The sequence below is a fragment of the Pistacia vera genome, unplaced genomic scaffold (assembly GCF_008641045.1).
Source record: "Pistacia vera cultivar Batoury unplaced genomic scaffold, PisVer_v2 Contig1146, whole genome shotgun sequence".
Taxonomy (NCBI): Eukaryota; Viridiplantae; Streptophyta; class Magnoliopsida; order Sapindales; family Anacardiaceae; genus Pistacia; species Pistacia vera.
In genome coordinates, this window is record NW_022195189.1 from 150,689 (window position 1) to 222,777 (window position 72,089).

At 35.5% G+C, this 72,089-nt stretch overlaps 3 protein-coding genes across 7 annotated transcripts; 2 read left to right on the top strand and 1 right to left on the bottom strand.

The window, feature by feature from the left end:
- Window positions 1-18,794: 18,794 nt before the first annotated feature.
- Window positions 18,795-20,377, top strand: LOC116146046. 2 transcript variants are annotated; one of them, XR_004130458.1, is made up of 3 exons: window positions 18,795-19,310; window positions 19,640-19,977; window positions 20,177-20,377. XR_004130458.1 is itself a non-coding variant. In XM_031431460.1 (2 exons), exons 1-2 carry the CDS (start codon window positions 18,848-18,850, stop codon window positions 19,717-19,719), a joined length of 543 nt encoding a protein of 180 aa, XP_031287320.1. In that variant the 5' UTR covers window positions 18,795-18,847; the 3' UTR covers window positions 19,720-20,127. The 2 variants fall into 2 exon arrangements, 1 of the variants encoding a protein (XP_031287320.1); XM_031431460.1 differs by lacking the exon at window positions 20,177-20,377 and having other exon boundaries at window positions 19,640-20,127.
- A 7,482-nt stretch (window positions 20,378-27,859) lies between these two features.
- LOC116146014 lies at window positions 27,860-29,421 on the top strand. Of its 3 annotated transcripts, XR_004130454.1 has the most exons (4): window positions 27,860-28,336; window positions 28,666-29,003; window positions 29,203-29,261; window positions 29,410-29,421. XR_004130454.1 is itself a non-coding variant. In XM_031431427.1 (2 exons), exons 1-2 carry the CDS (start codon window positions 27,871-27,873, stop codon window positions 28,743-28,745), a joined length of 546 nt encoding a protein of 181 aa, XP_031287287.1. In that variant the 5' UTR covers window positions 27,860-27,870; the 3' UTR covers window positions 28,746-29,173. The 3 variants fall into 3 exon arrangements, 1 of the variants encoding a protein (XP_031287287.1); XR_004130453.1 differs by lacking the exon at window positions 29,410-29,421 and having other exon boundaries at window positions 29,203-29,403; XM_031431427.1 differs by lacking the exons at window positions 29,203-29,261; window positions 29,410-29,421 and having other exon boundaries at window positions 28,666-29,173.
- A 5,811-nt stretch (window positions 29,422-35,232) lies between these two features.
- Window positions 35,233-47,980, bottom strand: LOC116146030 (biotin synthase, mitochondrial). 2 transcript variants are annotated; one of them, XM_031431448.1, is made up of 7 exons: window positions 47,726-47,980; window positions 46,849-46,925; window positions 45,482-45,661; window positions 44,836-44,942; window positions 37,038-37,243; window positions 36,187-36,326; window positions 35,233-35,736 (listed from the first exon to the last, which is right to left on the bottom strand). In XM_031431448.1, exons 1-7 carry the CDS (start codon window positions 47,850-47,852, stop codon window positions 35,434-35,436), a joined length of 1,140 nt encoding a protein of 379 aa, XP_031287308.1. In that variant the 5' UTR covers window positions 47,853-47,980; the 3' UTR covers window positions 35,233-35,433. The 2 variants fall into 2 exon arrangements, with proteins under 2 accessions (XP_031287308.1, XP_031287301.1); XM_031431441.1 differs by lacking the exon at window positions 46,849-46,925 and having other exon boundaries at window positions 47,649-47,979.
- Window positions 47,981-72,089: the final 24,109 nt, after the last annotated feature.

Below are 72,089 nucleotides of genomic sequence, written 5' to 3' on the forward strand. Positions count from 1 at the left end.
TTTTCAGGCAACCGGAACGAGTCTCGGCCTAGCTCCGTATACACCAAAGTAAGGTTATCTCTCTCTTTTTTTTTTTTTTTTTTTTTGGTTTGGTTTGGTCGAACCACGGCGTTGGGTTTTCCGGTGCTTCACCGGAGTTTCGGCGCCGTTCTCGGATCGAGCGTGGATGGCGGCTTGAATCACCTTAGGTTTTAAGTTTGTCCTGCTGCCGCACGGGACAAACACGAAGGCCCAAATGACCATGTCTCGATGTTGCAGACTGGAATGGAACCGTCAACATCCAGGACCGAGGGAGGAGGCAGTCGTCCTCGCGGGGAGCTCCTGAGGACGCAGCTCTCGACGTCTATTCGGTCTTACCTCCGAGGAATATACCAGAATAAAGCGGCAGTTCGATATCCGTAACGAGTGTTTCCTCGACTACTAGGCCGTCACGGCGCCCACCGACGGCCTGCCACGATCTCTGAGGAGATCTTCAAGGGTGGAGGGAGGATTCCTTCCATCCTTTCATAGGTCGGTCCTGGATCATTCGGTGAGCACCAATGCAGCTGACGCCAAAAGCGTATGTCATCGCCGTGCGATTGACATTGCGGCTGCGAGAACGGTTGGGGGAGCCGTCGGCGCTGGAGCTCGGTGTCGCTACTACCTGAAGAAGAGTAGGGACAAGGATTCTTATATTTGTCTCGGCGACCTAACATTGCTGCGGGGATACAAAGTATCCACGCAATGCGGGGGCTACGAGACAAAGTTTTTCTTTTTCTTATAACGGTCACCGCCTTCCAGGATCCAAGTAGGTTTTCTTTTGCTGGATTTGTTATGCTCGCACGATCGTTAGCTAACGACCTGTTTCTTATGTTAATAGAACGACCAGCCAAGATTTACTCGCCGACCCGAGCAGGCTCTTATCCTCGGGATACTAGACGAGGAACAGCGGGAGCGAGAGGAGCTGTGACGACCGCGAACCTGCGCGAAGTACGGTTTTTTCACCGACAAGGCATCATTGAAACCTTGGACGGTGAGTATGTGGTTAGTTTTGGTCGTGGTTTTAAATTCCTACTGACAAAGTTTAAATGCAGAGACCATGCGCCCAAAGGAGTCCGGGCAATCCCGCCGAGCGCCCTTTGTCTTCCCTCGATCAAGGAGGGAGAGGGAGAGGGAAAGGAGGTGAAGCGCTCGTGCCATTCTGCACAACCGCTGCGAACTTCGCGCCTTCGCAACCTCGCCCTGCACAAGAAGCGACCAGAACAGAACAGGTCGCTCAGCACCTCCTGGTCGCCCTAGGCGGAAGGCTCGGCCCAAAGGTCCAAAAGAGGGGAACAGGTCCAGGCCGAAGAATCTGAGACCGAATCCGAGGAGGAGCCCCTCAGGACGCGCCAAGAATCCAGGAGGTCGGGAAAGGAACCCCGGCGGGCGGCGGTGAATGGCGGACGGCGAAGGACGCGCCTGTTTGGATCGTTGGGGAGTCTGCCTGAGTACCTGCAGCCAATTGTATATGGCTTGCTCGAGAGCGAGCTATCGGAGTGTACAGCGAATTTGCAGACGCGGGCGACGACTGATGGCCACCTCGTTTCAGCATCGAGCAAGGTAAACCAGCTGTACCTTGATCTCCATTTTGTTTTATTTTTAACTCGCATACTACTCGCAGGGGTTGCTTGCGATGAGGATGTCCATGGAGAAGACGCGGGTGGGGGCCGCAAAGGGAACGAGCGACCTGGAGGGGAGGTCGCGAAACTGAAGCAGAACTTGGAGTCCGTTGAGGCGGGAAAGAACTCAAGCGTTTGAAGCAGCGATAGGTACCTGAACCAAAAGGCGCGTGCTCGCGAACAGTAGACTTCCGAAGGGCAGAGCTCGATCAGCGTGCCGAGGAAGTCAGAGAACTTAAAGGACGACCGCCAGGCTCTCTAGAGAGGTCGGAGAAAAGGACCAGAAACTTCAGTCGACCTTTGCACGGGCTCAGCGAGCTGAAGAGGATAGGCAGGTCTCCGAGCAGGAAAGGCAGCTCTTGAGGCCGAGCTCCAAGAGAGTCGAGCGAAGGGCGCTTCTCTGACTGAGGAAATGCAGAATCAGTCGGAGGAGTGGAAAGAAGGCTGCGGACTGGGCGATTGGGTGTATCTACACCCTGCGAGCAAGGAACCCAGATTTGGACATGTTCGCCCTCCGGAGGGTTGGCAGGCGACCTTGCGGATTATGGCCGAAGAGGACGACCAGGCTGCCGCGGCCGCCAGGGACCCGATCAGGCGGGTGGCTCTGGCTCAAAGGATCTCCCCCGACCAACCTTAGGCGTAATTAAATGTTTTGTTGTAATCGGTTTTTAGAATTTTGATTGTAAATGAAAATATCTTTTCAATTCCAGTTCGCTCCTTTCATATATTGTGCGTACAATTTACAATTTGCGATTTACATAATTGTTTACAAATGCGAACAGAACACATACGAACTGTTTTAAGCGAACAAGGTAATACTTTAAAAGGAAATTTACAAAAATGGTGAGTTGAGTTCAGGATTACTAGTACGGCCGGAGGTGTCGGCATTCCAGCTCGGGGTAATTTGGAACCGTTCAACCTTTTGAGATGGTAGGTCCCCGGTCTGATTACTTTGTCGACCCGGTATGGACCTTCCCAGTTAGGTCCTAGTACCCCCGCATCGGTTCTCTGGTCCCGAGGAGAACTTCCTTTAGTACAAGGTCTCGACCTGGAAGTCTCTTCGTTTGACCTTTGAGTCGAAGAACCTTTTGCTCGTGTTGGTAGGCGCTATCCTTAGCGAGGCCTTGTTGCGGTGTTTCTCGACCAGATCCAACTTGCTCTCATTAGTGCCTCTTTCGTTCTCATTGTACAAGTCCTCCGAGAGACCCGGTTCGACCTCTACAGGGATCATTTCACAACATAAGCTAGCGAAAATGGGGGTTTCCGAGGTGGAAGTCCTTGGAGTTGTCTTGTACGCCCACAAGACTTCGGGGAGGTCGTCAGCCCAATTTCCTTTGGCTGCCCCGAGCTTGGCTTTCAGAGTGTGCTTGATGGTCTTGTTGAATGCTTCAACTTGGCCATTCGCCTGGGGCTGGCGACTGAGGCAAATTTTTATGGATGCCCAGCTCGTGCAGAATGCCTGAACTCTCATGTGTCGAACTGCTTTCCATTACTGAGATGAGGGTGTGAGGAATTCCGTAGCGGCACACTTATTTTGAAAACGAAGTCTCAGTTCTGGTCGTGATCGCGGCTAGCGGCTCGGCTTCGACCCATTTCGTGAAGTAGTCTACCGCGACCAAGGCATACTTGACCCCTCCCTTTCCAACGGCATGGGGGATGAAGTCGATTCCCCACATGGAAAAGGCCAGGGGCTAGACATGTGATTAGTCGTGAGAAGGGGCTCGCGGAATGTTCGCGAACTGTTGGCACTTGTCACATTTCTTGACGAAGTTGTTCGTATCTTCTTGGATGCGGGCCAGTAGTATCCCTGGCGAACAATCTTGTTCGCCAGAGCCGAGCTGCTGTGTGGTTACCGCCGATCCCCTCATGAATTTCCCTCATGATGTAGTCTGCCTCTCAACTGGTCACACATCGGAGGAGCGGGGGGCTGAATCCTTTCTTATACAGCTGATCCCCGATGAGCGTGAAGCGAGCAGACCTGTTGCAGGACCTCGCCTCGATTTATCGTTGGGTAAGGTCCCGTCCTTGAGGTACTGTACAATGGGGTTCATCCAGGAATCCGTCTGAACCTCATTCAAGGCTCTGCGGCCGAGCTGATAGTCGGAGCATTGACAAAACGAACAGGATGTTATCAGGAGCCTCGAATATGTGATGAGGCAATCTTTGCCAAGGCGGCGTATTGAGTTGCTCTCCCGGGGATCTGAGCGATCTCAAAGTGCTTGAACGATCCCAAAGAGGCTTTAGCTTCTTTCAGGTAGCGGATCATGTTCTCTTCCTTAGCTTGGTACTCCCCTAGGATGGTTGACGAAGCATGGAGTCACTATATATACTGATCGCGGTTGCACCATTTCTTTGGCGGTCGCAACCCGGCGAGCAGAGCCTCGTATTGAACTCATTGTTGGTCGCTTTAAAACCGAATCGGAGAATACCATGGATTCGGATCCCCTCGGGACTCACTAGGAGAAGACCCGCACCAGCTCTTTTTCGTTCATGACCCGTCGACGTAGAGGTTCCACGTGAAGGTTTCGGATAGTTCTTTCCCAACCTCGCTAGACTGTTGCTCGCTCGGGAGATAGGAGAATTCGATAAAGTCTGCAATGCTTGCCCTTTGATAGTCGACCTAGGCGGTATACCTTAAATCGAACTGGCTCAATTCCATGGCCCATTTGAGCAGCTTACCCGAGGCCTCTGGTTTCTGGGGGACCTGCCTGAGAGGGTAGCTCGTCATTACGTAATCGTGTGGGCATGGAAGTAAGGTCGCAGCTTTCTGGACGCGACCAGCAGGGCAAAAGCTAGTCGCTCCATTTCCGGGTACCGCATCTCGGCATCCGATAGACGCTTACTTGCTAATATACCGGCCACTGAACTTTTTCCTCTTCTCGTATTAAGCTGCACTGACCGCGAACTGAGACACGGACAGGTAGATGGCAGGGTTTCTTGTGGAAGTGGTTAGAGAGGAGTGGTGGCTTCCCGAGATGCCTTTATACTTTGGAATGCCTGCTCGCATTCGGAAGTCCACTCGAATTCTTATTTGCTTTCAGAACGTTGAAGATGGTAAACAGGATCTGTTAGCCTCGATATGAAGCGACTAAGCGTCGCTATTCGTCCGCTTCAGACTATGACTGCTTTTTGCTGGTCGGACTTTTTATATCGAGTGGTTGGATTTCGGGGTTCACCTCTATGCCTGCTGATTTCACATATACCCTAGGAACTTTCCTGATGATAATCCGAACGAGCATTTAAGAGGATTCAGCTTCATTCGTAGAGTCGGAGTATGTCAAACATCTCAGCGAGATGCGAAATATGATCTGTGGAGACCTGGGATTTGACCAGCATGTCGTTACATAAACCTCCATTGTCCTCCCAATTGGTGGAGAACATCGGTGACTAACCTCTGGTAGGTCGCACCGCGTTCTTGAGGCCGAAGGGCATGACTTTGTAAAAATATAGCCCCCGGTCGTGATGAAGGTCGTATGCTCTCGTCTGGCTTGTACATCGGGATTTGGTTGTATCCCGAATATGATCCATGAAGCTTAATAGCTCGTGCCCGAGGGTGGCGTCAACGAGCTGGTGATCCTGGGAGGGGGAAGCTGTCTTTCGGGCAAGCTTATTCAGGTCGCTGAAGTCTACGCAGGTCCGCCTATGCCATTTGGCTTCTTGACCAAGACGGGTTAGCAACCCAGGTCGGGTAAGAGCCTGCGAATAGATCTATTGCGGAGAAGGCTCTCATTCTGATTTTAATGCGGCGTACCGCTCCGGATCCATTGCCCTTCTCTTTTGGCGAACTGGCTTAGCTTCACTGTTGACGTTTAATGAATGGCATATAACGTTCGGGCTGATCCCGACCATATCCGCATGCGACCAGGCGAACACATCAATGTTCTCCTCAAGAAGCTCACAGCTCCGAGGCGAGCTGTGGGTTAAGACAGCTTCCGTCTTTAACATTCGGCCGGCTCTTTTGGATCAACCGAAACTCGGACAGATCCTCAACCGGGCCACTCGGGGGGATTTCTTGAACTCACGGATCTATGTTACCTCCACCGGACCAGGCTGTGGCCGATCCGGCTGATCGCCATAGCATGGCGGGGTGCACAAGCGGAAATGCCTTCCTTTGTCGGCCATTTGGACTGATTTACATAGCATTCGCGAGATGCGCTTTGCGACCCGCTTACCTCCCTATCCCCGATGGAGTGGGGAACTTCATCTTGAGATGATAAAGGAAGTGACTGCCCTGAAGGTCCTCAGTAGAGGTCGCCCCAGGATGCCGTTGAAGGCCGACGGACAGTCCACGACCAAAAATTCGGTAACCCTAGTCACTTGTCGTAGTCGCCGAGGTGACTGGGAGCTGGATTATCCCATTGGGGATCAGTTGATCCCCGTAAAACCATACAGAGGCATCGAGGCTGGCTTAGGTCGGCCTCGACCAGGTTCATTCTGTCAAAAGCGGATTTGAACAGGATGTTCACAGCGCTTCCGTTGTCTACAAGCATTCTGCAGACATTATGAAACCCTATCAGGGCGTGATTACCAGAGCATCCGTGAGGGTGGTGCAAGAGAGCTGCTCTTTCTCACAGAAGGTGGTCGGTTCTCTTTCGGGCTTTTGGAGGTCGCTCCGATGATTCATACAATAATCGGGTCGTGGCGAGCTTCGCGAGCATATTTCCTGCGTCCTCGCGTGTTTCCGCGAGGTGAGGAATCCAAAGATTATATTAAAGTGTGTACGGTGCAATCACGGCGCTTATTCTTTCGCCCCCTTGGTTTTCTTTTGGGGAGTCATCAATGTACTTTGAAGTGCCTTCTGATGAGCTCTTGATAGCCTGCTTATGAGCTCGGCACTCATCGGTGAGATGCCCATTTTCCCGATGGTAACGGCAGTACTCTTGTTGTTTTAGCCGTAGCGGGAGGTTTCATTGGTTAGGCTCGCCGAGCAGGCTAGCTTCCTGGATTAGTCGAGGATCGCAGTATGGACGCATTCAACGGAGTGTATTGGTCCCGTCGCGGTCGCGAGGGGGACAGGAGCATAGGACTTTTTCGCTCGTGGCGGGGTTCTTCCCTTTTCGCTGATGTCAATATCTCCTTTGCGATCAGCTCGCCTGTCGTCTCCCCGACCTGACATACTACTGGAAGTGCCGTGATCGCGACGGCGGAGTGCTGCCACAGAGTTCTCTATTGAAGATACTTTTCTGCCAGGTTATAGAATCTGGTGAGGGAGAATATCCTCAGCCTGCAGTTCTTTCCACAGTTCGGTTTGGGGCGAACTCCAGCTATTATAAGAGTTCGGATGGACTCCTCTGGTGCGTGAGCCACTTTGTGAGCTCCCTGTGGAAGCGATCAATGTAGGACTGCAAGGATTCGTCTCTCTCTTGCCTTAATTGCTGAGGTAGCTCAAAGGCATTGAAAATTTCGGTTGGCTTGGAAAGCCGCAGGAACGCCGTGCATCTGAGGCCACGAACTGATGGATCCCGCTGGGAGCGACCTGAACCATCGTTTGGCGTGAGAGGTCAGCGTTACGGCCAAAAATCGGCATTCGCAAGGTCCGAGACCTGGTGGAGCTCCATCAGGTCGTTGAACTCATATAAATGATCCTGGGATCATAGTTTCATCAAACCGCATATCTGGCATTCTGAACCCTGGTGGAAGCGGGAGCAGCTAGCACTTCAAGAGAAAATGGGGACGTAGAGGCGACTGCGCTGCTCGTTTTGCTTGCTCCCTTAGCCTATCTAGAGCTCGCTGGAGCTCTCAATTGTGGTAAAGGTGCCATACCGGGGTTGTTTTCACCCATGCGGGCCCGGCTTCCCTGTTGCGGTTCAGGAGAGTTCGGAGGTCGGATGCCTCCTCGCCTCGGCGGTATTTCAGCGCGCTTGACACACGCTGACTAGGGGCGTGTGAAGGCGATGTGTTGTGCGGGGCACTTTCACGACCTCGCGGTGGTACGAACCGCCCCGCGAGGTGTGGTGGCCACCCGCATGAGAACGATGGGGATCGTTCGCTGGTGGTGATCGGAATCATCGCGCCCAGCATTTTTGCTCGGGTTTGGTTGCGACGTGGCGTGGGACAGCTCGGGATCTACTTTTTCACCGAGTCTCAGCTTTGCTGACACCTGCTCGGGGCGCCTTTGTATTTGCTGGCCCTTGGGAGCCTGTAGGCTTACTTTTTGCCACTTGCTTACCCTTGCGTTTACGCGCTGCAGTGCTCGCGGCACGGGCTATCGCCCTTTGCCGCGCTTTCGCGCGACCTGTGGCGTTTTTGGCGGTTGCACCGCACGGCTGTCGCGGACGACATGCCTTGGTCCAGACGGTCTAACCTCTGGTTGACCGTCTGGAGAGTATTGTCGAACCTCTCCAGGTAGCTTCGGATGGCAGGGTCCAGTTGCGGAGCCGCCGGGGTATTCCCAACAGCATTTGCGATACTGGAGGCATGCTGGAAGGGGTGTCCCTCTGGGTCGCGGGGACCTCTAACATGTTGGTTCCCCTGCTCAGGTTCAGATTGGCGGGCCATTTGAGCGTAAGACCAGTAGTTGTCCTGCTGGGGCTGTGGAGATTTCTATGATTGTGGTGGCCCGTCCGTTTTTACCCTGGTTAAGGGAGTCATCTGGGTTCTGTTTTGCTGTATTTCTCAGCACAGCTTCTCCTTCAGGCCAACTGTTGATGCTGTTTTTCGGCACAACCAATTGTCCCGTGGGTTGTCTTGATGAATTAAAGCACGTGATAATGGGTATATGAAATGAAATAAATGCTAGGAAAACTTTTAAAGTGGTTCGGATGCTAAGGTAGCAAGTCCTACATCCACTGAGTTGTATTGATTTTAGTGTTGGTCAGGTCGCTAAAGCGGACTGACGTACAAAAAGTTATGAAAAGTAAGCTACTCTTCTCTTTTTACAAGTGAGAGAGTTGTTTTTTGGTAATGAATGAACCAACCCCCTTAATGGTGAGGTTTTCTACATTTTATATCGAATTGAAGCGTGTAATCATCACTAAATCTACGGGTTGGTGTGATTGTCAGGATATTATCTGACTTCACGTCCCGTTTACCCTTTTTCCAAGCTGACTTTGCATGACTCGCTGCAGAGAAACGGACGCGTGTGAGCTCCATGCTTATTTGCAGGTCTGACGTGCGTACATTGTCCTGACGGGGGCAGGTCACCAGTAATGTGACTCATCCTACGTCAGCCCATTGTTTTCCCGGGTATAACAAAATTTAAATAAATTGGCTTGGGTTTATTCTTCAATATGAAAAACCATAACTAAACGGTATTATATAATGCGTTAACAGTATTTTATATACATTTATAATCAATAAGCCTATTAAATGTGTTTTTTTATGTGATTGTTGAAGTCAAAAACTTATATCATTGAGATTTCTAATTAGGATTCAATACATTTTTAATCTGAAAAATTAATCAAATTGAAAAATAAATATTTAAAATATTCGTAATATAAGTGTGACTGATGGAAAAAAAAATAATTTTATATGAACTTAAATTAATTAACCCAAACCGACTCAACCTGATTTAAATTTGATTGGTTTGGTTTAGGTTTCTAATAAGAATAAGTTGGTTTGGTTTATTTTTTTTAGACTTGGAATATTCGGCTCAGTTGGAGTTTGACAAAACTCAAACAAACCAAACAATGCACTCTCTTATCTTTATATGTATTCTAAATCGTTTTAATGTATATATACCTTTAAAACATATACTGAAAACATTTTATGTTATATAAAAACAAAAGGAATTAAAAAAAAAAAAAAAACTTATTTTTAAAAGAAAATTTAATAATAATTAAGACATAAATATTTTTCTCTTAGAAAAATAGATAGAATATGTGATGTTTGTCTTTGTTTCACTAAAGATTTTCGTTGGAAATGACATGGACAGGAGCACGCTGATAGGGTGTAGTGGCAAAGCATGGAAGCAAATCCACGGGGTCCACGACTCAGAAGTAATGAATATAGTTCACCAGAATTACTGAATCGTGTTTCCTGCAGAATTATTGACAGGTAAAGACAAGCTACATAAGTGGTTGGCCTGTTGTTGTCTTCAATGGAATTCCCACCCAATGTCTCCCTCCCACGCGTCTGAACGTGTTACACGACATCCATCTGTTCCCATACCACTCCATGTTGCGATTGTCATACATGTGCATGTGCATATGTTCATGCATGCATCATCATGATTATTTCATACGTGGATGGAAAGGGGTGGACCACTAATCATGTGATAAAGCTAAGCTTCACTGGCTTAGGCTTAGAGTCTTAGACTTAGGCTTACATGACCACCACCAATCATGTAAGCCCAAGCCACTCAATTTTTCTTTTAAATTTATAAAATTATAAATAAGAGATATTCTATTTGCCTTTTTGAGAGTTTGATAAAAGATACGAGAATACTGACTAAAAAAAATGGTGTTTTTTAAATAAATTTATGGTTGAATTTTACAAGATAAAAACGAATAATTTATCATGAGATAAATTCAAGCAATTTTTCTAGTTAATGATGACCATTTTAATCAAAACTTGTTACATTAATTCGTTCCATTAAGATCAGGAACAAACACATGGTTTATTTCAAAGAAAATAAGTAACTTTATATAATAAAATCCCAAATGAAATTAATAAATTTCCAATATGTTTCATGTGATAAAGACTATGATATTCTAAATTTTTTTTCAGTTATTATATGATTGTGAAATATGTATTATATCTAGAATACAAAGCAATTAATTGTGTTGTATATATCATGTATTAATCAAAATCAATTTACAACATTTAATGAAGTAAACGAAGTTGTTCTCCTACCATATCTTAAATAAATATTAATCAAATCTTAAGCTAAAAAAATCTATTTCTTTATCAATTTAATGTCAAGCTAGTCTTGGAAAAGCATGTGGAGGTTAGAGGCTAGTCACTCTCTAATTAATATAATAAAGAAAGTTGAACCAAGTTTTCTATAAAATCTTAGATTTGTTTGCGTTTTCCCAACTACTATAAAGTCACTATGTAACGTATTTAAGTTGGTTTGATTGGCCCCAAAATTGCCACAACTAGAGGAATTGATCTAGCCACGTCAAGACTCAAGAGTCCATAAATTAACGCTAACATTTAATTTTAAGAGAGATGGTATCTTTAATACCGATCATACAATTATTAGTCCACTCAAATACAATCCTTAATTTAACATTCAAAATTTATTTAAATAATAAATATGGATTTAAAAGTCGATACCAATGACGTTGATACTATAGTTCACCACCAAAAATAAGGGATACCTAAAACAGAACTGACACGGACATAACCATTTCCTACATCGACATACTCATTCTCTGACAAAAAACAATGTGTCGAAAAATCATTGGAGCATGCTAGTCAAGCAACTGATGCCCAACGGCATTGGCTGCCATCAGTGCATTGTGAAAATGATTTGATGCCACACCACGTTGGCCTTGAACCCCTCCCAAGTAGAAGAGTGGTTGCTTCCTTCTACATGCCCTAACATTGGGCATGCATCGAGAGCCATTGACGTTCCCGATGTAGAATGGCATTCAGGCACTTAGAATGCATTTCCATGGAGTTCCTTGAAACCATGCACATGTTGGGAATGTCCTTACTTCTTCTAATGAGAGAAGCAAGCACCGTCAACATGGTGTTCGGCTTGGGGTCGGTGCAAACCGATTTTCTGATAGTGATTGTTCCCTTTTGAGAATATTAAATCTATATACATCATTAAGTAAAACTATTTATCGATATATTTATAGGATTTCATGATAAATTTGTAATATTATCAATTAAGATGCAGAAATATGAAATTTATGTAATAAAATAAAAAAAATCCCCGTCTCAACTGGTACTGGCTAAGGAAGCTGAGCTGGTTCATCATTTACATGGTCGTAGTTGTTGCAATAGTTTGTGGCTGCTAAAATATATTCAATGATTGATTTGTTGAAAATTATTTTAATTAAACCAAATCCAATTAATTATAAAGATTTGGTCAAATGTATGACAAGACGATGATGGTGTCTTTGGAACCAAAAAAAAAAATAGAGCATTGGCATCATTCCCAAGATGCCGAGCTTAACAAATATTAGATCCTGTAATAGAAACGAAATCTATTTCAACTCCAGATTTGGCACACGGCCACATTCTCCATCTGGCTTCTATTTAATAATTGAGGTTAGGGTTCGCTATAGTTTCAAGATAAGGTTATCTCGATATGCTATTTTTATTTATTTATTTAATTAGAGAATCCCAACAGAAATTATAACAACAATATTGTGAAAGAATTATATATCAAAAGATATGTTCCAAAGGTTGTGATTGAACATAATTGATCTTCTCAAATTTGACAATTTTATTATTTTTATTACAAGTTTTCTTATAAAATAAATTATCTATTCTTCCTTCGTAAAATTTAAGATCATATAATTAAAAAAAGGTTTTTTTTTGTAAAATTCATTTATAAAATAATATAAATCTGTTGAATAATTGCAACCGAACTTCTTACAGAAAAGAACACAGAAAATATGTCTTCATGCCCTGATTCTTTGGCTCAACATATATTAAGAAGATCCACAAAATATGAAAAAGTATTTTATAATATTCAAATTCTGTTTTCAGTTTCTTGTTCATGTTTTTTGTTTCCAAATCGCACATAGTGGGACAAGTAAAATAGTACAAGCACTAAATGACATATCAACAGTCTGTGTTCTGAAATTTGATCATACACAATAGTCCCTCACTATTAATATTTTTAATTAATTCAATTATATCCAATCAATCTTAAGCGTATTAAAGTGCGAGATTTACTAATCTTAAAATGGAAATTATAAGTTACTTGTAAAAGATTTTTTTGCTTAAATATCAATGTTAGACGGTAATCCAATTCATGCATATTAGACCTTAAAATCATGATTTTAGAATTATTCATTTATGTTTTTTTTTTTTTTTTTAATTTCCAATATTTGTACCATCATTGCCTTTCAACTTTTTTTATTTGGAATCATATTAATTGCTAATTACTAAAAAAAAAACAAAAAAAAAAAAATTCTCTAATTAGGATATTTTGATATTAATTGTATCAAGATCATGCTTAATCATCATTATATTCAATCTATCTTGATATAATTATTATTAAATGTGCTAAGTAGAGAATTAATATTATCAATTAATTCAGTTATATCCAAATTAATCTTAATCATAAGTGTGAGATTTACTAAATCTTAAAATCGAAATTATAAGTTACGTGTAAAAGACTTTGTTAGACTTAAATATCAATGTGAGATTGTAATCAGATTCATGCATAATAGATATTTAAGAATTATTCGTTTATGTAAATTTTTTAATTTCCAATATTTGTACCATCCTTGCCCTTTGACTTTTTTACTAAAATACAGAAATTCTCTAATTAGGACATCCTGATATTATTTATATTATGATCTTACTTAATTATCATTGTATTCAATCTAATAAATAAATCCGATAGTATTTAAGCATGACCTTGATATATATAATTAGTATTAAACATTTTGATTAGATAATTACTCGCTAAAAAAATGAAAATTGACCATTTTATAGGTATTCATTTCAATTTGATTTATTTATTAAAATCAAATCTCCACCTTAAAAAATGAAAATCTTAAAAGGTGGAGTAAATTCACAGCATAAGATCCATAACTTCAAATGAAAAACAAGGAGATATGTCATAAACCTAATAATAAGAAGATAATTTTGAAATTACATATATCGAGAGATAAGTTTTGAAGAAAAAACAATTGAAAATGAATCTATAATAGTGAAGAAAATCAAGTAGACCCACATGAATAGAATTAACAGTGTCTTATCAAATCAAATCAGATTTCTTTAATTATATTTGTTGGTATTATTTTTGTCTTTTTAGATACACAAGTCCTTGTCCCTTCAGAAGCCACACAATTTGGATCCTCATGAATAGTATTTTAAAGATGCTATATCTACTGTCTCATAAAACCAAGTAAAAATTGGCACATGCTATATATTTTTCATTTTTATCTTATTATAAAGATTTGTTTTTTTTTTTGTTTTTTGTTTTTTTACAAGGGCTATGTAAAAGTATAACATAGGCATCACAGCGTTTTTAAATGTGATGAAAGTAAAATAATAGCATTTTTTGTATGCAATGAAATGTCATTTTTGTTTGTAGTGTTAATATATACAATTATTAATGTCGAATATATCTGGGTTTTTTATTTCTCAAATAGCTTAGGAACAACGATAGGAAAAAGAAACCCATCTAAAAGCATCTTCAAATGATTTTTTATATGCCCAAACTCTTTATTATAAAGAGTTTATCCATAAAAATAAGAGTTCAACATACTCTTTCTCTTTAAAATATAATTTAGAGAGTGAGTTTGACTCTCCACATTTAGAGAGTCAAATTTCACTCTATATCCTAATTTTAATTAATAAACTACAAATTCTTATACATTTTATTTATTAATTTTCTCTCTCATTAAGTCTCTTTCTTAAAAATAAAGAGCATATTCATTAAATTTAAAGAGTCTATTGGATTTGAATAAAAATTGTGTTCTTTATATTTAAAAATGAATAAAGATGCTCTTTATTTATATGTAAGATACTCTTTAAAATAAAGAGCACCATTAGAGATGCTCTAAAGTCTATATTAATTGAATACAAATAATTTTAGAAAAGTTATTAAAAATTATAAGAACACAAAATAAAATACTAATTTTTTTTCATATTAAGGAGTCAGATCCTCTCTTTTGATTGCGAATTGTACATTTGGAGATGAAGCTATAAATAGAGCAATAATACTATACTTATAAAGATTTTCATATAAAATAAAGTGACAAAAAATGAATGAAAGAGTAAAATAAAAAGTTAAACTTATTAAATTTATTATTCTATTCATTTTTTACTACGTCATTTTGTATAAAGGTTTTTGTAAAAAAAATTTATTCCTATAAATAGAGATGTCATATCTATTTAGAAACAGGGTTTTGTCATCCCCAACCGCCCAAATTGTCATCTCCATCAATAATCTCATGGACTTTTACAAAAAGACAAAAAAACAAAAACTACATTTAATTCCTAAGGTACCCTTATCATAACTATAAATATCAATTGATTGGTTTAAATAGCACTTTATAATACACAAGCAATAAGAAAGAAAAAATACTATTTTTTTTAATAATACTATATATATAATTATATATATATATATATATAATAATTAAACTTCTTACAAAAATATGTATAGAAGTGATATATTAAAAATAAATTGAAAAGTTATATATTGAGTTTAACATTTTATATTAACTCTTAATTCATTTTTTTTTTAATGTTGGATTAAATTAAATATATTTTGAAACAACGATTTGATTAGTTTGTTATAAAACATTAAAGGAATCTTAATTATATATTAGGAATTGAAGAGGATATTGCAAAATCTTGTAAAGATATGTTAATATTAGAATTAAATCAGAAGTTATGACTTAGAATTTAAGTAATCAATCATTATCTTAATCATGTGCATTGTTATGTTTAATGAAGGAAACACAAATTAGCAAACAGAAAAATGTGAAAAAAAACCAAACAACGAATATTCAAAAAAATAGTAAATGAAATGATTTAGGCCTTATTTATAGGACATTTGTTTTAAATACTAGCATTTTGATCCTTTGGTTTATCAAAAATTGTTTGACAACTAATTGATTATCATGACTAGGAAATTATATTAAATGATAAAAATACCACGGAAAGAAAAACAATAATTGGACTAAAATGCTATTGCATTATAAGGCTGCATTGAGCAAATGAGCAAGTTCAAATTAATGTAAATGAAATTGCTTAGTTTGAAACATCGTGTATAACAACAAAAGTCCAAAGACCGCCTAATTGACACCAACATATAAATCTCTTTGTGATTCAGACCCCATAACAAAAATAAAAATGTGCTAAACTTTTTAGTATGAGTCGAAATTGTGACGGTTAAGAAGTTGCAACCTTCCAAATAAGAACTGACCGATCCACAAGTATACCATAAAGTTACAAATTGGTGCATGTGAACCCCCTAAAGTGAGATAGGCATGAGGAAAGAGCAAAAGTTTGAACCAACCAACAAAAACGAAACGGTCCCTTCGTAACCTGTCTACTCTTTCACTCAAAGTTATCAGGGGTTTTTTTTTTAAGTTAACCATGTAAGACCGTTTCATATAAAATGCATCCACTATTATTAGAAAAATATTAAATATTCCCTATCAAGGTTTTTGATACTTTTGAAAGGTGTTTTTAATAATTATATCAATCATATAACATTTTTAATAATAACATATACGTTTCATATTAAACAATCTCATAGAGGATAAATAAAATAAACCCTTAAGCAAACACATAATGCACTAGTATTGTTTGTGTAATGCATTTTCTATTATTTTCTAGAAACGTAATCCTGTTATTTCATTATAAATTTTAAGTCAATTAACAATTCGTAAGTAAGACAAGAGGATTAAAATGATAGTATTTGAAAAGAGTATCGTTATAGGAGACTTAAACTATAGGGAGTTAGGGACCCAAATAAATTATCTCATGGGAAAAGCAATAGTAAAAAGATTTTCCTTTCCCCATTGTCCTCCAATGAAAGAAATATATGATGATATTGCTTGGTCTTCACACAAGTCTTCATGTGTTGCTTGTCTGGATGATGATGATGTGTTCACATTTCTTTCATTTAGAGACAAAATCAACACCAATATCAAACCTTTCACGTGGTAGACCCCACCCCCATGTTGTCCACTTCCTATCTGTACTTTCAAACCACCTCGACCTCTACACAAATTACAGCTGTCCATGTCCATCTCATCAACCTCACTTGTATTTTCTATATTATTAATGTTGCATTTACAACATCCTTATCTATTATATCCATTATATCATGATGTAGTATATATTGTAATCACATAAATTTTTAATTATTTTTAATTTTTAATATTATAATAAAATTAATATAATTATAAAATATGACACATATAATATAATGAAAATGATGTAAAAAAATTGTGTAAATATAACATTACTTATATATATATATATATATATAATGTTACACCATCACCTCTTTTCATAAATTTTTTTTTACAATTGTTAGTTTATAATTAGTCAACTGTAATTATCAAGTGAGACTTAAACGAGATCCATAACGAACTGATTAATTGTATGTTACCACGTTAGGATTGTGAAAGAAAGTTTACAAAAACATGTTGTGTAGTATTTTCCCATATGTGAATACCAATTAAAATAAACCATAATGCACACATACATACATCATCAACCTACAGTTATTTTTCTATGTATGTATAATATACATCATCCTATCATTATCATATGTATATAAAAAACATTGATTTTAATATTTTCTGAGAAAGATTTTAATATTTTCTGAGAAAGATTTTAACATTTTAATTAAATCATAGAAAAGGTCAATAATTTTTTTTTTTAAAGATGAGCCAAAATATAATATATGTTAATCATATTAAAATACATTTTTTTTTTTTAATTCAGCCAACCGTTTACACGTACCTCAATAATTCTCTTGAGATCTCAAAGTTAATAACTAGGTAAATATTATAGTGGTTACTCCTATTAGTAACTCAAGACTTATTGAATAATACATTTAAGAATCTTTATCGTATCATCTAACAACCAGAGTGGTTTATTTGTTTCATTTTTCTCCAAGAAATTGCTTGAAAGATAACTCACCTACTTAATTTATTAAGCAAATAACACTCTCTATAATATAAAAAACTTCGTAAAAAAATATCAAAAGCCCAATAAAAATATAAACACTCCCTATAGCACGGTTTTTAATAGTTTTATAAGAGACTCTTTATATTTTTATGGGGGTTTTCGATTTTTTTTTCTAATGACATTCTTAGTAATTATAGATTTTTTATTTTCTAAATAAGAGAAGAAAATGAAAATAAATCTTTAAATAAATTAAAAAAACCAACAAAAATACCAAATACAATAAAACATTTTTATAATCATAATGGTAGGATTAATTAATTTTATTACTATAAAGAGGTTATAACTTAATAGAGATGTGATAACAAAAAATTCTTTATAATTCATGTTTTAGTAGTACAATATTAGGATTTCAATTGATGTTTTAATACTATTAAGATTTCAATTCAACGCTTTAATTGTCTACTTTTAAAACGGATAGAAGATTGTGTCTTGAAACCAGCAAAGATAAGTGTCGTTGATGGAATTGTAAATGCAATTGTTGTCTGGTCAAATTGATGTGAAGCCACAAACTATTGTCAATTGTTTTAATCATAACAAAATTATGCAACAAAATGATGTAAAACCATATATTATTGTCAATTGTTTTAATCATTATAAAATTATGCAGCAAATTGATGTGAAGTTACATACTATTGCCAATTGTTTTAATCATTATCAAATTAGAATCCCGATGTCGATGAATTGCAAGTTACAAATGAAGTGGATGAGGAGAATCAAAGAGTCATTGTAGAATTTAGTAATCGGATTCGACAACTTTATTACACTAATCGAATGGATATTAATATTTTTTTCAGTCATCAAAATGAGTAATACGTCATATATGTTTTAACTAAAGAATAAATTATTACTATAATTAGACAAGAAGATAAAGAAAATAATCATAATGATAATAGTACAGAAATACAAAAAGTTTGTGCCAAAAAGCTCTAAATATATTTGAAAAACTAGAAATATATGGCTTCAACAAGAAGATGTTCATGCTAGCGAGTAATCTACCCGTAAGTTAAAACACATAGTAACAACTCTAAGCATAAATCATTATCTTAAACAACTTTAGATAAATATTTTATTTTATCTTAAACTTTAATGTAATATAATATATTTTTTAGCAATAGACAAATACTTATTACTATGTGGGGGTAACTTTTCTTAAGTCAGGAATTATAAAAATTATAACTTATTATAATATAAAATTTATTTTTATTTATAACTATCCAAAATTAGAAATTGAGTTTTTTTTATGCTATATAGAATTTATTTCTATACGAAGTAGTTTTACTGTAATTATAATAATAAAAAGGATAAACAAATAAAAAAGTGACTTATTTCTGCTGTGGACGCAGCTTTATAAGCACTTCTGGTCCTCTTGCACAAGCACCTTACAGAAACACAGAGAGACAGAAGTTGAAGAGAAAATGGGAGGCTATTCTTCTGATCCCGAATCTTGGATTTCATCTAAGAACTCTTTACCAAACCACCACGAATCCAGATCCTTAAACTTCACACCCCCTCTCAATGGCCTCGATCAAGAATATGCACACCTCTCTAAATTGAGCAGCAGCAAGAGCTTGCCGCCAAGCAAGAAGAAGAAGAACCAAGTCTTGCTTGAGGGCTATGTGGAAACAGAATCTGAAGATGACTTGAAGAGAACTAAGAGTTTGACTGATGAAGACCTTGATGAGTTAAAGGGGTGCTGTGATCTTGGTTTTGGATTCAGTTATGAAGAAATTCCGGAACTTTGTAACACCTTGCCTGCTCTTGAGTTGTGTTACTCAATGAGTCAGAAGTTCTTGGATGAACACCAGAAGTCGCCGGAGAGGACTCCGGTGGCTGAGTCTGTTGCCAGCCCGATTGCTAATTGGAAGATCTCTAGTCCTGGTCAGTGTTTGTGGATTTGTGAAAAGTTCTGTTTTCGATTTGATTTTGTTGTTTTGTTGAGTAAATATTAAATTGGGTTCTTGCAAAATTTTGTAAAGAATTGATCTTTAGGTAGATTTGTGACGGATAAAAAAATGAACTAAACGCATTATGTTTTGTTTACTAGATTGGTTTGATCTTTGGCTTGAATGTGATTTGATTGATTGATCTCTGTTGAGATTCTAGAGTTTATAGATTATCACAGATGACTTTAGATCTCTTTTGTCGTTCTGATTTACATGGAGATTATTTATTGTTTTTAATCTTTTGTGATTTATTTACTTGTCCAGGTGACCATCCGGAAGATGTTAAAGCAAGGCTGAAATATTGGGCACAGGCTGTGGCCTGCACAGTTAGATTGTGCAGCTGAGGCAGAGATTTAGCAACTAATTGATTCATCAATTGAAAAGAAAATGAAAATGACATTTTCTTTACGATCAGAAATCAGAAATCTATTGCCTGGACATTCATGTGTAGCATCTGCTCTGCCGATCTATTCCTGGACAGTTTCTTACTGGGAATGAAATTTTCAGCTGGTCACTAGCTGGAGATGGACCTACCATAACCTATCGAATGATGGGTCGCCTGTAAAGGAGTAGAGAAGAGGAGCAAGTGAAAAATGTCTCAGGTTTGAGATTAACCAAATACCCTTATGAGTCTTGACTAAATTCTCCTGAGGCTAATATATATGTTACTATGATTTTTGTAGTATTCAATACATTGGAAATAAATTGCTCTATTGAACAATGTATTCAGTTCATATTTTTGCTGTTTTTAATTTTTAGTATTGGTTATCAATTGCAACATTGCTGTTGGTTGTTATGCAGTGGTGAGAGTCTCCATTTAGAGCTTCACCAAATAGTTGGAGACCTCTGCATTTGCGGAGGTAACTAATCTAACTGGGTTGATTAACATGACTGTATACGATTAATTCCTCGTCTTTATTATTGCGTTCCATTAACTGAAATTGTTAAACTTTGATACCAACAATTCATGATCGTGCTGATCACTAACCGAGACTTGTGTTTGTCCAGTCTGTATGAATGCCCCAACTGCGGAGAGAAGTGTTGATTGGGGAGAGAAAAGAAGGTGTAGGAGAAGAAGTGCAGACATGTACATCTCTTTATTGATCACATAATTTCTCTCCCAAATTTCATTTCTTGTTAACATGTTTGGGTTAGAAGCAGTTGACTTATCTTTATTGTTGTGAGGATTTGAAGGAACAAGTTTTTGATATATAAGATTGATATTCTCAGTCTTTTCTAACTGATGTTTTGGTCATGTCTAGTATTGAACCTGGGGTAGGAAATCACAGAATTTGAAATGTCGAAACTGGGATATTAGATAAGTCAAGTTTCGGTTTGAGATCTTTGTAACAAGAAACATAAGACCTGTAACATGGAAGTGAAATTTGCGATAGAAGGTTAGATTCAAGTCCAAAGGACAAAGTTTTATGTTTCTGGTCATATTTTCTTTTGATAAGAGGTTAAAGTTCTTTCCTCTGTGACTTCATAACATGTGCACAAGTCACATAATAGTGAAAAAGATGGAAAGCAAGAACATGGAAGCAGTCTAAATAGGCTGCAAAAACAGAGTTTAGAAAGGAAGTTAATGGTATTTAATGATAACTTTTATTCACCAACTGAGAATTCTTCAAGTTGAGACAAATTTTTTATGCTAATTTAGAATTCAAATATTTTGACAAGGTGATTAAATTAATGCGGATTCTTGAATGATGACATATGTTTCATTGTCAAAGAAATGAGAAAGAAATTTCTCCGGACAGAGACTTGTACCAGTTGTCCACTAGTTGCGTGTCAGTCATTCATGCACATTGTACAGCAAAGAATCGTTTTATGATTGTAGTTATCGTTCAAGGAAGAATCCTTTTCACCAAGGAATATTATTTGGCTTAAAGGATAAGTAATAGAGACTGATAAAGATGCCTCATGCAATTCTATTTTTATTCATCAAATTGTTGGAAAATTAAAGTTGAGAACTAATTATTTTTATTTCTTAATTTCAACTAAGCCAATTTTACAAAATTAGATCAAACTATATGATAAGGGGACAATTTATCTTAACGGAAAAATAATTAAGTTACAATAACTTAAACCTTTAGAAAATGGTGAGGGAATAGGTGTTAATTTAACGAATTAATTAGAGTAATATGAATATGAAAATATTTTTCATTTTCCTCTCATACTGGAGGTATGCCAAGAAGCTGCAACCAAGCCCATTAAGAAATGAGCTGAAACCTTGGCCCGGTTGAAGATAAAGGATACAACATGTTGTATGAAGATACATTGAATTATTTTATAAATCAATTTCTGAATACAATTCTTAAAATTAGTGTAAAATTAAAAAAAAAAAAATTAAAAGTCGTTTTCACGGTTTTTTATAAATTTCAATATGAATTTTTTTTAAAAAAATATTGTATAAAACACATTTTTCAATATTAAAAATACTAAAATATAACTTTAAAAATTTGTATGGTATTTTACTTTTTTAAATTACAAATCAAACATTTTTGCTATTTTGCAATTTCATCTCATCGCTTATCAATTTAAAAAAAAAAAAAAAGAGTAATGTTATTTAAGTTCCACCAAAATTTTTAAGCTCCAATAATTTCTTTTTAAAAAAAAATAAAAAATTAACTAATAATTACTCAAAAAAGGGTATTTATTATTTTAGTACAACTCACATATAAAACTCTCTTTCTTTCTCGATACCTTGAACCTTTTATTTTTATCTCTCTTTATTCAAATTTGTTGTTTGAAATTATGCTTTTAAGAACTTTTTTTTATTTTTTTTCTGAAGAGATGGAAGATGAAATTAAACCTTCGGAATACAATAATGATATATATTTTTATTAACGATTCTTATTTTAGGGGTTGCTTTAAGAAATTTAATTTAGCCATTGCATAAACTTGAGAGTTAAAAATACTAAAAAGGGTTTAAACTACTGTTTTATTTATTTTGTATATGTAAGAGAAGAATGAAATGAATATATCACTAATTGATTAGAATGGAAATCAAGAGTTGATTAGAATGAGAAAACTGACTCTGGATTTTGTGGACAAAACAATGTTGGGCCTTAGAGGTCTAGATTCTTTGCCAAAACCCCACCAGGAAAAACCTTACATTCAATAATAACAACACTTTTAGCAAACATCTCTTCTATATTTCTCTCCAACTTAAATCTCCTTACAAATTCAACAAAAAGTAGTGTTGTAATAAATACTGTATATAAAAACTATTATTCAAATTATAACAAATTAAAGGAGGTAATAAAATGATAAAATAATAATGGAAATAAGAATCGCGACTCAACCGGAACGTGGAAAATCATTGAATCAATAAGAATTTTATCTAAGAACAAGTTTAGTTATTTGAACTCTTGCTTATTTATGTTCAATTGAGCATGTTTTCGCTAGTAGTATAATATATATTGTTTATTCTAATTCTTGTTTGTTTCTTGTGTATATGGTGATTGAGAAGCAGGCTGTGTCGTTACTGTGTCACCTTTAATGGTTTTATGGGGATCAAAACGCATGTATTCAGAGCTTTTACTCATGCAGGCCGGTGACTGGACAAGGACTGGTAACATCATGGAACTTTTCTAAGCAAAATGAATCGAAAGTTTCAATAATATGCAATGATATTGTGAGTAAATCTTTCATACCCACATGGTATGTTACGTATGTACAACCACCCAAGGGTGTGTATGTCACGTGCCTTGATGTAATAGTTTTTGATTGGTTTGTTGTACATAGCACGGGGGTATTTTATATTTCGTTTGATATTTTTCGTATTCTTAGAAGGGTAATATTATGTTAACAAACGAATTTTACAAACTTTTTTTTACAAATTCAATGTGATAGTTGATAATTGATTTCTTATAAATTTTCTTGTTTGATGAATTCAAGTTAAACTAATTATCAATTTTCATTTTAAGTTTATAAGAGAAAGTTTGTGAAATTCGTTTTATTAGTCTATCTTTATTATTCTTAGAAATATTACTAAAATATCATTGCATATATCAAAAATATTTTTTTGATACCGTTAGTATTACAACATCGCAAAATAAATTACAAATTAACCACTCATTTTAAAAGCTAATTACACCCTAAAAATATTGGATAATCAATCCAATGGCTCGATCAAGAATATGCACACCTCTTAAATTGAGCAGCAGCAAGAGCTTGCCGCCGCAAGAAGAAGAAGAAGAACCAAGTCTTGCTTGAGGGCTATGTGGAAACAGACTATGAAGACTTGAAGAGAACTAAGAGTTTGACTGATGAAGACCTTGATGAGAAAGGGGTGCTGTGATCTTGGTTTTGGATTCAGTTATGAAGAAATTCCGAACTTTGTAACACCTTGCCTGCTCTTGAGTTGTGTTACTCAATGAGTCAGAAGTTCTTGGATGAACACCAGAAGTCCCGGAGAGGACTCCGGTGGCTGAGTCTGTTGCCAGCGATTGCTAATGGAAGATCTCTAGTCCTGGTCAGTGTTTGTGGATTTGTGAAAAGTTCGTTTTCGATTTGATTTTGTTTGAGTAAATATTAATTGGGTTCTTGCAAAATTTGTAGAATTGATCTTTAGGTAGATTTGTGAGGATAAAAAAATGAACTAAAAGCATTATGTTTTGTTACTAGATTGGTTTGATCTTTGGCTTGAATGTGATTTGATTGATTGATCTCTGTTGAGATTCTAGAGTTTATAGTTATCACAGATGACTTAGATCTCTTTTGTCGTTTTGATTACATGGAGATTATTATTGTTTTTAATCTTTTGGATCTATTTCTTGTCCCGGTGACCATCCGGAAGATGTTAAAGCAAGGCTGAAATATGGGCACAGGGTGCTGGCTGCAGTTGATTGTGCAGCTGAGGCAGAGATTTAGCAACTAATTGATTCATCAATTGAAAAGAAAATGAAAAGACATTTTCTTTACGATCAGAAATCAGAAATCTATTGCCTGGACATTCATGTGTAGCATCTGCTCTGCCGATCTATTCCTGGACAGTTTCTTACTGGGAATGAAAATTTCAGCTGGTCACTAGTGGAGATGGACCTACCATACATATCGAATGATGGTTGCCGTAAAGAGTGAGTAGAGAAGAGGAGCAAGTGAAAAATGTCTCAGGTTTGAGATTAACCAAATACCCTTGAGTCTTGACTAATTCTCCTGAGGCTATATATATGTTACTATGATTTTGTAGTATTCAATAACATGGAAATAAATTGCTCATTGAAAATGTATTCAGTTCATATTTTTGCGTTTTTAATTTTTAGTATGGTTATCAATTGCAACATTGCTGTGTTGTTATGCAGGGTGAGAGTCTCCATTTAGAGCTTCACCAAATAGTTGGAGACTCTGCATTGCGGAGGTAACTAATCTAACGGGTTGATTAAATGATGTATACGATTAATTCCTCGTCTTTATTATTGCGTCCATTAACTGAAATTGTTAAACTTTGATACCAACAATCATGATCTGCTGATCACTAACCGAGACTTGTGTTTGTCCAGTCTGTATGAATATGCCCCAACTGCGGAGAAGTGTTGATTGGGGAGAGAAAGAAGGTGTAGGAGAAGAAGTGCAGACATGTACACTCTTTATTGATCACAAATTTCTCTCCCAAATTTCATTTCTGTTAACATGTTTGGGTTAGAAGCAGTTGTTTCTTTATGTTTGAGGATTTGAAGGAACAAGGTTTTGATATATAAGATTGATATTCTCAGTCTTTTCTAACTGATGTTTTGGTCATGTCTAGTATTGAACCTGGGGTAGGAAATCACAGAATTTGAAATGTCGAAACTGGGATATTAGATAAGCAGTTTCGGTTTGAGATCTTTGTAACAAGAAACATAAGACCTGAAATGGAAGTGAAATTTGCGATAGAAGGTTAGATTCAAGTCCAAAGGACAAAGTTTTATGTTTCTGGTCAAATTTCTTTTGATAGAGGTTAATTCTGTGACTTCATAACATGTGCACAAGTCACATAATAGTGAAAAGATGGAAGTAAGAAAATGGAAGCAGTCTAAATAGGCTGCAAAAACAGAGTTTAGAAAGGAAGTTAATGATAACTTTTATTCACCAACTTGAGAAAACTATTACACTGTCCTCCAATGAAAGAAATATATAATAATATTGCTTGGTCTTCACACAAGTCTTCATGTGTTGCTTGTGTAAATGATGATGATGTGTTCACATTTCATTCATTGAGGGACAAAATCAACACCAATATCAAACCTTTCACATGGTAGACCCCACCCCCATGTTGTCCACTTCCTATCTGTACTTCCAAACCACCTCCACCTCTACACAAATTACAGCTGTCCATGTCCACCTCATCTGCCCCACATGTATTTTCTTTTTCTTTATATATATATATATATATATATATATTTTGTTATATCATCACCTCTTTTCGTTAATTTTTTCTCATAATTATCAACTTATAATTAATTAATTATAATTTATTAAGTGAGACTAAACGAGATCTATAACGAATTGACTAATTACAAACTGTCATATCAGAATTATAAAAAAAAGGTTTGTAAAAAGATGTTATGGGTGTAATATTTTTCTATATGTAAATACCAACTAAAATAAATCATAATACACACATACATACATCATCAACCTACAGTTATGTTTCTATGTATGTATAATATACATCATCCTATCATTATCATACGTATGTAAAAAACATTGATTTTAATATTTTCTAAGAAAGTTTATAACATTTTAATTAAATCATAGAAAAGGTCAATAATTTTTGTTTAAAGATGAGCCAAAATATAATATATGTTAATTATATTAAAATATATATATATATATATATTTTTTTTTGTGATTCAGCCAACAGCTTGCATCGTACCTCGATAATTCTCTTGGGATCTCAAAGTTAACAACTAGGTAAATACTCTAGTGGTTACTCTTATTAGCAACTCAAGACTTATTGAATAATATACTTAAGAGTCTCTATCGTCCTATCCAGCCACCAAGAGTGGTTTGGTTGTTTCATTTTTCTTCGAGAAATTGCTTAAAAGATAACTCACCTACTTAATTGATTAAGCAAATAACACTCTCTATAATATAAAAAGCTTCGTAAAAAAATATCGAAAGGGAGTGTTTATATTTTTATTGGGTTTTCGAATTTTTTTTTTTTTAATGACATTCTTAATAATTATAGATTTTTTATTTTCTAAATAAGAGAAGAAAATAAAATAATCTTTAAAATAAATTAAAAAAACCAACAAAAATACCAAATATAGTAAAACCTCTCTATAGTCATAATGATAAGATTAATTAATTTTATTACTATAAAGCGATTATAACTTAATAGAGATGTGATAACAAAAATTTCTTTATAATTCATGTTTTAGTAGTACAATATTAGGATTTCAATTGATGTTTTAATACTACTAAGATTTCAATTCAGCGCTTCAATTGCCTACTTTTGAAACGGATAGAAGATTGTGTCTTAAAACTAGCAAAGATAAGCGTCCTTGATAGAATTGTAAATGCAATTGTTGTATGGTCAAATTGATGTGAAGCCACAAATTATTATCAATTGTTTTAAATTTTAATCATAACAAAATTATGCAGCAAATTGATGCGAAGACACATATTATTGCCAATTTTTTAATCATTACAAAATTATGCAGCAAATTGATGTGAAACTACATACTATTGCCAATAATTTTAATCATTACCAAATTAGGATCCCGATGTCGATGAATTGTAAGTTACAAATGAAGTGGATGAAGAGAATCAAAGAGTCATCGTAGAATTTAGTAATCGGACTCGACAACTTCATTACACTAATCGAATAGATATTAATGTCTTTCTCAATCATCAAAATAAGCAATACATCATGTATACTTTAACTAAAAAAGAAATTATTACTATAATTAGGCAAGAAGATAAAGGAAATAATCATAAGGGTGATAGTACAGAAACACAAAAAGTTTGCGTCAAGAAGCTCTAAACATATTTGAGAAACTAGAAATATATGACTTCAACAATAAGATGTTCATACTAGCGAGTAATCTACCCGCAAGTTAAAAGATATAGTAACAACTTTAAACATGAATCATTATCTTAAACGACTTGAGATAAATATTTTATTTCATCTTAAACCTTAATGTAACATAACATATATTTTTTTTATAATATATAAATACTTATTACTATGTAGAGCGATAGAGGTTATCTTTCTTAAGACAAGAATTATAAAACAAAAAATTATAACTTATTACAAGGAAGAGTGAATCTTATTTATATTTATCAAAAATTGAAAAGTGAATCTTGTATTACTATTCATATAAAGCACTAGTCATATAAAGCATCACTGTAACCTAGGGAGGTTTTACCGTAATTATAATAATAAAAAGAATAAACAAATAAAAAAGTGCTTATTTCTGCTGTGGACACAGCTTTATAAGCACTTCTGGTCCTCTCGTACAAGCACCTTACAGAATCAGAGAGAGATAGAAGTTGAAGAGAAAATGGGAGGCTATTCTTCTGATCCCGAATCTTGGATTTCATCTAAGAACTCTTTCCCAAACCACCATGAATCCAGATCCTTAAACTTCACGCCCCCTCTCAATGGCCTCGATCAAGAATATGCACCCCTCTGTAAATTGAGCAGCAGCAAGAGCTTGCCGCCGAGCAAGAAGAAGAAGAAGAACCAAGTCTTGCTTGAGGGCTATGTGGAAACAGACTCTGAAGATGACTTGAAGAGAACTAAGAGTTTGACTGATGAAGACCTTGATGAGTTAAAGGGGTGCTGTGATCTTGGTTTTGGATTCAGTTATGAAGAAATTCCTGAACTTTGTAACACCTTGCCTGCTCTTGAGTTGTGTTACTCAATGAGTCAGAAGTTCTTGGATGAACACCAGAAGTCGCCGGAGAGGACTCCGGTGGCTGAGTCTGTTGCCAGTCCGATTGCTAATTGGAAGATCTCTAGTCCTGGTCAGTGTTTGTGGATTTGTGAAAAGTTCTGTTTTCGATTTGATTTTGTTGTTTTGTTGAGTAAATATTAAATTGGGTTCTTGCAAAATTTTGTAAAGAATTGATCTTTAGGTAGATTTGTGACGGATAAAAAAATGAACTAAACGCATTATGTTTTGTTTACTAGATTGGTTTGATCTTTGGCTTGAATGTGATTTGATTGATTGATCTCTGTTGAGATTCTAGAGTTTATAGATTATCACAGATGACTTTAGATCTCTTTTGTCGTTCTGATTTACATGGAGATTATTTATTGTTTTTAATCTTTTGTGATTTATTTACTTGTCCAGGTGACCATCCGGAAGATGTTAAAGCAAGGCTGAAATATTGGGCACAGGCTGTGGCCTGCACAGTTAGATTGTGCAGCTGAGGCAGAGATTTAGCAACTAATTGATTCATCAATTGAAAAGAAAATGAAAATGACATTTTCTTTACGATCAGAAATCAGAAATCTATTGCCTGGACATTCATGTGTAGCATCTGCTCTGCCGATCTATTCCTGGACAGTTTCTTACTGGGAATGAAATTTTCAGCTGGTCACTAGCTGGAGATGGACCTACCATAACCTATCGAATGATGGGTCGCCTGTAAAGGAGTAGAGAAGAGGAGCAAGTGAAAAATGTCTCAGGTTTGAGATTAACCAAATACCCTTATGAGTCTTGACTAAATTCTCCTGAGGCTAATATATATGTTACTATGATTTTTGTAGTATTCAATACATTGGAAATAAATTGCTCTATTGAACAATGTATTCAGTTCATATTTTTGCTGTTTTTAATTTTTAGTATTGGTTATCAATTGCAACATTGCTGTTGGTTGTTATGCAGTGGTGAGAGTCTCCATTTAGAGCTTCACCAAATAGTTGGAGACCTCTGCATTTGCGGAGGTAACTAATCTAACTGGGTTGATTAACATGACTGTATACGATTAATTCCTCGTCTTTATTATTGCGTTCCATTAACTGAAATTGTTAAACTTTGATACCAACAATTCATGATCGTGCTGATCACTAACCGAGACTTGTGTTTGTCCAGTCTGTATGAATGCCCCAACTGCGGAGAGAAGTGTTGATTGGGGAGAGAAAAGAAGGTGTAGGAGAAGAAGTGCAGACATGTACATCTCTTTATTGATCACATAATTTCTCTCCCAAATTTCATTTCTTGTTAACATGTTTGGGTTAGAAGCAGTTGACTTATCTTTATTGTTGTGAGGATTTGAAGGAACAAGTTTTTGATATATAAGATTGATATTCTCAGTCTTTTCTAACTGATGTTTTGGTCATGTCTAGTATTGAACCTGGGGTAGGAAATCACAGAATTTGAAATGTCGAAACTGGGATATTAGATAAGTCAAGTTTCGGTTTGAGATCTTTGTAACAAGAAACATAAGACCTGTAACATGGAAGTGAAATTTGCGATAGAAGGTTAGATTCAAGTCCAAAGGACAAAGTTTTATGTTTCTGGTCATATTTTCTTTTGATAAGAGGTTAAAGTTCTTTCCTCTGTGACTTCATAACATGTGCACAAGTCACATAATAGTGAAAAAGATGGAAAGCAAGAACATGGAAGCAGTCTAAATAGGCTGCAAAAACAGAGTTTAGAAAGGAAGTTAATGGTATTTAATGATAACTTTTATTCACCAACTGAGAATTCTTCAAGTTGAGACAAATTTTTTATGCTAATTTAGAATTCAAATATTTTGACAAGGTGATTAAATTAATGCGGATTCTTGAATGATGACATATGTTTCATTGTCAAAGAAATGAGAAAGAAATTTCTCCGGACAGAGACTTGTACCAGTTGTCCACTAGTTGCGTGTCAGTCATTCATGCACATTGTACAGCAAAGAATCGTTTTATGATTGTAGTTATCGTTCAAGGAAGAATCCTTTTCACCAAGGAATATTATTTGGCTTAAAGGATAAGTAATAGAGACTGATAAAGATGCCTCATGCAATTCTATTTTTATTCATCAAATTGTTGGAAAATTAAAGTTGATAACTAATTATTTTTATTTCTTAATTTCAACTAATCCAATTTTACAAAATTAGATCAAACTATATGATAAGGGGTCAATTTATCTTAACGGAAAAATAATTAAGTTACAATAACTTAAACCTTTAGAAAATGGTGAGGGAATAGGTGTAATGTAAGGAATAATTAAGAGTAATATGAAATATGAATAATAATTTCACACTTGAGGTGGGCCAAGAAGCTGCAACCAAGCCCATTAAGAGATGAGCTGAAACCTTGGCCGGTTGATGATAAAGGATACAACAGATACGGTTGATAGAAATGAGTTGAATTATTTTATAAATCATTTTCGAATATAGTTCTTAAAATTAAAAAACATTAAAAGTCATTTTCACGGTTTTCTATAACTTTCAATATGAATTTTTTTTAAAATAATATAAAACACATTTTTCAATATTAAAAATACTAAAATATACTTAAAAATTTGTTGGTATTTTACCTTTTTAAATATTTTTAAATTACAAATCAAACATTTTTGCTATTTTGCAATTCATCTCATCGCTTATCAATTAAAAAAAAAAAAAAAAAAGAGTAACGTATTTAAGTTCCACCAAAATTTTTAAGCTCCAAATATAATTTTAAAATAAACTAAAATTACTCAAAAAAGGGTATTATTATTTAGTACAACTCACATATAAAATCTCTTTCTTTCGATACCTTGAACCTTTTATTTTTATCTCTCTTTATTCAAATTTGTTGTTTGAAATATGATTTTTTTTTTTTTTTTTTGAAGAGATGGAAGATGAAATTAACCTTCGGAATACAATAATGTTATAATTTTTATTAACGATTCTTATTTTAGGGGTGCTTTAAGAAATTTAATAGCCATTGCATAAACTTGAGAGTTAAAATACTAAAAAGGGTTTAAACTACTGTTTTATTTATTTTGTATATGTAGAGAAGAATGAAATGAATATATCACTAATTGATTAGAATGGAAATCAGAGTTGATTAGAATGAGAAAACTGACTCGGATTTGTGGACAAAACAATGTTGGGCTTAGAGGTCTAGTTCTTTGCCAAAACCCACCAGGAAAAACCTTACATCATAATAACAACACTTTTAGCAAAAACTCTCTTCTATATTTCCTCCAACTTAAATCTCCTTACAAATTCAACACAAAAGTATGTGTGTAATGAAATACTGTATATAAAAAAACTATTATTCAAATTATAACAAATTAAAGGAGGTAATAAAAAGATAAAATAATATGGAAATAAGAATCGCGACTCAACCGGAACGTGGAAAATCATTGAATCAATAAGATTTTATCTAAGACACAGTTTAGTTATTTGAACTCTTGCTATTTATGTTCAATTGAGCATGTTTTCGCTAGTAGTATAATATATATTGTTATTCTAATTCTTGTTTGTTTCTTGTGTATATGGTGATTGAGAAGCGGCTGTGCGTACTGTGGCACCTTTAATGGTTTGTGGGATCAAAACGCATTATATTCAGAGTTTTACTCATGCAGGCCGGTGACTGGATAACATCATGGAACTTTTTAAGCAAAATGAATCGAAAGTTTCATAATATGCAATGATATTGTGAGTAAATCTTTCATACCCACATGGTATGTTACGTATGTACAACACCCAAGGGTGTGTATGTCACGTGCTTGATGTAATAGTTGATTGGTTTGGTGTACATAGCACGGGGGTATTTATATTCGTGATATTTTGTATTCTTAGAAGGTAATATTATGTTAACAAACGAATTTTACAAACTTTTTTTACAAATCAATGGATAGTTGATAATTGATTCTTATAAATTTTCTTGCATGATGAATTCAAGTTAAACAATTATCATTTCTTAGTTTATAAGAGAAGTTTGTGAATTCATTTTATTATCTATTTATTATTCTTAGAAATATTTCAAATACGTTGATATATCAAAAATATTTTTTGTACCGTTAGTATTAAACATCGCAAAATAAAATACGAATAACCACTCATTTTAAAAGCTAATTACACCCTAAAAATATTGGATAATCATCCTTTAGGGGTAAACTAATTATCTTATTGACGTTAACTTCAGGGCACGAGGACTACTAATCATCATTAGCTTAAGATTTTGGGTGTATTACTAAGAGATTTGAGTTCGAATCCCTGACTACTAATAAGAGATAGCCATTGAAGGTTTACTTGACCGTTAACTTCAAGCTCAGGGACTAGTTGAACTGCGCACAAGCTGGATCGGACACCGCGGATACCAAAATATAATAAAAAATATATAATAATCTTATATGTATGTACATTATATAGTAGATTTGTATGATATTGTGGATTCATGAAGCAAAATCCAAGAAATTAATTAATTCATGTAGATAAAATTTCATTATATAAAAACAAAGCCTTTTTTTTTTTTTTTTTTGTTTGTGTGTTCCAGAGGAAATTTGTGCCGTTGAACATTCACACTTCTTGGTTTAATTGTTTATATTGCTTAAAGATCTTCAATTCCTTGTACTTGTAGATATATATAATTTCTTTGGCAATCAATTTTCTCTTGCTTGTATATATTTTTTCAAGATTAGACATTAATTCCTCTACCAAAAGTACCTTTAAAAATAAGATTTCTCATATCATCGTGATTCTAAAATTTTTTTTTTTAAAAAAGAGAAAAAATAACATACAATTGAAGTAGATAACATCTAACATTTTTTTGTAACATGAATGGGTAAGATGGATAAAAGAGTGTTAGAGACTATTCTACAATAGAGAAAGCACGCTCGTGATACAGTCTAAAGTAAAAATTTGACTCATGGAAAATTTATAAGTTTATTAATCAAAAAGTTCGAGTAATTTGAAGATAACAAACTATTTATAATAAACCAATACTAATAGTAAAAACCAAATAAACACTTCCTTATGTGACTCTTTGCTTAATCTAAAAACTTAAAAATTGAAAAAATAATGAACTTGACAAATTTGTTCAACTTATTCTAGAATAATACAATCATCAAACAATAAAAAAAAAAAAAATGCTATAAAATAAATAAATTATCACTTTTTTATTCGGAAAACACAACGAAATTTTATTACAATCTGATTCCAATTGTAACATATCGCACATAAATTTATGAGCATTGGAAGTGACGATTTGGCTTACAATTTCTGAGCATGAAGTTCACAACGAAATCAAGGTCTATATTGAAAAGATTCAAGTAGTTAAAAGTTTGGCAAATGCAAACATCGGCTTCAAATTTAACCAAATCGCCTAGAACACTGCAACAAGAGTTCAAATTACCGTAGTTTTGATGCACTGAGTTGAATACATCGAAACACACACCGAAATCATAGCCCCTGCTTGAACACGATGAAGGAGGAGGCGCGGTGGCTCCGGAGAAAGAGATAGAGGTGAGGAAAGTGAAGAAGAAGAAGAAAAAGAGAAGGGTAATTGTTTTTGAAGCCATTGAAGCAAGACGTAAAAGGTTGTGAATATTATTGTTGGGACGGTTTAGGGTTTTATATAGAGGGAATTGTAGATTATTATTATTTTTATTTTTTCGGGTTCATAAAAGTTTTATAAATCTTGTTGATACATTACATGATTTTAATGCACATGTAGTTAACATATATGTATTATGATTTGATTAACGGAAAAAGCAATGTCTAACCACTTGAAAATTACTGAAATTTTTGATAAATTATTTAATCATTTACTTTGGATTTTTTTATATCCAAATTTAAACCTTTTAATTTTGAAACTATTTTAAGTTGTTATCCCACTTAAAAGCTTAAAATAATAAGTGAGGATCAACATTATATTAGTCCAGTAAAAAGAGCAATATATAATAAAAAAATGTCTCAAATTCGAGTTCTTCTATTTTAAATGTTCATTATTTAACTTTAAACCGAAATGAAAGACATTATTAGTTAAGCCGTCTTAAGAAGAAACCTATTTGTTGAAACTAAATGTTTTTAAATTCTTATCCTTAATGAATTTGGAGTTGGTTTGAGAGAGGTTTTAAATATTTCAACACCAAATTAATATCAGCATTTGCTTCACTTCTTTAAATTTCATATCTAATTATAAGTGTTAAACATACAAGTTTAGTGAAATTATACATTCTTTTTACTTAAAGTAAGACATAATTAATTCAACCAAGATTAGTTAATTAATTAATTAGTCTGGGAGGCAATTAGCTAATTAATTGATTGATAGAAGCAATTAGAACGTGTAATTCTACCTAAATATGTTCCATGATGTGGTCACTCTGAAAGGCACTGCACTTAATAAATTGTTTTACTCAATTTTTAATTAATTTATTTTGGTGTTTGGTTTCTGACAAAATGCAAAAGGAAAAATAATATTATCTTTTACACATAAAAAATATGTTTTTATTTTTATTTTTATTTTTAATAAAATGTATTAAAATAATCAAAATTATTAATCTATTAATGATCTTCAACTCTCTTTTAACTGTCCATCATCCATATGTTAAACAAATAAAATTCCTTTTGGAATAAATAATCATTTTGAAAACTATGAATCATGTAGATTCATAATAGAAATATGATAGTATGATATATCACTATGTAGTATGTACTCATAAATATGCCAGTTTGTCATAGGGCTGTAAAACCCGAAGCATGATGATGGTGGGCCGTGGGTGGGTCAATGTTATGTTTTTAAGGAGCTGGGTATACATTTTACTTTATAAAAAGCGGTTACCTGTTATTTTGTAAATTTTCGTTAATATACCTAAGCCCAAGCCGGGCCGGATTTTCTAGCCGCCGGCCCAACATATAGTGGAAATAGAGTTATTCATATCTTCCCAGTCTCTGGAACTGATAAAAGTGGGATGCTGTAAATGAAATTATCATCCAGAAATCAAGAAGTGCTTTGGAAATAATCATAAAACTATAAAATATATGTTCCAAAATTCTCTAAGACTACCTCTTCCAGTACAAAGTGAACAACATGGCTACAATGGTGAGCTAAATATTTTAATGAATTCAACACAAAATTATGGAGATTTTAGCATTAGGGTATGAATCTAGCAGAGCAATGACCCAAGTACAGATTACACACAGACAGCTGCTTTGCAGTTCTCTTCTTCACAAGATTTTGCTTCGTCTTCGGTGAAACTGGGCGGTTTTGGCGTGAGTCCAAGAATCTTGAACATGAGTTGATCAGCATCGAAATCATTATTAGGAGTTGTTAAGAGCTTTTCGCCAGTGAAGATGGAATTTGCACCAGCAAGAAAGCACAACGCCTGCTCAGGCATGGAAAATCGAACTCTTCCTGCTGATAACCTGACCATTGCTTTTGGCATGACTATACGTGCTGTAGCGATCATCCGAACCATCTCCCATATTTCAACTGGCTGAAAAAGAAATTAGGAATTGAGATCTGTTAAACGTAACTTTGTGAAGCGGTTATGATGCCAAATTACACATACAATCAAACAATTATCATTTTCCAATTACGTGACAGTAAAAACTAAAATCAGCGGCTGTAGGTAATTCCAAATATCAAGACTCCAGTAATATCTTTCCATCATAATGCATGGATTTAACCATAATATTATCTATCCTGAAGTCAGATTCAACTTCAAGGTCGACCTGCTTATCAAACTTTTGAGCACCCTCTATGACAATGACAGCTACAAAATATGCCTCATCAATAATCTAACAATTCAATATAAAGGATAGGCCACAAAACATGTAAAATAAAGATAACTTGAATGACAAAATAAAATGCTTGCAATCAAAGATGATTTGCACTCAACCAGCAAATATGTATCAAGTACTGTTTTAGTCAGGATTAAAATCACCTTCTGATCTTGGAGGGGGGTGCCTTTCACTGCAAGAAGGGCATTGATGGGAACACTCTCTGGATGAGTTGGGAGAGTTGCCAAAGTATGCAATAAACCAACCCGGTCCTCCTCTGCTTCTCCAAGGCCTATTATTCCTCCTGTTAACAAAAAGTAAAAGTGACCCCAATATTCACATCTACTACATTTATGAAAAGATCACTTTAACTTTGAAGACAAAGAATAAATGACGGTTTCTAGGAGTCACCATAAGGTTAAAACGAAAGGTCACAGAACCACAAAAGGAGAAACTTTTTCTACTCGAATCTCAAGCTTCTGTGAGTGGTGACGAATTGAAGCCTAGAAAAAGACCTTAAATTCATAACCCGAAATCCCAAACGACACATATGTTCAGTTCAAACGATGGTAGAAAAGCAATTCAAACCATATCCTTTCATTTTAGGGAAAAAGCATGGAAACTCATCATGATGGTCACATTTGAAATACTCCAGACATAATTTCTTTACTAAATAATTATAAATTGTTTATAATTATTACATCTGTATTGTTGAAATGACAAGGCCATGATACACAAAAGTAGCAAATGATATAAACCCCAATAAAGGAAAATAAGAAATTCTATTATGCAATAGTGTGGCATCAAGAAATTTAATGGTGGACCATTTGTCCAAAAAGGTTCCCAGGCAAGTCAAAGAAGATTGACCAACCTAAACATTAATTTCCTTTTTCCTTCTTTTTCACCCATGACTTTACTAGTCTCCCCATTAATCAAGAGAACATAGCCAGATAAAAATCCATGCATACAAAAAATTTAAGGAGATACCAGATTCCAAAATTTAGTACCAAATCACCTGAACAGACGTTGATCCCAGCTTCACGGACATGTTTAAGGGTTTCCAAGCGTTCATCATAACTTCTTGTAGTGATAATATTAGGATAATATTCCCTGGAGGTATCAAGGTTATGGTTATATGCTGTAAGGCCTGCTTTCTTGAGTTCTAAAGCCTGCTGCTTCTCCAGCATGCCCAATGTACAGCACACCTCCATTCCCATTTCTCTGGTGCATGGCAGATTCATAAGACAAATTATACATTTGATGAATATGATCAAAAGCCTTACACAAGTTAACTGAAATGTAAGAATTTTACGGCACAAAAAGTTAATAGGACCTATGGTTCCTGTGCATTATAGTTGTTCTTTCAATTTAAGAAGGAAACAGAAAAGATGAAATTCATCAACAACAAAGTTGACATTATAAAAGTCAATTGAAAAGGCAATAAATATAAATTAGCATTGCTAGTCCACAGACACATTTGCTGAACAGAAAGGACCAATAGCTGCAGAGCATATGCATATAAATTGACTGGAATTGCTGGAAAATATTTTTGAGTCCTTTTTATTTTTAAATAAGTGAAATTTCCGTCAACACATAGCTTCACGTTTATAATAAGACTCTTTACAAATAGTTCCAAGACTGAAAAAATAAACACCACACCACAACAAAAAAAAAAAAAAAAAAAATGACGATAGAGAGAAAGATAACTCATATGGTATGACATGGACCCTGTATCTCTAGATGGTATAACGGAGGACAAAGAATAGGCAAAGGGTAATTTGTATTGTGGACAGGTGACATAGGTCTTTTTTTCTCTAATTTCTTATTGTTTTTCTGCTTGCTGGTCATTATATTGTGATTTGTGCATTGTGTGGTTGTGTGTTGTAATTTTTTCGGGAGATTGTGTTAGTGAGTAGTAGTTGCAGAGATGGTATTCATCATATGAAATACAACTTTCTCACTGGTTTGATAACTTTGTGGTAATGTGTCTCCACAGTACAGTATATAGACCTCATTCATGTTAAAAAAGGTAAAATTATTCAAGCAAATCAGGAAATCAACTCTTTTAGCACAATAAATTTTTCTTGAAAGTTGCCTTATTACCTTATTTCTTCACATATTCAAGGATGTTATTGAAATTGGTCTTCCTCCCTATCGTGTCTCTCCAGCAGCACCCATACAAAACGTGTGCTACCAGCCTCCTTTGCCTAATAAAGATACAAAGTGTGATGTCATAATGAATGCTTTGTATTACATGCACACAACACAAATCAACCATAGTTCATAGATAATTGAAATAAAATCTATCAAATTGAGACTGTACCAACTAACCAGTCATTTTTAAAACAATTTCATTAGATCAATTTGTCAAAAACTTAAACAGATTATTTATATAAAGTAGAATTGAACAATTATTGTTTTTCTTCTCTCAACTCTATCAGATTAGGTAGACAGTTCTCCTCTCATAAATTACTGCAAGTGACCAGAAATAGTGAAACATTCTTCAATGAAGAGAAGTAATAGTTTCTTCTGATTTCAACAAGGTAAAAATAGCATCCCACTGTGAGAAAAAAAAATTATTTTTGCCTTGATACCATAATTAAATCTCCTAGTAACACAGCTAGGACACAGAGTAACTCATTATGACAGAGAACAGCATCAATGAGTTTACTTCAAAGTGTCATCAAACACAGTAAAATAACTTGCTCACCTTCTGAGCTCTGCTCACAGTTTCCTTAGCCTTAGCTTTGTGTCTTTTACTCCAGTGTCGTATCTTGAGGATTGAGGAACATACGAACATCCTCACTACATCCCCCAGTCTTATAGAGAGGAGATTGCACTGCTGCCTCCCTGAAGTTATGACATGTCTGTGAACTTGACCTACAACCAGAAACAACCTCTAATTAAGTCAACCATACAATACAGCAGTTACATTACCAGTAACAACATCTTAACAATTTTTTTTTTAAGCAAAATAGAAAAATTGGACAGGACACCAAACTTACTACTACCACTACTCTTAACTATTAGGTAAGACCAACAAAACCATTAATATTCAAGTCTAACAGTGACATTAAATGTAATGTGATCCCGCTAAAGGTTTAACGGATCCCATGAGCTAGTGGAGTCAAGGCCTACTTGTTTCTTATAGTTCCTACGATGAATATTGGGGTGTCCATGGATTTCCTTCCTTGTGTCCATTTTTACAAAGGGTTGAAGGCATATATAATCAAGTTGTTTGCAAAGATACTATTAATTGCATAACTGATTGAAATAGATGTGAGCATTAGGGATTTGAAGAAGAGACATTAAGGGTGTGTGTTGACTTATGATAGCTTATAAGCATTTAATTTTAAGCATTTACTTGTTTGGTTAATGTACTTATAAGATGAATAAGTAGTTGACTGTTTTTGTAAAATGTGGCTTATAAGTACATTTTATTATAAAATACTAAAAATGGTACTACATTAAACAAGGATATACTTATAAAATTTAAAATTAAACAAGGATAAGTGTGTATATATTGGTCAATCTTATAGCAAAAAAAAAAAAGGTACCTCCTCCCTTATTTTTTTTGGCTTATAAGCTCACAAAAGTTTAAACAAACGTTAGCTTAATTTTAGAGCTTATAACTAGTTTACCAGCTTATAACTTAGACAAACCCCCTAACTCTGATATTCATGAAACCCAAAGCTTAACATTAGGCACAACCAACATAAATATTTTACTCTTTAACATAACACAGCTAAAATTAATTTACTTTTTCCAGATACATGATCCCTCTTACACGCTCAAACTAACACCAAAACCAATGCAAAAACCCACTAAAGCAAACATCACACTGAGAAGTCTACATTCACAAAAACATTAAAAAGAACCCAGATAAACTGGATTTCAAAACAAAAACTAACTATCAAAACACAATTCTAAACAGAACCCCAAAAAGTAAAGCCATAAATGAGATTAGAAGTGAAACTGATCCATGGAAGAGAGATCGAGAACGGAGAGTCGTAATGGACTTGATCTCATTTTTGACCAGTCGTGTCTGGGCCTTCTCTGATGGTTTCTCTCAGCTTCAACGCGGCAGCTGAATAACACAACAAAGGAATGAAATGGGGAGAGCTTGGAGGTTCTTAAGCTTCGCTGTGAAGTTAAAATGAGGCGAATCGACAGCATTTTTATCAGTTTAGTTTGAGATTGGGAAGATTTTTGTCGATGAAAACTACGAACATGTGAAGAGTTGAAGAGTAATCTGTTGCCACCTAATTTCTGACGAAGTGGTTCTTCTTTGGCAACTTGCTTCAGAAAGTGTTCATTGGACGGCTGTGATGATATTTTTTTCATTGATCCAACGACTGAGATTTAATCTTTTTTTAAAGGTAGAAAATAAATTGTGACACGTCTAAAATACGACAGAAATTAACGAGTCAGAATTGGCTTAAGTGTGGAGTTAATGACATTTTCGTCCTTGAGATTGTCTTTGAGGGAGAGCTTTGGTCCTATAAAATTGGAAGATCACTGTGTCGTCCTGTCAGACAACACCGACTAGAGAATTTTGGTGTCTGTAATGGTGCAGATATGAAATGCCCACCGCTGTGATATGTTGGGAAAGGCCGATGATGGACTGATGGATTGCTCTGGACAGGTTGAGGGTGGACGTGGTTGTGGGTTGATTATTTTTGTTTTGTATTTTTTTAACATTCATTTAACAAATTTAGAATGTTTAGTTTATTAAAAGACAAAGGGCCCTTACAATGTTTTTTTTTTTAATTATTTGGGATGGTTAGACATTTGTCGTACTTCAACTAATCCTTTAACTTGAAATTGCTAAGATAAGAGTTCAATAGTCACCTTATTAGTGTCTAGAAACGAATTCATGAGCTCATGCAGGGGCGGATCTAGAGTATATTGATGGTCCACCCTAATTTAAAAATATTTATATGTAATTTTTTTTTCTTTTTTTGAATTTCAACTAAAAACATATAATATGAATATTATGTTATTACATTTTATTTGGCTCACCTTAATAAGAATTTCTAGATCTGTTATTGAGCTATGGAACCTTACCCTTACAATGTTGAACAACCCTAACGACAATGTTGGATAGGGATGACAGTGATCTTTTCAATTTTACATGACTAAGATATTTTCCCCAAACGTTAGGGATAAATTTATTAACTCAAAATACAAAAAAAAAATGTTAACATGATTTAAAATACGACAGAAATTAAGGGTTCGGATATGCTTTAATACGCTTGTAATATATTATATAAACTTTTAAGAGTATGTGCAATTTTCAAATAAAGGCAATATTTTTTAGAATATATACTTTTGTAGTTTTCTAAAAAGAAATTAGGAGTAAGTGGATGGATTTTTTTTATTTTGTTTAGTAAGAACTAGAAGAAAATATGTTTAGAGATTTTATTATGGCTTTCTTTTAGTTTATTGGAAAAGGGAGAGAAAAACCATTTTATTTATTTTTTCTCATATACCTTTATAATACATAATTGAAGACTTGAAGAAGAATACACTAACTGTAGATGAAATTCATACATAAAAGTAAGATTGCTATATATGTAATAGTTTTATATAAAGTTTATGATATAAAGTAAACTAAAGATTTAGAAAATATTTTTAACATTTATACTTAACAATGGTTTTTTTTTTCACTATTAATTTAACATTATTAATGGCAAACAATTTTGTGACACTCGTGGAAAGAAACCATGAAAATTACCCTTAAAAATACCATCTCCTTCAATATACAAACTCAATTCTTTTATTTGAATTTACAACAACCTAATTTAAAATTTAACTATATATATAAAATTCAGAACAACACTATATATTTATTCATACTCACTTGAAGCTACATAAACTTCATTTTGACTTTTCTAACAAGAACAACAACTAATTTTAAAAGAGAAATGGATGACAATATACGATTTAAGTTCATATGGATCGAATATTTTTTTTTGTATATTTTCTGAGTTTGATTTTATCATTAATTCTTCAACTCCTTCAGGAGAGAAGCGACCTTAATTGTACTGAGGGCTCTGCTATGAATTTGTTATGCCTGGGAAATCAAGGGCTGACTGGAAAATCGCGTGATGGGGGTGACCTACTCCCGTCAGAACGGTAGCACCACGTCAAGCATGCAAGGCGCCGTGGAGCTCCCACGTGTCCCATTTTCCTGCTCCAAATCGCATAAAATCAGCTTGAAAGTTGGGCAATGGACGTAAAGCCGGATTTGGTCCTGACATTTGCACAACCCACAGATTTAATGATGGTTATCTACACTCATCTCATATAAAAAGGAAGGATCTTCTCATTAAAAGGATTCGGCCTTCTTGCAGTTTGAAGGAGCTTTCTCTCTCTCTTATCATTACTTTTGTATTTACTTTTCCCGATTTTTTGTAAGTCAGTCCGCTGTTGCGACCTGACCCACGATTCTAATACAAACTATCAGTGGATAGGATTTGCTACCTTAGCATCCGAACCACTTTAAAAAGCTCTCATTGTGTGCATTTACTCTACTTTCATCCATAATCACGTGTGTCTCTTGACCAATCAACGTTTTGCACGTACGATTAGTTGTGTCAAAATCACCATCAACAAGTTCTTCCTTCTCAGATTCTGAATAGGGAAAGGTCACACCCACAATCTTGCTTAAAACCCTCAGGCTCGCAGCTCCCTCGTGGCCTGTTTTATATGGTAAAAACATAACATACATTGATGCTTTCTTCTTCTGCTTCTTTTTTAAGTTTAATTTATTTGGTATAGTTTATTTTATTTACCCTCATGCATTACTTTTCAATAATAGCTGAGCACTTCATGTTAAGTGATTTCATGTAGGGGTGAAAGAAATAGATCCTTAGGGGGGTGTTTAGATCATTTAATATTTTATTATAGGAGAATATTATATTGATGGAAAGAAAGATCACCTTGAAGATTACTAGAAATGTTTAGAAAATGTGTTTGGTTGGTTCGAATAAATTGGTGAATAATATGTTTGGTTGGGAGGATAAATAGGTGGGTATATTATATAGATTACTAAATTGTCCTCCTTTTTAAATATTAATATAATATTAATTTTTATTAATATTTTTTTAATCATTTCTTTTAACCCCTTATATTTGAAATTTTGCTAAAACACCCCAACTATATAAAACTTTAATTTATAGCAAAACCACCCCTATCCATCCCAAGCCACTGCCGGTAGCCAGCCACCACTGTCGGCCACCGCCGGCAATGGACGAAATGGCGCACGAGTGACCGTATATGGCCGGTCGTGCCCTAACAAAGCTGAAAATGGCCATAGATCATAGATCCATGGCCGAAAAATAGCCAAATCTACGACTATTTCACAACTAAAGATGTGGCTGTGAAACAGCCATAGAAACGTCAGATCTGGCCGTTTACTAGCGCACGACCGACCAGACCCCACTGGTCGTGCACCATTACGGCGACTGATGCCAATGGTTAGTCACGGTTGGTGGTGGTCTTGGGTGGCTGGGGGCATTTTCTTAACTTTTAAACTTTTTTGTGATTGGGGTGTTTTAGCCAATTTCTAAAATATAGGAGGGCTGGCTAATTATTATTTGGTAGACATTTGAGGGCAATTGTGTCCAAAATGGTTTTTAATTAAGGGCAAAATGGGTAGAAAAACTAGATTACCCAGGTAATGTTTTAATAACACTTCCTAGCAAGGTAATAAGATTACCCCCCATATTATCAACAGTAAACACTATTTGCAATAAAAGATTACCATAATATTTTATCACTTGCAAACCAAACACCGAAATTTTGCAAAATAAATGAAGATTACCCCTGTTATCTTATATACCCCCGATCCGAACGACCCCTTATTGATATTATATATCATATAGGGGTCATTTGGATGGGGTTAATTGTAACACCTGCTCTCTACTACTATTCTTATAATACATACTATGCAAATTATAGATATACATAGCGTATGGAAGATAGTGTGCTCAAACTTTTCTTTACTCATAAAATATAATTCTTTACATATACAAAATACTATGTATTAAAAACTTTCAACTTAATACAAAATATCATAACTGGTGGACAGTAGTGCCAATACTCTCCGCTCCTCGACATCCATTCGACCGCTGCTCCTAATTCCCGCAAAACAGGGAAGAACAATGGGGTGAGCACAACAATACTCAGTAAGTAAATCTTCTACTACTTGTCCTCGCAACTCACTCTTTGGTTCTTTTCTTACTCTACTGTTCTTCTATTTCTAATTCTCACTGTTTTTCTCTTTCTTGCTAATACTTTTATTCTCCTTTAACTCTGTTTTGCTCTTTTTATTCTTTCTTTCTCTCTCCGTTCTTATTCTCTTTTCTTCTTCTCTCATTCTTACTCACCATGAAAGAAAATCATGGTTCTCTCTTATTCTCATCATACTCTCACTAACCATGGAAGAAATCATGGTGCATGCATGTATGAGATGTACATGCAATTAATGCAAAAAAACTGCATGTTTCTTTCTTCTACTCTCTATTCTTACTATCTCAAACTCTCNTCAATATTGTGATTTGTGCATTGGTGTGGTTGTGTTGTTGAAAGTTTTCGGGAGATTGTGTTAGTGAGTAGTAGTTGCAGAGATGGTATTCATCAGTATGAAATACAACTTTCTCACTGGTTTGATAACTTTGTGGTAATGTGTCTCCACAGTACAGTATAATGAACTCATTCATGTTAAAAAAGGTAAAAGTTATTCAAGCACAATCAGGAAATCAACTTCTTTTAGCACAATAAATTTTTCTTGGAAGTTGCCTTATTACCTTATTTCTTTCACATATTCAAGGATGTTATTGAAATTGGTCTTCCTCCCTATCGTGTCTCTCCATGCAGCACCCATACAAAAACGTGTGCTACCAGCCTCCTTTGCCTAATAAAAGATACAAAGATGTTGATGTCATAATGAATAGCATTGTATTACATGCAACACAACACAAATCAACCAATAGTTCATAGATAATTGAAACAAAATCTATCAAATTGAGACTGTAACCAACTAACCAGAGTCATTTTTAAAAAGAATTTTCATTAGATCAATTTGTCAAAAAACTTAAAACAGATTATTTATATTAAAGTAGAATTGGAACAATTACGTTGTTCTTCCTCTCAACTCTATCATGATTAGGTAAGACAGTGTTCTCTCTCCATAAAATTACTGCAAGTGACCAAGAAATACGTGAAACAATTCTTCAATGAAGAGAAAAAGTAATAGTTTTCTCCGATTTCAACGAGGCATAGCAAATAATCACCACTGTGAGGAAAAAAAAAATTATTTTTGCCTTGATACCATAATTCAATATCTCCTAGTAACACAGCTAGGACACAAGAGTAACTCATTATGACAGAGAACAGCATCAATGAGTTCTACTTCAAAGTGTCATACAAACACAGTAAAATAAACTTGCTCACCTTCTGAGCTGCCTGCATCACAGTTTCCTTAGCCATTAGCTTTTGTGCTTTTACTCCAGTGTCGTATCTTGAGGATTGAGGACAATACGAACAATCCTCACTACATCCCCCAGTCTTGATAGAGAGGAGAGTGCACTGCTGCACCTCCCTGAAGTTATGAGCATGTCTGTGAACTTGAGCCTACAACCAGAAACAACCTCTAATTAAGTCAACCATACAATAACAGCAGTTACATTACCAGTAACAACATCATTTAACAAATTTTTTTTTAAGCAAAATAGAAAAAATTGGACAGGACACCAAACTTACTAAGCTACCACTTCACTCTTAACTATTAGGTAAGAACCAACAAAACCATTAATATTCAAGTCTAACATGTGACATTAAATGTAATGTGATCCGACTTAAAGGTTTAACGGATCCCATGAGCTAGTGGAGTCAAGGCCTACTTGGGGTTATCTTATAGTTCCTACGGATGGAGATATTGGGGTCGGTCCATGGATTTTCCTTCCTTGTGTCACATTTTTCACAAAGGGTTGAAGGGCGATAGTATATCAAGTTGTTTGCAAAGATACTATATTAACTGCATCAACTGATTGAAATAGATGTGACGCATTAGGGATTTGAAGAAGAGACATTAAAGGGGTGTTTGTCTGAGCTTATGAGTGCTTATAAGCTATAAGTATTTGAAATTTTAAGCAATTACGTGTTTGGTTAAAGTACTTATAAGTAACTGATAAGTAGTTGACATGTTTGGTAAAATGTGGCTTATAAGTATATTTTATTATAAAATGACTAAAAATGGTACTACATTAAACAAGGGTATACTATAAAATTTTAAAATTAAACAAAATAACGTGGTAATATACTTGGTCAAACTAGCTTATGAGCAAAAAAGAAAAAAAAGTACCTCCTCCCAACTTATTTTTTTTGGCTTATAAGCTCAAAAAAGTTATAAACAAACAGTTCAGCTTAATTTTAGAGTTTATAAGCTAGTTTAACCAGCTTATAAGCTTAGACAAACACCCCTAACTCTGATAATTCATGAAACCCAAAAGCTTAAACTATTAGGCAACAACCAACATAAATATTTTACTCTTAACAGTAACACAACTAAAATTAATTTACTTTTTCCAGATATCTATGATCTCTCTTTACACGCTTCAAACTAAACCATAAAACCAATGCTAATAACTCAACTAAAGCAAACATCACACTGAGAAGTCTACACATTCACAAAAAACAATTAAAAAGAATATCCAGATAAACAATGGATTTCAAAACAAAAACTAACTATCAAAACACAATTCTAAACAGAACCCACAAAAAGTAAAGCCATAAATAAGAGATTAAGAAGTGAAACTGACTCCATGGAAGAGGAGATCGAGAACGGGAGAGTCGTAAATGGACTTGATCTCATCTTTTGACCAGTCGTGTCTGGGGCCTTCTCTGATGGNGCTTATGAGTGCTTATAAGCTATAAGTATTTGAAATTTTAAGCAATTACGTGTTTGGTTAAAGTACTTATAAGTAACTGATAAGTAGTTGACATGTTTGGTAAAATGTGGCTTATAAGTATATTTTATTATAAAATGACTAAAAATGGTACTACATTAAACAAGGGTATACTATAAAATTTTAAAATTAAACAAAATAACGTGGTAATATACTTGGTCAAACTAGCTTATGAGCAAAAAAGAAAAAAAAGTACCTCCTCCCAACTTATTTTTTTTGGCTTATAAGCTCAAAAAAGTTATAAACAAACAGTTCAGCTTAATTTTAGAGTTTATAAGCTAGTTTAACCAGCTTATAAGCTTAGACAAACACCCCTAACTCTGATAATTCATGAAACCCAAAAGCTTAAACTATTAGGCGACAACCAACATAAATATTTTACTCTTAACAGTAACACAACTAAAATTAATTTACTTTTTCCAGATAGCTATGATCCCTCTTTACACGCTGCAAACTAAACCATAAAACCAATGCTAATAACCCAACTAAAGCAAACATCACACTGAGAAGTCTACACATTCACAAAAAACAATTAAAAAGAATACCCAGATAAACAATGGATTTCAAAACAAAAACTAACTATCAAAACACAATTCTAAACAGAACCCACAAAAAGTAAAGCCATAAATAAGAGATTAAGAAGTGAAACTGACTCCATGGAAGAGGAGATCGAGAACGGGAGAGTCGTAAATGGACTTGATCTCATCTTTTGACCAGTCGTGTCTGGGGCCTTCTCTGATGGTTCTCTCAGCTTCAACTGCGGCAGCTGAATAACACAAACAAGAGGAATGAAATGGGGAGAGCTTGGAGGGTCTTAAGCTTCGCTGTGAAGTTAAAATGGAGCGAATCGACAGCATTTTTATCAGTTTAGTTTGAGATTTTGGGAAGATTTTTGTCGATGAAAACTACGAACATGTGTAGAGAGTTGAAGAGTGAATCTGTTGCCACCTAATTTCTGACGAAGTGGTTCTTCTTTGGCAACTTGGCTTCAGAAAGTGTTCAATTGGACGGCTGTGATGATATTTATTTTCATTGATCCAACGACTGAGATTTTATCTTTTTTTTAAGGTAGAGAAAATAAATTGTGACACGGTCTAAAAATACGACAGAAATTAACGAGTCAGAATTGGCTTAAGTGTGGAGTTAATGACATTTTCGTCCTTGAGATTTGACTTTTGAGGGAAGAGCTTTGGTCCTATAAAATTGGAAAGAGTCACTGTCGTCTCTGTCAGACAACAGCCGACTAGAGAATTTTGGTGTCTGTCAATGGTGCAGATATGAAATGCCCACCCGCTGTGATATGGCTTTGGGAAAGGCCGATGATGGACTGGATTGGATTGCTCTGGTCAAGGGGTTGAGGGTGAGCGACGGTGGTTGTGGGTTGATTATTTTTGTTTTGTATTTTTTTAACATTCATTTAACAAATTTTAGAATGTTTAGTTTATTAAAAGACTCGAAAGGGCCCTTACAATGTTTTTTTTTTTAATTATTTGGGATGGTTGGATCAATTTGTGCGTACTTCAACTAATCCCTTATAACTTTGAAATTGCTAGCAGATAAGAGTTTCAATAGTCACCTCTATTAGTGTCTATGAAGAACCGAACTCATTAGCTCATGCAGGGGCGGATCTAGAGTATATTGATGGTCCACCCTCAAATTTAAAAAAAAAAAATATTTATATGTAATTTTTTTTTTCTTTTTATGACAATTTCAACTAAAAACATATAATATGAATATTTATGTTATTACATTTTATTTTGGCTCACCTTAATAAGAATTTCTAGATCCGCTACTGAGCTCATGGAACCTTAACCCTTACAATGTTGAACAAACCCTAACGACAATCGTTGGATAGGGATGACAGTGACTCTTTTCAATTTTACATGACCTAAGATATTTTCCCCAAACGTTAGGGATAAAAATTTATTAACTCAAAATACAAAAAAATTGTCTAACATGATCTAAAAATACGACACGAAATTAAGGGTTCGGAATTGGCTTTAATACGCTTGGTAATATATTATATAAACTTTTAAGAGATGTGCAATTTTCAAATAAAGGCAATATTTTTTAGAATTATAATAAACATTTTGTAAGTTTTCTAAAAAAGAAATTAGGAGTAAAGTGGATGGATTTTTTTTTTATTTGTTTAGTAAGAACTAGAAGAAAATATGTTTAGAGATTTTTATTATGGCTTTCTTTTAGTTTATTGGAAAATGGAAGAGAGAAAAAACCATTTTATTTATTTTTCTCATATACCTTTATACAATAAATTGAAGACGTTGAAGAAGAATACACTAACTGTGAGTGAAATTCATACATAAAAGTAAGATTGGCTATATATGTAAATGTTTTTATATAAAGTTTTAGATATAAAGTAAAACTAAAGATTTAGAAAATATTTTTTTAACATTTATACTTAACAATGGTTTTCTTTTATTCACTATTAATTTAACATTATTAATGGCAAACAATTTTGTGACACTCGTGGAAAGAAACCATGAAAATTACCCTTAAAAAATACCATCTCCTTCAATATACAAACTACAATATCAATTTTTATTTGAATTTACGAACAACCTAATTTAAAATTTTTAACTATATATATAAAATTCAGAACAACACATATATATTTATTCATACTCAACTTGAAGCTACATAAACTTCATTTTGACTTTTGCTAACAAGAACAGCAACAACTAATTTTAAAAGAGAAATATGGATGACAAGATATACGATTTAAGTTCATATGGATCGAATATTTTTTTTGTATATTTCTTGAGTTTGATTTTATCAGTTAATTCTTCAACTCCTTCAGGAGAGAAGCGACCTTAATTGTACTGAGGGGCTCTGCTAAAGAATTCTTCCTTCTCAGATTCTGAATAGGGAAAGGTCACACCCACAATCTTGCTTAAAACCCTCAGGCTCGCAGCTCCCTCGTGGCCTGTTTTATATGGTAAAAACATAACATACATTAATGCTGTGTTCTTCTGCTTCTTTTTTAAGTTTAATTTATTTGGTATAGTTTATTTTATTTACCCTCATGCATTACTTTTCAATAATAGCGGAGCATTTCATGTTAAGTGATTTCATGTAGGGGCGAAAGAAATAGATCCTTACAGGGCATTTAGATCATATGATATTTTATTATAGAGGAATATTATATTGACGAAAAGAAAGATCACCTTGAAGATTACTGGGAATGTTTAGAAAACGTGTTTGGTTTGTTCGAATAAATTGGTGAATAATATGTTTTGTTAGGTGGATAAATGGGTGGATATATTATATAGATTACTAAATTACCCTCATTTTTAAATATTAATATAATAGTAATTTTTATAATTATTTTTTGAATCATTTCTTTTAACCTCTTACATTTGAAATTTTGCTAAAACACCCCAACCATATAAAACTTTAATTTGTAGCAAAACCACCCCCACCCACCCCAAGCCACTATCGGTAGCCAGCCACCACCGTCAATCACCGCCAACAGTTGACGAAATGGCTCATGACTGACCGTATATGGCCGTTCGTGCCCCGACAAAGCCGAAAATGGCCATGGATCACAAATCCATGGCTGGCCATTTCACAGCTAAAGATGTGGCTGTCAAACAACCATAGAAACGCCAGATCTGGCCGTTTACTGGTGCACGACCGGCCAGATCCCATTGGTTGTGCACCATTATAGCGACTGATGCTAATGGTGAATCACGACCGGTAGTGGTCTTGGGTGGTTGGGGGTATTTTATTAACTTTTAAACTTTTTTATGGTTAGGGTGTTTTAGCTAATTTCTAAAATGTAGGGGGGCTGACTAATTGTTATTTGGTAGACATTTGAGGGCAATTGTGTCCAAAATGGTTTTTAATTAAGGGCAAAATGGGTAGAAAAATTAGATTACTCCAGTAATGTTTTAATAACACCTCTTAGCAAGGTAATAAGATTACCACCCACATTACCAATAGTAAACACTATTTGCAATAAAAGATTACTGTAATATTTTATTACTTGCAAATCAAACACCGGAATCTTGCAAAATAAACGAAGATTGCCCCTGTTATCTTATATACCCCTGATCCAAACGACCCCTTATCGATATTATATATCATATATGGGTAATTTGGATAGGGTTAATATTATATAACTGGGGTAATATTTTTTAAATTGAAATGACGATGTTTGGTTGGTTTCTAAAAATTATTCCTGAAATATTTTATGAAAATAGTGGCATTTGGGGGGTAAATTGCTGGGAATCTTAATACCTTGGAGGGGGCAGTTATTAAAACTTACCCAAGGTAATATAATTTTGTTTCCCATATTACCTCTAAACAGATGAGCATTTGGTCCAAATTAGCCTTATATTTGTTAAGATTTGCAAAACATCCAATTCACTCATGCAGACATTTTTATCCTCACTTTTTAAATTTTTCGGACGACATAACTCTTGTTATTGTCACTATTTACAGAAATGCCATTGTACCCAGAACTAACCACCATCGTCAGTCACCATGTACTGCCGTCGGAGGCTGCCAAAAGTCGCTATAATGGCGCACAACTGGCCATATATGGCCGGTCGTGCCCCAGTGAGGCCTCGAAAACGGCTAGATCTAGCCGTTTCATAGCCAAAGACCTGGCCATTTCACGACCACATATGTGGCCGTGAAACGACCATGGCCAGATCAATGGCACTACCGACGTCACGACCAAATCTGTGGCATTGTTGCGACCGCTGATGGTGGTGGTTAGCTTCCGTTAATGGCTTGGGATGGGTAGGGTGTTTTTGTTAAGTTTAAAACATTTTTGGTTGCTTGGGTGCTTTTGCTAAATCTGAACAGTAGGGGGTTAAAAGGAATTATTCAAAAAATAATAATAAAAATTACTATTATCTTAATATTTAAAAAGGAGGGCAATTTAGTAATCTATATAACATACCCACTCATTTATCCTCCCACCCAAATATATTATTCATCAATTTATTCGAACCAACCAAACACATTTTTTAAACATTCCCAGCAATCTTCAAAGTGATTTTTTATTCCGTTAATATAATATCCCTTTATAATAAAACATTATATGATCCAAACGCCCTCATAATGTTAAACATTTTATTCATATCAATAAACATGTATATAGGCAAATCATATAAATCCATATACATGTTCATATACAAATACAACGCAAATAAATCAATACTACTAACCTCCAGCCATAGCAATTTGTTGTTGTTGTCTTCTTCAAGGATTACAGATTCTTCTAATGCATTGCAATTCTCAGAACGATAATTGCGTGTACTGGGGGCATGTAACTGTTCCCTTATTAGAGTATACAGAAGTCTTTCCATCAAAGACAACTGCTAGGGATAGCTGCTCAACTGCTAAGAAACTGCTCAGCAGTTAAATATTATATAAAACTAATATATAAAAGTGAAGGACTAAATAGTAATTAATGAATTTTAATTAATTAAAATTTTAACATTCTCCCACTTGGTCCAAACTTTTATTACATAATCCACAACATAGTAGTTTTATATTCTTTATGTTTAATTAGAAAAATGAAATTGCATGAACCTTAGCGATAAGTCCATTTTAAACAAGTATTACCTTCCATGTATTACTATGCAATTTTTCTCTTTCTAAATAAACGCTTAAATGTGGAATATTACTTAATGAACAAACCTCAAATGATCCCTGAACATCTTTGGTGGCATACCTTTTTCTAGAGGATCATCAATCATCTACTCAATGTGTATGTGTTCAATGAACACTTCTTTGGCTTTAATGTGCTCCCTTATTGCTAAGTATTTATGTTGACGTATTTACTTCAACTTCCATTCTCATTGTTCTTAGCAAAGAACATAATAGCTGAATTGTCACAGTACAACCTTATTGGCCTAGAGATAGACTCAACAACTCCAAGCCCAGAAATGAAACTTCGCAACCAAATACTATGTGTAATAGCCTCAACTTCCATGGTAGAAGTGGCAACCAAAGATTGTTTGGCACTTCTCCAAGATATAGCACCTTCTGCTAGCATAAAAACATAATCGGATGTTGATTTTCGAGAATCAACACAGCCTGTGAAGTTTGAGTGTAAATATCTAACGACCTGTAAAATGTTGGGCTGTCTATATATAAGTATAAAACTTTTAGTTCCTTGAAGATATCTCATGACCTTCTTTGTAGCTCTCCAATGATCTAAACCTGGATTACTTTGATATCTTCCTAACATGCCAACTACAAAGGCAATGTCAGATCTAGTACAGTCTTGAACATACATTAGGCTTCCAACAGCTGAAGTATAAGGAATGTTCTTCATTTGTTCATTTTCAATCGCAAGTGTAGGACATTGGTTCAGATTGAACTTGTCACCCTTAACAATGGGTGCAACACTAGGTGAACAAACTTTCATCCTAAATCTCTCAAGAATTTTATTAATATATGCTTCATGAGATAGTTCCAAAATATGTTGAGACCTATCCTTATGAATCTTAATGCCAAGGACATAAGAAGCCTCACCCATTTCCTTCATACTAAAGTGTTGAGAGAGAAATTGTTTCACCTCATGCAGCAAACCCAAATCATTGGTTGCAAGCAGAGTATCATCTACATATAACACAAGAAAGATGATTTTGCTACCAGACCTTGTGATATATACACTGATCTATAACATTCTCTACAAAACCAAATGAAGAGATAACAGTGTGAAATCTTAAATACCACTGTCAGGAGGCTTGTTTAAGTCGATAAATTGACTTCTTAAGCTTGCAACCAAATGCTTACCATCACTTGAAATGAACCCATCAGGTTGTTTCATATAAACCTTTTCCTCTAAATCTCCATTGAGGAAAGCTATTTTCACATCCATTTGATGTAAATCTAAATCAAAATGGGCAACTAATGCCATGATGATGTGGAAGGAATCCTTTTTAGAAACTAGAGAAAACGTTTCTTTATAATCTATCCATTCTCTTTGCGTGAACCCCCCTTGGCAACAAACCTAGCCTTGTATCTCTCAATGTTGCCTAATGAATCCTCATGGTTTTAAATACCCATTTACAACTAATAGGTTTCTTTCCAATAGGCAAGTCAACAAGGTCCCAAACTATATTATCTACTATAGAATTCATCTCATCAATCATGACATTTTACCACAACTCAGATTTACTACTGTCCATAGCTTGTGAAAACGTGTCTGGGTCATCTTCAACACCTATGTCATAGTCAAACTCTTGCAGATGCACTACATAATTAGTAGGAATTACTGATTTCTTTGTTCTAGTAAATCTTCTTAATGTTGTATCAACAGTCTCTTGTTGAGACTGTTGCACAACTGGTTGTTCCTCCTATGGTGGAGGTTATTCAAAATGATCTTTTAAAACAATCTCATTAGAATGTGGACTTTGAATGATTGGTTCCTCATTATTCACCTTGTTTGGATGAACAACCAATTTTTTACTTGATGTAAGAGCATTATTTGAAACATCAATTTTCTCAAAGACTAAGTCTCTGATTTGATCACTCCTACTGACCACGTCATTCTCAAGAAATTTGGCATTTCTTGATTCAACAATTCTATTGGAATGGTTCGGATAATAAAACATATATCCCTTGGATTTTTCAACATATCCAATAAATATGCACTAATAGTCCTAGGATCTAACTTATGTTCTTGTGGATTATAAACTCTAACTTCAACTGGACAACCCTAAATGCGTAAATGACTTAAACTCGGTTTCCAACCTTTCCACAACTCGAATGGCGTTTTGGGAACCTCTTTAGTAGTTGGAACTTGCTTTAATATATATGCTGTAGTTTTAAGAGCTCCGATCCACAAGGAATGAGGAAGTCTGGAGTTACTCAGCATACTCTGTACCATATCCATTAATGTTTTATTTCTCCGTTCTGCTACACCATTTTGAGATGGTGTGCTAGGCAAGGTTTATTGCGCCATAATACCTTGTTCTTAAAGAAATTTAGCAAATGGACCAAATGCTTGTCCTATACAAGTGTATCTACCATAATATTCACCATCTTTATCAGATCTCACAATCTTAATTTGTTTTCCACATTGTTTTTCTACTTCTGCTTTATATATTTTGAAAGCATCCAATGCTTCATCCTTGTGATGAAGCAAGTAGAGATACATGTATCGTGAGTGATCATTAATAAAGGTGATGAAATATTTCTGACCGCTAGAGCTCATGTCAGGGCAACAAATATCTGTGTGTATGATTTCTAAAAGTTGAGAACTCTTCCTGGCACCTTTCTTGGATTTGTTAGTCTACTTTCCCTTAATACAGTCTATATAAGTATCAAAGTCAGTAAAGTCAAGAGTTTCAAGAACTCCAACATTTACCAACCTTTTAATCCTATCAATGAAGATGTGTCCTAATCTCCTATGCCACAAAAAATAAGAGTTTTCACTCATAACAGTACGTTTAATACCAGTACTAGCATGTGAAGTCATTAAACTATAAGGAACAATATCAGTTAAATGAATTTTAAACAAACCATCAACCATAGTACCATTTCCAACAATAGATGGGTTCTTAATTAAATTAAAAGAACCACCATAAAAGTTGAAAGAGTATCCACAAGGTACAAGTTTAGAAATAGAAATTAAATTCCTAGAAAAACTAGGAAAATAAAAGATTCGTTCCAAATCCAAAATAAAAGTAGTACTTAAAACAAGTCTAAATGTTCCAACAGCTTCAACATGTGAAGACATCATGTTGCCTAAATAGATGATGCATTCACTTCCCATCGGTTTCTTTTGATCCAAAAAACTCTGTATATGGTATTAGAAACATGGATTATAGAACCAGAATTAATCCACCAATCATTATGAGAAACAAAAATCATATTAGATTCATAACACACAAGAGATGTGAGGTTACATTTCTTGTCAAGCTAGGCCTTTCTTTTAGGACAATCTTTCTTCATGTGTCCCTTCTTTTTACAGAAGAAACACTTGGTGTTGTCCTTATTTCCTTTGCACATAGCCTCATTCAACTTGCCTTTTCCCTTCCACTTCTTATTCTTGTTTGAAGTGTACTTGACATTTCCTGCCACTAGATGTGTAGTTTCACTAAATTCCTAAAACAATCTCTCTTCCTCTTGAACACACATGGTCAAAAGTTCATTGATTGACCATTTAGCCTTTTGAGTGTTATAGGATATCTTGAAAGGCATATAATGAGATGAGAGAAAGTTTAGGACATAATGCACTAGGAAATCATCATTAATCACCATCTAAAGGGACCTTAACTGAGTAGTAATGTACCTCATTTTCATAATGTGCTCACAAACTCCTTTAACACTAGTGAGCCTCATGGATGTCAACCTACTCATAAGGGTGCTGCCTAATGCCTTATCTGATGTTTCAAACTGAGCATGAATAGAATCCATCAGATCCTTGACATTCTCACACTATGGTATCGACCCACGAATACTACTCATAATGTAAGATTTGACAAACATCATGCTTAAACGGTTGGATCACTCCCACCATTCATATAAAACAATCTCAGCCTGAGTGCTAGTATCTGTAGGTGCAGTTGGCTCTTCCTTAAGAAGAGCATAGTCAAGATCAATGCACCTTAAATGAAGAAGGACAACCTCCTTCCACTTTTTGTAGTTGTCACCACTTAAATAATGAACTTTATCCTCAACCATCATCAAAGTTTGATCAACTGTAGGTATATCAACAACTATGGTTACTAAATAAATTATGAGGCACAAACCATCAACAACAATTATAAATTTACCAATGTCAAACAAATAACAAATCATAAATGAATAGACATCATAAAATCTCTTTGTGGGTAAAGACATTACATATCATGATTCATTATCCTTTAATGATGAAACTAAAAAATTATTAATATTTCTTAATACCTGTGGGCCGACTAGTTAAGAAATAAAAATAATTTCTGTTTCATCCTAATTAATCATGAAAATATAACATTCTCAGTGGGTAAAATAATTATATCAACATGATTAACTATGAAATGATGTCATTAACTTTAATATGATCATAATTAATATTACTTAATGCATATATTATCATAATTTAGATGTTGTGGCCGCTCTAAATTAATCAAACATATATGATCATATGACACCACATAGTTATAACATGAATTACAGCATATAACAAAACATAATACAAATTAAAACAAGAATATCACATGAAATTATGCATTATAGACAAATACGCACCATAAAAACCATTACACACGTTGTCACCGACTCTCATGCGCCACCGTGACACCTCCACACCCCTGCACGCGCTGCCATGCATCGACAAAAGCATTGCACGCGCGTCCACGCTCCTCCAGAGGAAGCCACGCGCTGCCATGCATCGACAAAAGCATTGCACGTGCGTCCACGCTCCTCCAGAGGAAGCCATGCGCCAAACAGACCTCCAACGTGCCCCACGCGTCGGGTCAAAATTGGGTCTAAAAAACCCGTTTATTGGGTCAGACCACTAACTTGGTTTGACCCTTGATCGGTTCATTGACTCTGTTTGACCAGTCCGTTGATCGATTTGACTTTAGACCAATTTATGATTGGGTCGGCTTAACCCATTAGGTTGTTGACAGGGTTAGACTGAGTCAAATTGACCGGTTCATTTGACCTGTTGACCTTGTTTGATTGGTTCTTCTCAACCCGGTTTCTGCAATTTTTTTTTACCCATTTTTGGCAATTTTTAATAGCCCAATTCTGGCCAATTTTCTAGCGTTTAAGAGATGAAACTTGAATGTGGATGTATGACCTATTTTGGTGGCATTCCAAATGATATTTCCATCCTAAATCAACACCATAAATGGCTGTCAAAATCACCCAAATGATGATTTTTATCGAAACTTTAAACTAGCATAACTTTGCAATCACAACCCCGTTTTTGGCAAATAATATATCATTGGAAACCTCTTTCAGCAAGGATTCCGATGATACCAAAATCGAAAACAAACATGATTTAGACAAAAAATTATGTCCTATTAAAGTTATGGGTTTTAATACAAAAAGTCCCAATTTTATGCATTACATTCCAAATTTGCAACAAACAATTTCAGTATACATCGCATGTCAACAATCATACCAAGCAGAGATTTTAAACAATCTCTGATGCCACATGTTAAACATTTTATTCATATCAATAAACATGTATATAGGCAAATCATATAAATCCATATACATGTTCATATACAAATACTGTGGAAATAAACTAATACTACTAATCTACACCATAGTAATTTGTTGTTTTTGTCTTCTTCAAAGATTATAGATTCTTCCAATGCACTGCAATCTTTAGAATGATGGTTTCGAGAATCTCAGAATTAATTGCGTATATTCGAGACCTATAACTATTCCCTTTTTAAAGTAAGCAGAAGTCTTTCCATCAAAGATAACTGTTGGGGATAACTGCTCAACTGCTAAGAAACTGCTTAGTAGTTAGATATTATATAAAACTAATATATAAAAAGTGAAGGACCAAATAGTAATTAATGAATTTTAATTAAAATTCTAAAACATAATAAATAACATCTTTGGCCCGGCTATTTGATTTGGAATTGTAGAATTATTCTTTGTTTTAAAGATAAGAACTACATATAATTAAATATGGAGAATGTGTTTAACTATGATATATATACCCATGCAGGTTGTTCGTTATGTGGCATATTTTGGAAGCTCTATAATTGCTCCATTTTGACACATTGGATTGACAAGTCAATCAAATTGCTCTATCTTGACAGGTTGAATTTGTATTTATTGCTTCATCTATAATTATTAATTAATTAAAAAAATAGACTATGTATAATAATTAATAATAATAATAATACAGGTGTATTGCATTAGCATTCTAAAGGTCTAACCATAATGACACCTTGGATTTGTGATTGCCATGTGGTTGAATTTTATTGGTGATGATGTAGACAATATTAACTGCTGCATTGGTATTCCAAAGTCTAAATAAATAGACATAAAGATTGGATTACATAGGTGCATCATTGGTTGTATTAATAATTAATAATAATACTAATTATATAGGTGCATTGCATTGACATTCTAAAAGTCTAAACATAATAACACCTTGGATTTGTGATTGTCATGTGGTTGAATTTTATTGGTGGTGATGTAGACAATATTAATTGCTACATTGGTATTCCAAAGTTGAAATAAATAGACATAAAAATTGGATTAGATAAGTGCATTGCATTGGTAGTAAAAGCATACCTGTTTATTAATAATTATATAGGTGCATTGTATTGACATTGCAAACCTTTCTTGGTATTCAGTTCGTATTTAATTGTGTTGGCATTCGAAAGGTCTAAATAAGGGGTTATAAAAGGAGCATATGTTTAGTTGTGTATTATCGCAATATGTTAGTTGGTGTCAACAATACATCTAGTTTTTTGTTAATTGTTTATAGGTCATGTTAGTTTGTGTAAATAATACGTCTGTTCTTCATGATTTTGTTAATCGATGGTTTTTTATTTATTTATGTTTTTGTTATTGTTTACAGGTCAAAGATTCATGAATTGACATAGAATAAAGGAAGGATGTCTGATTTACATTGTCAAATGAGTTGTTATTTTGATTCGTTCTTCTAAACTATAAGTATATCTTCTAACTATTTTAATACGAAATTGTAAGTATATCTCCTAACTATTTTAACGGTTATTATTTGGTTGAATGATTGTTTTTGTTCGGTCAACCTATTTGAATGATTAATTGTTTTAATCCTGCCGAACGGTAAGTGTATTCCTTAACAATTTTAATATGAAGATTAATTCACTTTTGTTGATTTAGTTTTTAGGTAACAGTTATTATACGAATGAAAAATTGTTCCTTAACAATCTTAACATAAAGATCGATTAAATTTTTTTATATTTGTTTTCAAGGAAATGTTCATGTACTTTACTAAGATCAAATCGAGGATGATCCTATTGTCAGCCGAACTGTGAGTATGTGTCATATCTATATTAGTAGAAACAGTTCATTTGTGTTGAATATGTTTTCTGTAAAAATATTTGTGTATTTTAATTTGTTATATAAATGATTAATTGTTTATGTCCTGCTGATGTGCGAGTATATATGTTAAATGAATTAATTTTGGCTGATTCCGTTTTCCAATTAATAGGTGTTATTTGAAATATTTCTTATCAGTTCTAATATGACAATCCCTTAAATTTGGGTCAAGTAAACCATTCATATTATCATCACATGCATTTCGGTTTCCACTGAACAATCAATAGTAAATTGACCATAACTTGCTTAATAAAAATCAAATTAATGGGAGGATTTAATCTTTAAAAACTAGACAGATAGTGCTTTAATTTGATATATTATACACTTAATTTGAATAACTATAGCCCCACTGTCGAACCATTCATTTTATCATCACAAACATATTTCTGCTTCCACTGAACAATCAATAGTAAATTGACCATAACTTCCTCAATAAAAATCCAATTGATGACAGGTTTGCATCTTTAGAAACTAGACAGACAGGTTTTAAATTGATATATTATACACTTAATTTAGATAACTGTAGCCCCACTGTCGAACCATTCCTCTTATCATCACACACATTTTGGTTTCCCCTGTTTCTCAATTTCCACTGAATAGTCAGTAGTAAATTAGCCATAACTTGCTCAATAAAAATTCAATTGATGAGGGTTTGAATCTTTGAAAACTAGATAGATAGAGCATTAATTTGGTATATATACACTTAATTTAGATAACTATAGCCCCACTGTCGAACCATTCCTTTTATCAATACACATTTCGGTTTCCACTAAATAGTCAGTAGCAAATCGACTATAACTTGCTCAATAAAACTCCAATTGATGAGAGGTTTGAATACTTAAAAACTAGACAGATAGATCTTTAATTTGATAAATTATACGCTTAATTTGGATAAATGTATTCCCACTTTTGAACCATTTCTTTTATAATCATACACATTTCGATTTCCCCTGTTTCTCGATTTCCATTGAACAATCAGTAGTAAATTGGTCATAACTTACTCAATAAAAATCCAATTGATGAGAAGTTTGAATCTTTGGAAACTAGAAAGATAGAGCTTTAATTTGACATATTATATGATGAATTTAAATAACTATAGACCTATGGCCGAACCATTATTGTATCATCACACGCATAAAACCAATTCAATTTTAGTGATAACAAAGGAAAACAAATATTGATATGCAGTTTTAGTTGTATTTGTTCTATCTTTTTTTGTTGATATTTTTTTATGTTATATACATATATCGAAAACAGGTTGTTGCTGAATATAACAAATTTTATTTGTATCACAAATATCATCTGATGTTTGTTACCGAACCATGTAGCTTTAGTAAACCATTTATAATATGCCGAACCATTATTATTATCCTTAAAGGAAAACAAATATTGATATATAGTTTCAATTGTAATTGTTCTATCTCTTTTTGTTGATATCTTTTTATGTTACATACATATATCATGAAAAGAGGTTGTTGCTGAATATAACTAATTTCATTTATTTAACAAATATCAACCGATGTTTGATGCTGAACCATATATCTTTAGTAAACCATTCATTTTATCATCACACACATTTAGGTTTCCACTAAACAATCAATAGTAAATTGACCATAACTTGCTTAATAAAACTCCAATTGATGAGCTGTTTGAATTTTTAAAAACTAGACAGACAGGGCTTTAATTTGATATATTATACACTGAATTTGGATAATTGTAGCGCCACTGTCGAACAATTCTTTTTATCATTACTCACGATTGATCTTGATAACATTCAGGTGATCTTAAATATCATACACGATTCACTACAAAATACTGACATTGACTATCAAAGACATGTCAGTAAAAATAATATCAATTGTACAAGGTGATGATCCTGAAAATATAATTAGATCATACAATATTCATGTGATTTTCTTAAGTTGGATGAATGATTTAATGACATCTACCTATAATTGATATTAATAATTATATAGGTACAATTGTTAATTTTATTTTAACACAACTTTGTATATATACAAAATTTATATTTACTTTAAAATTTGTATAATTTAACAATTATTATGTCTTAATCTAATTAGTTTATTTTATTAGAATAAATATACTCGCACAACGCGCGAGCCCCATGTAAGTCTGAATTACAAAATTATAAAGAACGATTCAATTCAACTTCAAAAAGAAACATTTCAAACAGAAAATATTGTAAAATAAAAAAGGGAAAATGAGTTTTAGAGTAAATGATCACTTATAATAAACTTTATTTCAAAACAATGACAAGAAAAAGAAACGTATTATTATGCATAAGAAATTATCAAAATTTTGTATTTTTGTATCCTTTTAATTCGTAGAAAATTATTTCTTGTGAAGCAAATCAAAATTTGATATAAAAGATATACCTCAATTCCATTCATCAGAGGCATTTACAAGTCCATGAGATGAATCAACCTATACAATCAGGGAACGAATAATATTTTAGTAAGAATATAAAGCAACAATGATATGGTAAACATATATACATTGAAAATTTATATACGTGTTAGTTTATAGCCGTATGAGATGCTATCAAATTCAGAGCAATTTGGAAGAATTATTATACAATGGGATATAAATAAACCAATTGTAAAATCGTCTAAATGAAACAAAGTTATACTTGACCTCATTGTTGGTGTGCCCTTAAAATATTTGAAAGATTGACTTACTAAAATCCTTCAAGGTTGGAAGGTATATAGATGCAATTAATGAAGATATGTCTCGAAAACTTTGATCCTTCGTCAAAGTTTGATGCTAGATCTAATACTCTATGTAAATATAAAATGTGTTGATGCTCGATTTTGACACCAACTATTCGCACGTGAGAAATGCTAAGTAGGCTCAGAAGTCACACGTAATTATGGATGGATTTAGCTGAATAAGGGGTGAAGAACAACGTTTAAAGTGGTTTGGATGCCCAAAAAGCAAATCCTACGTCCATTGGTATTGTATTAATGTATGAAGTCAGGTCGTATTCAGCGAGCTGAATTATAGCCTAGAGAATACAAGGGAAAGAGAGAGAGAAAATATGCTATTTCAAAGTAAAATTAGCCCATCCCTCAAATGGGAGAGGAGCTATCTATTTATAGTGGGATGAATTAAGGTAATGATTACTAAATCTGTGAGTGGGGCAGATGATGTGCAAATCCTTCTCTGCATCCCATTGTTCACCTGCCCAAGTGATTTCCTCAACTTGTGCAGGGATTGGACACGTGGACCTTTTCTAGCTTTTTGCCAACCTGACGCATACCCACTGCAATGGCAGGAGCATGCTGCTCGCGTCATCATGCGACGTGGCTGCATCTGAGAGGTTGTAAAACCTTCTCAAGCTCTTACCGCTCTTGCTGACAAGTCTCGGCGTTAGCCCTACTTTCTCAGGCATAACAGAAGTCCCCTATTTTTAAGGTTTAAGGATCGAACCTTGAAAACTACACAATCATGCTTTGATTTGATGTGTCGAGTGACCGCTGGTCGATTCGACCTGGTTGCAAGAAGGTCGTGAGACATTTCCTATGTAGGCGACCAGAAATGATTTTTTTCATAAGGTCTATGACCTGTACCAGACCTTATCCAGTGCCATAGCGAGTGCTCCGACCTTGACCGAGGTTCTTAACCTGTTTACACTTAGCGTATTTTTTGTTGGAAGCGAAAGGTCATGTTGCTTCATAACTGACACATGACAAAAAGTGTTTTATCTAACGACCTCTTCAGATGTTATCTGTTGCACTTTGGCAGCTGATACATTAATGAAACACTTTTTGCTTTGATAGACGTGTCTTATGTATAATAAGTGCCAACCATGCGCATTAAATGTGAGCCATGCTAAAACGACATTCCCTATTAGAGCATTAAATGCGGATGTGAGTGCATTTAATATGGAGAAGGGAAGCAAGCTGTCGCTTGAGTATTTCAATGGAGGGAAACGACGATTTGGTTTCTTGAAGCATGACGGTTACTCTTTCCTGTTGATTGATGACACGTGGTCACGATCAACGGTGAGAGACGATTTCTATTCAAACGTCGTTTGACTTCGGGAAAACCAAGCGCCACTTCCTTCACTATAAAACCCCAGGCTCACCTCAAGCAATGTCATAATACTCACTTCTTCACAGTGAACAAGAAACTTTCATGAGCATTGATTTTTCGTCTTTCAGACTGGTGCGCACTTGACATTCAGAGCAAGGGGATCAATCTTCATACTCAAGAGGTAAGGATGATTCTCTTATTACTTTCCTTTTTATGTTTCTGACGGTAGTCATGCGATAACATTGAACATTTGCTAGTGTTTGATCGGAGAGTACATTTTCTCCTAGGGTTTGAGTCTTTGGGGGTGGCCCCCAAGGATTCTTTAGTGTTTTTCTAGTGTTTGAGGAAGATAGTGTTTACTTTTTCCTCCATGTCATCGTATGAAACAGTATACGACAGTTGAGTAATTATTGTATGTTGTTTTTTTCAGACCGTAGGAGAAATGGACCCCTCAGCGACCAAGACAGATAAGGGAATGAGCTTGCTGGTGTAGGATGCCCTAGTGGGTCCCTCTCAGGAGATTCTGTCAATAGCAACCGCAGAGGAGATTCAAAAAGCGGTAGACCAATACGCTCTCAGCATAGAGGTCTACCAAAATAGGACATACACAACTCGGAATCCGCCAGAAGGAATGGCTACAATCTCTGAAAACATTTTTAAGTGTGGAGTGCTGATCCCCTTCCATCCTTTTATTAGGTCGGTCCTCGATCATTTTGAGGTTGCATCGTTGCAGCTTACGCCAAATGCGTATATGATAGCCGTGGCTATGTATATCGCATGCGGCGAGAACGGTTTAGGCGAGCTAACCGCACTAGAGCTCGGTTGCTTGTATTATCTGAAGAAGAGTAAAGACAAAGACTCTTTTTACCTGTCGAAGCGATCTACGATCGAGGGAGGAATACATAGTTACTCTAGCAACGTTAGGGCTTATGAGACAAAATTTTTCTTTTTTCACTATCATGGCATTTGCCAATTTAGGGATCCGAGTAGGTTTTTCCCTTTTTTTTCTTGGCGAATTTTCTTTCTTTTTGTCTTTGCTAACGAACTTTCTTTGTTTCTTCGCAGTCAACAAGATGACCAGGTTATTGGCTCTCGTTGATTTCGACAGGATCATTGCTTTCGATGTTTTGCCTGAACAAAGTCACGACGCAAGGCTGCTCGTGACAACCACGAACCTGTGGAAACATGGTTTCTTCAATCCTGAAGTGACCTTAGAAACCTTATCGAGTAAGTACCATAACCTTAGCCAGTTTGTTACTCGCATGCAACGAACTGTTTTGCTAATGATTGTTCTCATGCAGCGACCATGACTCCTAAAGTGCCCAGGTCGTGCGACCAAGGGAGTTTTCCTTCCCTCGAGTTCGCGTCACCGAACCAGTCGGGGCAGTTCCCAGCGGTCCCCTTATCGGAGGGACTCTGGCGGGTATAATGGTTCGACCTGCAGGTGCTCCTCAACCTGCAGTTGTTCGTCCCAAGCAGAAGACAATGGCCTATTAGTCTAAGAAAAGGAAGCAACTTCGGGCTGAAGAGTCCGAATATGAGCCAGAGGGTTTGGACATTCAGCCCTAGAGGTCGCAGCCTTACCAGGCATTCCGCTCGGGAGGACCTCCTCGGGGCGCGACTGGTATTACCATCACTCCGGAGGGTCCGCGAACGAGGCAAAGGGAGGCTGCAGATCCTGGGAGGAGACTGGCCAAGGAACCAATGGGCGAGACGCTACTTGCTACGGGCACGGGCACGCCTGTGCTGGACTCTATGGGGCAACTTTAAGATCATTTGCAGCCTGTGGTGTTTACCCTACTAGAGTGCTAGCTCACGGAAGTGTTCGAGCAGTTTGTGGCCTTTAACCCTATGGATCTGATGCCCACGTCCTTTCAGCACCTAAGCCAAGTAAAACGAACTATCCTCGGTGAGGACTTTTTTACATTTCCTTGCCTTTTTCAATAGAAATGAAATTAACTCTTCACTCTCTTCGTTATGCAGGCCCTACTTGCCATGTATTTGTCCCTGCAGAAGATTCAGTTGGGGGCTGTTGAAGGGTTGGTCGAGCAGAGAGAAGAGAACGTGCGGCTTAAACGGGACTTAGAAGCTGCACAAGCAGAGAAGGACCTATCCATCGTTGAGGCGAATCAATACCTGTCCGAGAGGAACGCTGCACTTCGCGCGGTGGATTTCCAGAAGGCCGAGCTGGAGAAGCGAGGAGAGGAAGTTAAAGAGCTCTAAAGGATAGTGGCCAGGCTTACCAAAGAGGCTGGCGAGAAAGAGCTAGAGCTACGAACGAACTCCGAGCGGGTCTTGCGAGTAGAGCAAGAAAGGGCGAAGCTGTGGGAGACCACCAAGAAGCAGAGGTAGGCGCTTAAGACCAAACTCCAATTCACCCGGTTGTTTCGTTTTGTTGACCGAAGAGATGCAACGAAAAAAGTTGGAGATTGAGAGCAGGGCTGCCGACTGGACGATCCAGTCCATCTATGCCCTTCGATCGAAAAATCCCACCATCGATCTGACCGACCTCCCAGAAAATTACCAGAGTATCCTTACCTCTATGGCGCGGGCCGAGGATGAGGAGGCGGCTTGGGGACCTGATCCGGAAGAGGAGCATCCAGAGGAGTATGTCCCAAAGGAGCCCGCGACTGGCCAGGTGGTTGGTGACCAGTCTAGGGATGCTGAGGTAGCACCTCTGGGACCTGGGGATGAAGGCCAGTGATTGCCTCTGCTTTTGTACTGCTTTTCCTATGCTCGCTAATATGTACTTTTTTAATTTTTAATAAATAAAGAGATCGTTTTCTTAATCATTTGTGAGTACTTATAATTTTTGGTACCCCACAAACGTTACACATGTGGACACGAGGTCGATTTCTAACTGTTTACAATAGTATTTGTACGGATGTGTTATTTACAAGTCTTGAGAAAAGTTAAGTCTTTACAAGAGAATTGAAAGGAAATGAGTTCGAAATTACTAATAATATGGGTAGAGATGTTCAGCGTTCAAAGCTCGTGGTACTTCAGAACCATTCAACCTTTTGAGGTGATAAGTCCCCGGTCTTATTATTTTGGCGATGTGATACATGCCTTCCCAATTTGGCCCCAATACTCCTATACTCGATTTTCGTGTACCGAGAAAGACTTCCTTCAGAACAAGGTCACCGACCTAGAAGTCTTTTCTTCTAACCTTAGAGTCGAAGAATCTTTTCGTGCGCTGTTGATAGGCTGCTATTCTTAGCTAAGTCTTGTTGCAATGTTCTTCAACTAAATCCAGACTTGCGCGCATAAGCACTTCATTGTCTGCTTCATTGAACAGGCCTCTCCAAAGTGAACCAGTTCCTACCTCCACGGGGATCATCGCCTCACAGCCATATGCTAGCGAGAAGAGTGTTTCTGAGGTAGAGGTTCTTGGAGTTGTCCTGTATGCCCATAGGACTTCGGGGAGATCATTGGCCCAATTTCCCTTGGCAGCGCCAAGTTTGGCTTTCAGAGTATGCTTGATGGTCTTGTTGACAACTTCAACCTGACTATTTGCTTACAGTCTCGCAACTGAGGCAAACTTTTTGTGGATACCTAGCTCATCGCAAAACTGCTTGAATTCTTCGTTATCGAACTGTTTTCCATTATCAGAGATAAGGGTATGAGGAATTCCGTAGCGGCACACAATGTTCTTGAAGACGAAGTCCTTGAGCTTTTTGGTGGTGATTGCAGCTAATGGCTCGGCTTCGACCCACTTGGTGAAGTAGTCCACCGCGACCATTGCATACTTGACTCCTCCTTTACCAACTGGCATAGGTCCAATGAGATCGATTCCCCACATGGAGAATGGCCAGGGGCTGGTCATGGTTATTAGCTGGTGGAAAGGAGCTCGCGGTATATTCGCGAACTCGGCACTTGTCACACTTTTTAACAAAGTTATAAGTGTCTTCTTGGAGCAGGGGCCAGTAATACCCTTGGCGAACAACTTTGTTAGCGAGAGATCGCGCAGCTGTGTGATTACCACAGATCCCTTCATGTATCTCCCTTATGATATAGTCTGTTTCCTCATCGGTTACAAATCAGAAGAGAGGGGCGTTAAACCCTCGCTTGTACAATTGATCTCCTATAAGTGTGCAACGAGTAGCTTTGGTTCACAGAGTTCTTGCCTCGATCTTGTCATTGGGTAAGGTCCCGTCTTAGAGATACTGGATGATTAGGGTCATCTAGGAAACTGACTCGGTCACATTCACAGCCTGTTCGGGCAAGTTGATATTGGAGGCCTCTATGAACCGAACATGAATACTCTTTGGCGCATCTGAGTCCAATGATGAGGCTATCTTTGCCAAGGCATCGCGACAGAATTACTATCTCTAGGAATCTGCGTGATCGTGAAGTGCTTAAATGGCTCGAGTGTGGCCTTAGCTTTGTTTAGATAGGCGATCATGTTTTCTTCCTTGGCCTGATACTCCCTCAAAATCTGGTTGACAACCAGCATTGAGTTGCTATGGATATTGATCGCGGTTGATCCTATTTCTCTTGCCAACCGTAGTCCAATGAGCAGAGCTTCATACTCAGCTTCATTGTTGTTTGCTTTAAACCCAAACCGAAGAATGCTGTGAATATGAGTCCCTTCAGGATTGAAGAGAAAGAGGCCTGCTCTGGCCCTTTTCCTGTTCAACGATCCATTGACGCAGAGGCTCCAGGTCGATAGATTTTGGACGGTTTCCTGGGTGACTTCGCTGGCCTGTTGCTCAAATTCCTTAACCGGTTGATATGAGAATTCTGAGATAAAATCGATAATAGCCTGCCCTTTGATGGTTGCTTTCGGTCTATACTGCAGATCGAACTGACTTAGTTCCATGGCCCATTTGAGCAACTTACCCTAAGCCTCTGGTTTCTGAAGGACTTGCTTAAGTGGGTAATTGGGCAATACATGGATTGTGAGAGCGATCAGTGGGGCATAAGCCAATCGCTCCATTTCTAGATACCGCATCTCGGCATCTAGCAGATGCTTGCTCGCGTAACATACTGGCCATTGGACCTTGTTCTCTTCCCGGACTAAAGCTGCACTGACTGCGTAGTGAGAGACGGATAGATACAGTAGAAGAATTTCTTACGGGAGAGGCTTGGACAGGAGAGGTGGCTTTCTGAAGTGCTCTTTAATGCTCTGGAATGCCTGTTTGCACTCGGGAGTCCATTCAAATTTCTTGTTGGCCCTGAGTATATTAAAGAATGGCAAGCAACGATATGTTGCCTTTGATATGAAGCGACTGAGTGTCGCTATTCACCCATTGAGATTCTGAACCTGTTTTCGGTTGGTCGGGCTTTCCATATCGAGGAGAGCTTGAATTTTTTCGGGGTTGATCTCTATTTCCCTCTGATTAACCATGTACCCCATGAATTTTCTTGAGGATACTTTGAACGAGCATTTGAGAGGATTAAGCTTCATTCTGTACTTCCGGAGTATGCAAAACATCTCAACGAGACGTGCTATGTGATCAGAAGCGACATGCGATTTGACTAGCATGTGATCGACATAGACTTCCATCGATTTTTTGATATGTTCAAAAAACATCCAGTTAACCAGCCGTTGGTAAGTTGCTCCAGCATTTTTTAGGCTGAAGGCATAACCCTGTAACAATACAGCCCTCGATCTGTAACAATGAGGTATGCTCTTCATTCGGCGCGTACATCAGAATCTAATTGTATCTCGAGTAGATGTCCATAAAACTCCGTAACTCTCTGTCTTTCGGATAGGCTTTGTTGAGGTCGGTGAAGTCAACGTAGGTCCGCCATTTGCCGTTGGGCTTCTTTACCAAAACCGGGTTGGCAACCTAGCTTGGGTAGAGCACCTCCCGGATGGATCCATTTAAAAGGAGACTATCTACCTCAACTTTCAAGGCAGCATATCACTCTGGATCCATTGCTTGTTTCTTTTGTTGGATCGGCCTGGCCTCACTATCGATGTTTAGGGCATGGAAAATGATATTTGAGCTGATCCCAACCATGTCGGCATGAGTGCATGCGAACACATCGATATTTTCCTTGAGGAAGCTGGTCAGGTCGCTGGCGAGCTGGGGGTTGAGATTACTTCCAATTCTTAGCACCCAACTCGACTCGCTCTGATCAAATGACACTTCAGACAGGTCCACAAACGGCCCACTTGAAGGGCATTCCTAGATACGAGGATCCATGTTATCCTCGATTGGACTAGGCTGTGATTCGATCCGGCTGATCGCCATTGCCTATTCAGGGATGCCAAGTGGATTGCTTTTTCCCTTACACGCCATTTGTACTGCCCTTACATAGCAATCACGAGATACGCGTTGAGATCCACTAACTTCCCCTATCCTCATCGGGGTGGGGAACTTCATCTTTAGATGGTAGATCGAGGTGACTGCTTTGAAGTTTCTTAGTAGAGGTCGTCCCAGGATGCCATTGAAAGCGAACGGACAGTCCACTACTAGGAACTCAGTAATTTTGGTCACCTCATTGGTGTCAATCAATGTGACAGGGACTGAGATCATCCCTTTGGGGATCAGATGATCCCTGGTGAAACCATATAGAGGGATGGAGGCAGGCTTCAGTCGGCCTCATCCAGTTTCATTCTTTTGAAAGTGATGAGAATGCAAAATGTCATATTTACCCCCCTTAATGTCTAGTCTTTTATACTTATTTGCTGCCTAAATATACTCATTATTATTCTATTTTGATTTAGGATGCAAATGGAGGCGTTAATTGCAAAACAGAATTAATTAAGTGAATTTGGACAGTTTCAACATCATTCATAATCTGGGCATCACTCTCTCATCCAAGCTCCGATTGAGATGATTCAAAATTCTGTGGAACACTATGAAAGAGATCTACAACTTTCATGTTTTCAGTTTGGAGAGATACTCGCTGCATCAAGGTTGTAATCGAGCTTGAAGTTGATGCATCTGCACTAGACGTTCTAGAACATTCTGCCTTGTCATGCAATTCAAATAGGCAGATTTTTATTGGAAGATTTGAAGACCTATTGCACGAAAATTACAGCTGGACACACGATTTTCCTATTTTGTATTAAGACTTTATTTTATTTTCAATTACTCAGATTAGGATGATAAAGATTATTTTGGGATTTTAGAATATTTTTAGGAGATTTAGATTTAGTAGAATTCAAATTCGAATTGGATATTTGGAGAGAGAGATCAGATTAGGGATTACAACAGATATCACACACGCCTCTCTCTTCTATTTTTAGGTGGATTTTGTTTTTCCTTGGAATATTCGTGATGGCCATGAGCGGCTAAAACTTTTAAACTTGGTCGAAGGAAACGGAGGCCTTAGAATTAATAAACTGTGAGATACTACTATTTCTTAGTGTTCAATTTTCGTGTTTGAGTATTGGATGTTTTTCTATGCCTAATTTTATGATTGTTTCGTTTAATTACTAGGAGGCTACTAGTTTATTAATTGTTGCAATCTACTGCTAAGTTAGATATCAAATCCGTAATTGTTTGATCCCTCTAACTTGTAAAGCAATTAGGGTTAATAATTTACGTGTCAGGAATTAGTAATCTTAAGAAGAACACTCAACTAAATTAAATACAATCGCTTGAGTTTGTGTGTTTTAGCTTCATCGATTTCTCTAATTCTTAAGGCTGCCACTAGATTAAATCTTGAGCGCTTGTCTAGGGTTGTTTAGTGGTAGATTAATTAGATCGTTTGTTTCTTAATTAATTACAATTAGGAAGATAGGAAAATAGTTCCAACGGTGAATATTCAGGTATGAATTGATTTAATTTTGCATCAATGATCAGTTGTAAGATTCTGATGGTGGATGTTGACTGAGACCAAGTTTCGTTATATTAATTGATTTCGATTTGAATTGTTTTTGTTTTTGTTTTTGCTAAGATTGTTTTCTGTTTTACTCAAAACCCCCCAGCCTTGTTTACATCATCGAAAATTCGGCTAGACACTCTTCGTGGGATCGACCCTTGCTTACCCTATTTACAGTTCAGTAGTTAGGTTAGGAAGGTTTTTAATCTTGGTTGCCTACGACA

Coding starts and splice junctions, on each gene's coding strand:
- LOC116146046 (XM_031431460.1), top strand. CDS start 18,848: ATGGGAGGCTATTCTTCTGATCCCGAATCTTGGATTTCATCTAAGAAC. Junction 19,311..19,639: donor TTGGAAGATCTCTAGTCCTG/GTCAGTGTTTGT, acceptor TTACTTGTCCAG/GTGACCATCCGGAAGATGTT.
- LOC116146014 (XM_031431427.1), top strand. CDS start 27,871: ATGGGAGGCTATTCTTCTGATCCCGAATCTTGGATTTCATCTAAGAAC. Junction 28,337..28,665: donor TTGGAAGATCTCTAGTCCTG/GTCAGTGTTTGT, acceptor TTACTTGTCCAG/GTGACCATCCGGAAGATGTT.
- LOC116146030 (XM_031431448.1), bottom strand. CDS start 47,852: ATGCTGTCGATTCGCTCCATTTTAACTTCACAGCGAAGCTTAAGACCC. Junction 44,943..45,481: donor TGATGCAGGCAGCTCAGAAG/GTGAGCAAGTTT, acceptor ATCTTTTATTAG/GCAAAGGAGGCTGGTAGCAC. Junction 37,244..44,835: donor GAATATGTGAAAGAAATAAG/GTAATAAGGCAA, acceptor GCCATGCACCAG/AGAAATGGGAATGGAGGTGT.